The sequence below is a fragment of the Panthera onca genome, chromosome B4 (genome assembly GCF_046562875.1).
Source record: "Panthera onca isolate mPanOnc1 chromosome B4, mPanOnc1 haplotype 2, whole genome shotgun sequence".
NCBI classification, from domain to species: Eukaryota; Metazoa; Chordata; class Mammalia; order Carnivora; family Felidae; genus Panthera; species Panthera onca.
The window spans coordinates 130,660,925-130,729,835 of record NC_138345.1 but is presented as its reverse complement, the minus strand read 5'-3'; the positions used below and the strand labels follow the sequence as shown (position 1 = coordinate 130,729,835).

At 58.9% G+C, this 68,911-nt stretch overlaps 1 protein-coding gene across 2 annotated transcripts; it reads right to left on the bottom strand.

Moving 5' to 3' along the window:
* Positions 1-26,295: 26,295 nt before the first annotated feature.
* Positions 26,296-55,066, bottom strand: CYTH4 (cytohesin 4). Of its 2 annotated transcripts, none has more exons than XM_060656427.3 (13): positions 54,915-55,066; positions 47,469-47,551; positions 45,347-45,411; positions 44,166-44,232; positions 42,528-42,646; positions 41,173-41,253; positions 39,581-39,693; positions 37,812-37,960; positions 31,926-32,037; positions 30,474-30,550; positions 29,997-30,068; positions 29,300-29,454; positions 26,296-28,093 (listed from the first exon to the last, which is right to left on the bottom strand). In XM_060656427.3, the coding sequence occupies exons 1-13, from the start codon at positions 54,931-54,933 to the stop codon at positions 28,021-28,023; spliced, it is 1,185 nt and encodes a 394-aa protein (XP_060512410.1). In that variant the 5' UTR covers positions 54,934-55,066; the 3' UTR covers positions 26,296-28,020. The 2 variants fall into 2 exon arrangements, with proteins under 2 accessions (XP_060512410.1, XP_060512409.1); XM_060656426.3 differs by lacking the exon at positions 54,915-55,066 and adding an exon at positions 48,691-50,092.
* Between the last annotated feature and the right edge of the window lie 13,845 nt (positions 55,067-68,911).

The following is a 68,911-nucleotide window of genomic DNA, read 5'->3' as shown; positions in this document are numbered from 1 at the left end:
GATCTGCCCTCCTGGCGGTGTGTCTGGGCCCGTGAGCTCCCGGAAGGAGAAGGGGACAGTGGCCCCGCGGCAGGGGTGTCGCCGGTGGGCGCCGTGTCCTTCCCGAGGCTGCCCTCCCTGTCCCGTGGCCCAGGTGGCGCCCCACCAAGAGTGCCCTTGGCCGCTGGCCGCTGTCCCCAGGGGCAGAGCTGGGGGCTCTTCCCCTCCCCCTCGGATCCCAGAGCCCACAGGGGCGTCTCTCGGGGCAGAGCCCCCACTTAACTCTCAGCGGCCCCGTCCTCACCAGCCCCATCTGGTGTCTCAGGACGCGCTGGCCTCCTCTGTGCCCACCGACTGGGCGGGAATCTCCTTCCTCTCCGTGCTGCGCACAGACACAAGCTTCATACTTTTATTTAGAAACTCAAAAGCTGAGCCTTAACTCCTGTGGGCATAATCACACCCTGAAGGTGGTGAGTCTGGAATGTTCCGGGCTGGAGAGAGCCGGCAGCATAGGTCGGTGGTGTGGAGAGGGGGATGTAGGCACGGCACGGGTTGACATGTTTTTCCACGCAGAGCCTCCCATACCTTGGTGCCCCCCACCCCCCCCGGCCAATGAGGGAGAGGGGGAGGGGGAGGGGAGTGAGGGATCCCAAGTTCCTGGGAGGGAGGAGGGCCCGTGGAGGGGGTCTCCCCTGCCCGGGCTTACCCTGAGCCAAGCTGGGAGTCCGGTGTGTGGGTCCAGGATGGGGTTGAGGCTGGAGGTGGAGGTGGGCAGGGCCCCTGGGGAGCTTCTCTGGAACCTCCAGGCATCCTTGAGCAGAAGTAGGCTGGTCTGTGAAACTGGGGCAGGAGCAGGGAATCTGGGCCGAGGGCCGGGTTTGTCCCCAGGGCTCTGCCTCGTGCGCTGGCACCTTTCTGCTGCCCGCCGCTGCCGGGGCAGCCCAGGGCAGGGCCGTCTGTCCACTCACTGGTCCGTCCCTGGCCGTCACAAGTGCGGAGGCTTCTGCTGACCCCGGCTCCATCATAAGTAACCAAGGCCCCAGGAAGCGAAGTAGCCCGTCTCCAACCCCAGGACAGCTATGTGGCAGGGCTGGGGTCTGTACCCCGGCTTCCCGGATGGTAGGGCTTAGCCTTTTCTAGGCCATCACACTGCTGTGATGTTCACAGGGGAGGGGAGAGAGCAGGTGGGAGTGAGCTCTCTCGTCCGGGAGGTGTGCAAATATAGGCCCGGTAACCCTAGGCAAGGATGTCATAAGGGAGGTTTGAAAATGCGACAGCTTGGATTGAGGGATTGTTCTGGCCCCGGACTAAAGGAGTTTAGGGGTTCTCTGCCTTACGGTATCGAACCTGCCTCGTCAGAGGGAAATCTTAAAGATGCAAAAGAACGGATTGATAATGGTAGGCCGGAGGCCCAGCGACTAGCCTCTGTGTGTGTGTGTGTGTGTGTGTGTGTGTTGCTTGCGATCTCTGTCCGGCCAGGCAACAGGACGCCCATGAAAGCTAATGAATGAAGCAGAGATGTCTGATTGTGAACATCACCTTTGCGTCAAAGGGATAGACCTTTGGAAAAAGCGTGGAAGTCAACCCCTTCCAGAAATCATGAAGGTGAGCCTGGTCCCAGAGCAGGATGCATGGGGGTTTGGGAGTAGAGACAGAGAACGCTGGGGGCAAGGCTGTTCGCAGCACCCCCTCCTGCACAGCTGAGGGGGCTGCAGAGAGGTGGCTGAGGACCCCGGAGGGGTGGGTAGGGGCTGTTCTCCAAGTGGGGGCCGGGTGTCTGTATGCAGCGTGCACACACGTATGCGGGTCAAGTGCGTGTGTCTATTGTGTGTGCATGCGGGGCGCACACGCGTGTTGGGGACACGTGCCTCCCCCGCGCACACCCGTTTTCTCCTGGCTCGGGGAGAGCTGCACGCAGACCCCGCGGTCTCTGGCCAAGGGCAGAGGAATTCTTTATTTCCGTGGCCTTCCACGGTGATTAAGTCTCCAAACTTTTCCTTAACCATCATTTCTTCAAAATGAAAAATCAAATTACATCTCCAAGCAGCTTGGAAATCGATTGCTTTCAAAATGAACTTTTGGAGAAGCGATTCCAAAGAGAAATAGGAGGAAGAAGGTGGGAGGGGAGAGGGGCGGGGACGCAGCCCCTGCCAGGGCCTCCCAGGACCCGAGGGTGGGGGGTGCCCTGGCTGGGCCGGTGGCGGCCCTCTCCCCCCCACCCCGCACCCCCGCCCCCGCCCGGACAGTCTCACCGCCCCTGCCTCCGGCCCCCGCCGGCCCTGAGTCCACCGGCCCTCAGCTCTGACCCTTCACCGGGGACCTGGTGGCCTGGAAGGGGACAGTCCGAGAAGTGCCCACCTCCTGCACAGGCCTGAGCCCTTCCGGGACAGAGACGGGTCTCAACAATAAACCCGGGAAGGCTGGGCTGTCGTGTCTGTGCAGGACTCCGGTGAGGGTAGATGTGAAACGCTCAGCACTGCACCTGGGGTCAGTATGGTGTCGATGGGAGGGACACCCACGTGCCACAGAAGAGTCACAGGCAGGTCCAGGATTGAAGAAAGGACCGGGTGGCCCTTCGTGGGGGAAGAAGTCAGTGTGCCTCAGGGTTCGTTGAGTGCCAGGGACGCTGGTATTTATTAATATGTTCTATACATAAGGAACTAAGGCTCAGAGAGGTGGGGCACCTTGCCTGAGGTCACACAGACGGGGAGAGAACCCAGATCACCCTGGGTCTAAAGCCCGTACACCAGCTAGGGTCACCACAAAGAGCCTCTGGGGAGGGCTTCCTGGAGGACGAGGCTAGTGAAGAAGATGGAGCGGGAACAGAGCAGAGAGGGTATTTCTGGCAGAGGAGACCGCACAGAGACAGGCAAAGAGGGCGGGAAGAGTGGGGATGGCTGGGAAGCGGCTCACTGACTGGTGGGGCAGAGAGGGGGGTGGGGACGGATAACGGGTCAACTCAACCCCTGTGAGGGGGCAGGGGGAGGGGCTGCCAGTGCTCCACAGGCTGAGAAGGTGAATGGGGAGGGCTGCCTGGCCGAGGGTACAGAGGTGGGGGTGGGGACGGTGATGATGGCTCACACTGAGCGCGTACCAGGCGCTAGGCACTGTTCTAAGGGCCTCATATGAACGGATCCAACAGTCCAGGGAGGCAGGTACCATGACCGTCCCACCTGACAGATGTGACAACTGAGATTCACAGAGGTTAAGCCAGAGCTTAGAAGCGGTCACGCTGGAGGGCGCCTGGGTGGCTCGCGGGTTAAGCGTCCAACCTCGGCTCAGGTCCTGATCTCACGGTTCATGAGTTCGAGCCCCGCGTCGGGCTCTGTGCTGATGGCTCAGAGCCCCGGAGCCTGCTTTGGATTCTGTGTCTCCCTCTCTCTCTGCTCCTCCCCTGCTTACGCTCTGTCTCAAAAAGAAACAAACACTAAACAATTTTTTAAAATTAAAAAAGGAGAAGAAGAAGAGAAGTGAAGCTGGGACTCCCAGGCTGACCCTGGTCCCAGAGCAGGTGCCCCTGACCCCTGTTGCTCTGCTGGAGAGAGCAAGGGGAGGAGCGGGGAGGCGGGTGGGCGCCGCTGAGCCGCTGGGTGGTGGCCCCAAGGAGAAGGAGGGCAGCGGAGGCCTGCTCTTGAGCAGCCTTGAAGAACGTGCTAAGAAGCTGGGGCTTCCCCCTGAAAGCTGAGGGCCTGTGGAATCTTCCAGGAGCCGGGTAGAGGGTGATGAGGAGAGGGTGATGGGACCTGGTGGCCGAGCTGCCAGGCCACCGCAGTGTGGGAGCTCTCAGAGACCTTGGCCCGTCCCCACGTCCCCCTTCCCCACGTTGCTCCGCCCACCCTGTCGCTGACAGGCCTGAGAGGGAGGCCGAGGCTGGAAAGAGCTGGGGGACACTGGGGGTGCCTGGAGGAGGAGGGTTGGGGAGAGCTGGAGGGGCCTGGGGTCAGCAGAAGGTGGGGCCTGGAGGTCAGTGGGGGGCGGGGCAAGTTGCCCCGCCCCTCCCCCAAGAGAAGCACCAGCGAGCCCCCCCCCGCCCCAGGGTCTCCCGCGCCCCCTCCCTCCCTGGCTGGCGGCCTGGGTTTGGTCACCTTTTTCCAGGCCTGAGTGGCGGGAGCACTGACGAGCGAGCAACATGGCATAGCAGCCGCGAGGGAAGCTGGCCAGCGCGGAGGTGGAGGAGGCAGGAAACACAGGCAGCGAGCTGCGGGGGCTGAGAGACAGACAGAAACCTCAGACTGGAGGCAGCCTGGTGGGGCGGGGGGGGGGGGGGGGGGGCGGGGAGGGGGAGGTGGTGCCTCCTCCGTGCTGGGCCCTGGAGGCGGGGGGAGGGGCTCGTCTTCAAGGCAGACCCAAACATGGGCTGGTGTGATGCCCAGTCTCCCTGGGGAAACTGAGGCTCAGCTTGTCGTGTATGCCATGGATTACAGAGCCCACGGCTCTGTGGGGGGCGGGAGTCGGAGGGGGAGGGGGGAGGGGGGATGTGTGGTCCAGACCTTGGGGGCCGGGGCTTCCTCCTGCCTGGGGATTTCTGGATGGAGGAGGAGGCTGGCCCGCGGGCAGGAGCGCTTAGATCTAGTCTCCACCTTGTGAGACCTCATTGTGCGGTTCTTGGCCAGTCACTGCCTCACTGGGGGCCTCAGTCTCTGTGTCTGTGAAATGCAGGAGGCCTTGGACCAGATCATCTGCAGTGTTTCAGCTTTTGGACTCGAACCCCGCGAGACCCACCTTGCTGGCACTGACGGGGAGCCGGTGGGCACAGCTAAGCTCCCGACCCAGGACTGTTCCTTAGCTGCTGGGGACCTTGGGCCACTGTCTCAAGCTCTCTGTGCCTCAGTCTCCCCCTGCTCTGATAGGGTATTGGGGCTCGAAATGCATCTGTCTGCCCGGGCCTGGCACAGACTAGCTGGAGGGATGCCTCCTGGTTCCCCTCCCCCTCCCCACACCTAGCTCCGGCTCGGCTGGCTCTCGAAGCCTCCGCAGGCTGGCTCTGATGAAAGGTTCATTTTCCTTTCATTGTGCAGGTGACAAATTCTGCCGCCAATAATCATTTGTGAAAAATCAACAGTGAAGCCCAGTGGCTCCCAGGCCCCCCAGAGAAATTTGAGTGGATTTCCGGAGGAGCAGGGTGGAAAAAACCCAGGGGCAGCTGTGGGATCAGGGAGGGGAGGGGGTGCAGAACGGGGAGGGACAGCCACACTCAACAGTGTGCGGCCAGGGCCACACTGACACCGCGAAGGGAGGGGCTGCCTTCCTCATCACATCGGGGAGCCTCTGCCCAGGCAGACCTTCCCTGTCCCCAGCTCCCGGAAGGACACAGGACAGACTTTGGGGGCAGCAGAGGAAGATGGGAAGGGAATACAGAGGAAGGTAGAGGATCCTGCTCTGATAGGGCCTGACAGCCCAGGAGAAGTTGGGCTCATTTGGAGGACACTAGGAGCCATGGAAGGTTTGGGAGCAGGAGAACCCCAGTTGGCACCAGAGGTCCTTCTCTGAGCTGGTGCCACCGTCAGAGAGCATGAAAGCCCCAGAAACAGAACCATCTGGGAACCGTTCAACCATCTCGGAAACACAGCCCAGAGAGGGAAAGCGATTTGTCCGAGGCCACACGGTGGCAGAGCAAGGATCGGGGAACCCAGGCGCTCAGACTCGGCCCCCAACGCTGAGGCCAGGCTGGTGGGCACTGTGGACGTAGCCCCGAGCTGGGCAGGAAGTGTGGGCACTTCCAAAGCTGAGCCCAGGATGGACGGGAAGAGAGGGCAAGGGTCATGGCCACCAGGCACGGTGATGGGGTAGCAGGCTGCAGAGCGGATGGCAGGGCAGTGAGAGGGATCGAGCCTCCTTCGGCTCCCGGGTGGCCCCCTTGAGCGGCAGCCAGAGCTCTCAGTGGCAGTCAGGTCTCCTCGAGCCCTCAGCCCTCTGTCTCGGCCTCTTTGCAGCCCCTTTGACCTACTCAGCCCCTAATTTGCATTTATGTCATTGCCACGGCCCGCTGGCCGCTGGTGAGAACAATGGATCTCCTTCATCTGGACCCTTCTCTCTCTCTCTCTCTCTCTCGCCATCTGTCCTGATGTCTCTCAGACTTCAGCTTGAGACAGACGTAGTTTCAGGGGCAGGTATTTCTTGGCTGTTGTGACCTTTGTGGAGCCATATCCATTTATCCATTGCCTTCCCCGGGCCTCACTTTTCTCATCTGTACAATGGGCTTAGTATCACAGCGCCAGCTTCTCGAGGTTTAGGCGTCGGCCGAGGCCCCCGAGCCTCCAGCAGGTGCTCCCTCTGCGGTAGCCGCCAGACAGTGATGGGGATTTGTGGTAGAAATCATTGGACTCTGAGCGCCTCACCACCCACTCGCCACCTGACAGCCGCCTTCCGGCTCTCCGTCGTCGCTGCGGGGGAGGCCGGGAAAGCTCCCCACTCCCTGCTTTCTCCTCTGAAGCCTCCCGGGAGGTTAATAACAGCTTCTCACCGGGATAGTTGGCTTCTTCCCCAGTCTCCTCTGCCTCTTTCTTCTCTATGAGGACATTCTCAGAGTGAGAAGGGAAGGAGGGGAGGCATGTGGCAGTTAAGGGGGGTGCTTAGGGATGGGAGGGGGGCCTGGTCCGGGCAGGACCTTGGGCCTGTTGGGGCTCGAAGTGGACCTGGTGATCCACGGAAGAGAAAGAGGTCTGCGGAGCTATAGACAGACGGGAAGACCAGACGACATGCTGCGGGATGGGGGTGGCGGGCAGAACGCCCCGGGGTCTCCCTGGCTCATCACTGGAGCCTTGGGTTCCTCCTGCTCCCACACCCTTCCCAGTATGAGTCCCAGCCAGCCCTGTGGGGTAGGGGCTGACCGCTGTGTGTGTGTGTGTGTGTGTGCGCTTTAAAAACTGTAGTAACATAACATTTACTATCTTAACCTGTTTTAAGCGAACAATTCTGTGGCACTAAACACATTCACAGTGTTGCACAGCCCTCACTACGGTCCACCAAACTCCAGAGCTTTCTCGGCTCCCAGACAGAAACTCTGCCCATTAGACGGTAACTCCCGTCCCCTTCTCCCTCCCTCTGGCCCCTAGGAACTCCTTCTACGCTCTGTCTCTATGAATTTGCCCACTCTGGGCACCTCACAAAAGTGGCATAAAATAATACCTGTCCTTTTGGATCTGGCTCATTTCACTTAGCAAAATTGGATGGCCTCTTTCGACATATGAGGCAACTGAGGCACAGAGAGACCACGGGGCTTGCCCAAGCTGTGTGCCCCACCCCACATCCTTTCTATCTTGTCTCTTCTGTTTTCCATGTACCCGTGAGCGTCCCAGTTCACCTGTCACACCTGTAGGCCCCCATTTCAGGGAGGAAGAGAGAGGGAGCTAAGGGCCCCTGGGTTGAAAGAATAGAGGAGCCCCTGTATTCCCCTTCAGGGGAATCTCCCGGCTCTGCCCGGAAGAGGTCCTGGCAGTTCCAAGGCTTGATGGGGAACATGCCGGAGACTGCTGTGCCCTTGGGGTCCCGGTGGCTCTCTTCTGATGCTGACCTGGTGACCAGACAGATCTTGCAGATTGCCTCTGGCTGTGCTGACATCACCCCTCCCCAGGGCTCTCTGGGTAAGGGAGGGGACAGGCTAGCAGCTAGCAACATGGCCTGAGGGGCCGCCAGAGGCAAAGAGCCTGATCCAGGGCTCTGGCCTCTGGGTGACCCATGAGGCCTAACAGCCTCCATGGCTTCCTCCTAGGCCTTCTAGGCTCAGTGTGTGTGTGTCTGAAGAGGGCCAGAGTGGCTGGGAAGCTCAGAGTTATTGGGGAACACTTTATTATGCTCTCAGTGTGGGTGTATGTGGGGGCGGGGGGCGGGACATAAAGCAAGTCAGGTGTCTGATGAGGGAAAAGAAGCTAGAAAGATTTCCCACATGCCCCACTCACCTTCTTAGTCTAACACGTAAGGCCTTTTGTGATCTGGCCCAGCCCATGTGGCCGTCTGCAAATTCCATAGATTCATTCATTCATTCAGCGAGTATCGGCTGAGGCCGGCTAGGCCCCGGGCACACGGCGTCAGACGCCGTGGCCGTGGCCGTGGCCGTGGCTAGGCAGAAGACAAACACACCCTGCTGGCCTCGAGTTCCTGAGCCTGTGGTCCAATAGCGACGCCCAACATTAAGCAAACCATCGGACGAAGTATAAGCACAGACAGCGCCCAGGGCTTTGAGCGGGACCCGGGGCCTTGTGAGCAAGTTGGATTCAGACTGGGAGCTCGAGGAAGGGATGGGCCAGCCAGGCAAAGAGCTTCGGGAGGAGCATCCCGGGCAGAGGGAATGGCCCAGGGGTGCAAAAGAGCTTGGCGAGATTGAGTAACTTCAAGGGAGCACAAGAACAGCGGCCTCGGAGAGTGAGAGTAGAGTGGGGGTAATGGGGCTTGAACCGGGACATCGAGGACTCACCACGGGGTGATTAGCGAGGGACAACGAGGAGAGGTCCCCTAGGCCAGGGGGACAGAGTGGGGGGTGGTGCTTGCCAGAGTCCAAGGACCGTGGAACCAGGCTGGGAGCTGGAGCCTTGGAGGAGCGGGAGCTGTGGGTACCACCCTCAGAGAGGGAGAATCGCCTGGCTTCTCCCTCCTGTCGCCCTGCAGGCTCCCAGTAGGGCCTCCCCTCGGCTGACTCGAGCCAAAAGACAGGTGATACGGAAGCTCAGGAAAGGTGGTCGGTGTGGCCTTGAGCCTCAGTTTCTTCATCTGTTAAAGGGACCAATCCCACTGACCTTGCGGGTCTTCGGTAAAGGCTGGAGGTAAAGGCAAGGGGACTGTTCCTCTGCCGGGCTCCAGTGGCACGAGGATGGCCACGACCCTGCTTGGCCCCGCTGTCTGTCGTTCCTCTGATCCTTCAGGGGTCACTCTGTCCCAGGGGTCCCGGAGACTCAGAGATGGGTCACGCTGCAGCCTGCACGCCCTCAGCTCAGGGCTGGGTGATGGTGGCAGAGAGCAGACTGGTCTCATGGGCACAAGTGAGCACTTGCCCCTTCGGAAAGACCTCCTCGGGGTAGAGGCTGTGCCTTGAAGGCCAGGGAGCATATGTCAAGCAGATGAAGCATAGGGCACATTCCAGGAACCGGGAAGAAGCTTGTTTGTGTGGTAACAGGGACCTTCCAGGTAGGACTAGGGATGGTGAAAGGGAGCCCAGTGGGGCCGGGTCTGAAGGGCCTTGAACCCCCAGTGGAGTTGTTTGACTTGCTCCTCGAGGCTGTGGGAGTCACCGACAATGACAGAGAGACAGAGAGACACAGACACAGACAGACTAGGCAGCTATGCACCGGGAAAGACCTGTAAAGCTCCAGCCCAGAATCAGGTCCCTTAACACCTGCATTTGTGGGTGGTGGCCTGGAGGGAGTGAGGCCGGAGACAGGGAGACTAGCGAGGAGGGTCTTTCTAGAGGGTCCCAAGATAGTCCCCTGGGTTCCCAGCCAGCCCCACCCCTTGGACTGGCTTTCTGGGGCTGCCAGGGTGATGCCTCACCCCTGCCCTGGACATCAGATGTCACTGCCTGGATTCTGAAAAGGTCCCCAGTTCCTGGGCCCGCCCCACCGTGTGCCCAGCATTGGGGCCATGCTGCCACACGGAGACTGGATCACCTGTTGCCTAGATCAGGAAGAGGAGAGCTGGAGGAGGCTGGGGAGGGAAGGGGAGGGGAGGGAGGAGGAGCCTGCGGAGGAGAAGAGGGAGGGCAGCGTGCCTTGCGGTGGGGTCTTTCTGACGCTGGGACAGGCTGTGTGTGCGCACTGGGGACTTCTGTCTTGGAAAGGAGTCCATAGGGAATTCTATCCGTCCAGCTGTGCCTGCTGTTTCCCCCCCCCCACCCTTTCTTGACCCATCAAAGGTTAAATAGGGACCCCCCCCTCCCCCCGCACCAGCCTCCAAGCTCCAAGAGACGATTAGCCCTGAAGTCAGGCTGGGAATCCCAAGCCAAGGGAAATCCTGTGGGCTGGTGGGAGGCACAGCCACCCCTCTTCCTTCCCCTTGGCGACACTGTAGCCCTGCTCCTTTGTCACACACCCTCACCAGCCTGCCTGGAGATAGGCTAGGGATGGGTGGCAAGGTGCTTCAGCACGGGGAGGGGCTGCAGGGAGAGGAAGAGGAGGAGGAGGAGGGCGACTGAAGAGGCAGGGAGCTCAGAAGAGGCTGGGAGAAGGGGGAGGGGGGCGGGAGGGGGGGAAGGGGACCGAAATTGAGAGCCGGCAAGAGACAGCTAGCAAGCCAGGGGTGACAATCAAAACAGGGGCGGTTTACTGAACCTTGCGTGTGGGTCTGGCTGCTTCACACACATTATCTCATTTAATCTTCTCAACACCCCCAGGTACTGGTTATTATTTCTAAAGTTTCCTTCTGTAAATGTGTGCGTTTTATTTAATCTATTCATCGGAATTGCTAATGCACTTACATATTTCAATATTTACAAAGACAAGGGTGCAACACCATGTCTCCGCGTCTCCTGGTCCCTTCCTCCAGGGACCAGGCACCCCTCCCGGGAGACGCGCAGCTTCGCCAGCGGCTTCCTTTCTCGGCCAGGGTTATCTGCGCAGAAACATGGAAACACATGCGTAGGAAAACAAATATGTACACAGACGTTCCCCCCGCCCTTTTTTTAACCCATTGAAGGGTGGCATTCCATCCCTAGGCTCTTCTGATTTTTCCCCCCACTTCAATCTATTTTATGCCGAAGGCCGGTACTGAAGCTGGGCAGGTGGAGGAGGGGGAGGGGGAGTGCTTGAGACGTTGGTCTAGGGTCGCGCAGCAGGAGGTTGAGACAGTCGTCTAGGGTCGCGCAGCAGGGTTGGAGAGGCGGACAGCGACCAGTGGGAGAGGGGAGAGGATCAGTTTGGGGTGGGGGGAGGAGGGGAGGAGCTCTCCAGGAGGGGGCAGCCGGAGGAGGCGCCACGGGAGAAGCGGTGGGGGGACAGCGGAGCGCGGAGGCGCCAGCCGGGGCGGGCGCGGGGGAGACGGCGGTGGCGCTGGGGCGGGCGAGGCTCCGTCTCCTGCCGCCTCCGCTCGGGCGGGAGCGGGTGGTGGCGGCGGCTGGTGCGGGTGGGGGCGCCGTCCTGGATGTCCTCCTCTGCCCCCTTCCCAATTCCGCGGTCGGGTCGCCGCCCTCCCCGGCGAGAGCAACTTGGTTCTAGTCCCGCCCCGGCCGGCCGCCGTCTGACCTAGGACAAGCCACCTGCGAAGTGTGTGTGTGTGTGTGTGTGTGTGTGTGTGTGTGTGTGTGTGGCCAGGGTCGCGGTGAACAGGGTCGCGGTGAATGGAAGACGGGAAGGGGACGAGGTTTTCCGCCCTGGGAGGTTCTGGGGCTCTACTCTCCTCGTTGGCACCGTCCCTCTCCTATTTAGTGTCCCCCCCCCACCCCCCACTCCCCAGACTCGGAGGAGAGGCGGTCCCCCGGGCGTAGGGGGCCCTGCAGCCCGCCCCCCTGCCCAGCGTTTCTCCGCCAGGCGCAGGGGGTCGGTGCCGGGAGCGCCCAGGCGGGGTCGCCACTGCCGGCAGCCTCCGCGTCGCTGAGCTTTGGGGAAGGCCCCCCGCGGCGCCGGCTGATGAGGGCTGAGCACCCCCCCACCCCCCCCCCACCCCCGCCTCCCCCGGCGCGCGCCGCCCCATCGGGTCTCCGGTGCACCGCCCGGTCCTGGAGCGTGGCCTCCGCTGACCCACCACGGGGTTCGAATCCCGAGAGCCGCGTCTCTCTGCTTGATCTCGGAGAGCTACCTCCCTGAGCCTCGCTTGGCTCCTCTGGAAGGGCTGGCGGTGCGGTGCGGGGGGAGAGTAAGATCTCAGGGTGTTTGAGAGGGTGGGAAAGAGCCGTCCGTGGCGATTGCTTCGTTCAGCGCCTGACTCAGTGGATGCCCGGTAAGCGTCTGCCAGGTTGACGATGGTGATGAGAGTGATTCCAGAGGGCCTGGCTGGAGGGTTCTGGAGCCGGAGTGGACCTTAGAGAGGCCCCCATGCAAATCCCCAGCCACCTCTACATTCGAGAATAAAGGAGTAACTTTTTCCTCTCTACAACCGACACTCGGGGAGGGAGTGTGGTTCCCAAGTGGCAATTTGAGGACTCTTGGCCCTCCCCTGCCCTGCGACACTTACTCTCCCCCACAGTGTCCTGCCGCACCCGAGCCCCCCTTCGCTCTCTGTCCTTACTCCTTTCTTTGAAATAGCTAAACTGCAAGGGCTATTACATCATCCGGCCTAACCCTCTGGCTCCCTGTGTGTCCCTGAACTAGACACCTTCTCTGGGCCCATATTCACACCTGTCAACTGACGGGTTTAGGCTAGCCTGGCAGTTCCCAAACCCCAGCCACGTGTGAGAGTCATTTACAGAGCTTTAAAAAAAAAAAAAAACAACCGGCTAGACACCTTTGCAGACCTGGTGAGCCAGCTCCTCTGGGATCTGAACTGGGGAATCCGCACCCAGCTGAGTCCTGGTCCCAGACCTGTCCCTGGGCGGCCCAGGCCAAACGGCCTTTTAGCTCTTGACCCCGAACCCCTCTGCAGCCCCCTTTGGGACAGGTAAGGACCCTGAGACCCAGAGAGGGGAGGTCAACTGCCCCTCTCCCTGTCTGCTCTCACTGGGCTCCTGCCCAACCTCCACTGATTCTCTTGGGCTGAGACGAAGTGTCAGGGACTAGACTGACTTGGGAGAGTCCGGGAGGGGGGCGGGGGAGGGTAGCTGCCACCCTGCCTATGGCTGACCATCTTTGTGCCCTTGTCATCTGATTCTGACCCCAGCGCCAGGGGCCCTGCCTCCCTTTTCTGAGTCCGAAGTTGTAAGAATCTCTTGGGTGCTCCCTGAATACCTCAGGTGCCAACAGGCCCCCTCCTGCAGAGGCATCTGGGAAGGACAGAAGAGGAGGTGGGGGAGGGAGGAGGGGGGAGGGGGAGCAGCCACGCAGGAAGTAGGCTCATCCGTCTTCCATCTTGAAGAGCCTGTGTTCTGGTCCCTCTTAGGAGGGATGGTTTGGGAGAGGAACTGATTGAAATGTACTTTACGTTTCGGGAAATTAAAGTCCTCAGTTTGAGAGCATGGCGGCAATTAGTGTTTAATCATGGGAGGGGAGAGCGTGGGGAAACGTTCCCAGTGCATGGATGGGGGGGCTGATTATCAGCCTTGCTTCCTCCTGGGTGGGGGTGGGGGGGCTGAGGTTCATCCCTCCCCTTCCCCAGGACAGATTAAAGGTATAATTTGATGAATCAATTTGTTTTCTGGAGGAGGGAAGAGGGAAAAGGGAAGCAGAAATATGATAATAGCTGCAATCAAGTTGTTCTGTCCTGTGCTACGGAGTCACGGAGGGGGGGGCGGGGTGGCAACGAAAAGAGGCAGGTCCAGTAAAGGAGGCTCCGATGTCTTCCTTCAGGTATAGTGGCCTTGGAAGACTCGAAAACCTGAGTTCAAATCCTGGTCGTGGCGTCGGATCAGGTGTGTGTGACCTCGAGAAACCTGCTTAGCCTCTCTGTGCCTCTCTGTCCTCACCTCTAAGAGAGGCACAGCCCAGCAGGGTGGCTGGGCCATTGGTAAATGTGTCTCATGTGGCGTCTGGCATATAGTAGGTGCTCAGTAAAGGTGACAGGAGAGAGAAGACTGGGTCTGGAGTCCGGTCGGCAGGGAGGAGAATGTAGTGGAGACCGTTGCCCTGCTGAGCTGGGCTTGGTGGGGTGCTGGGCCAGATGGTTCTCTGCGGAGCATCCCGTGGGTCCCAGCAGACAGGGCGCGGTAATGGAGTGACTGCGTGGCGCCCGGGGCCAAGCCTGAGGAGTGAAAATAACCTCTTCCTTCCTTCCAGAAGTCTCCCCATCACCCTGCCAGGTGGGGTGCCCCAGCGCCCCGCCAGCACCCCTGAGGCTGCATGTGGGGGTGGGTGCCTCGGACGCCAGGTAGGTCAGTCAGTGTTGAGCACTGCGGGGAGCTGGCCCGCGGTGGCACAGGGTGACAGGCTCTGGCTGCAGCTGCACTGGCCAGGAGAGGCTGTGCTGCAGCAGAGAGGGCTCGGGTCTGAATCAGACAGACCTGGGTTCAAATCCTGCCTCTCCTCGCTGTGTCTGGGGACAAGCTGCTGCCTCCTCGAAATCTCACCTATAACTTAACATTTTCCTGGGCTGGTTATTAATGATAGGAACATTTGCCTCCTCTCTCCCTCCCTCCCTCCCAGCAAGGGTGCCCTAGAGAAGCCTTAGCTCAGCTCCAAGGGACGGTTTGGGGGCACTGAGAGGGGACAACAGGGATGGAGAGAGGGGCCTCTGTCTGTTTACTGGCCAGGCTCTGTGCTAAGGTTTTTATGTCCTTTGATTCTGTCACTCCCCTCCAAGAGAGGGATAATTGTCCCCACTTCCCAAACAGAAACTGAGGCTCAGAGAGGTTCCCTGGCTTGCCCAGGCACACCCGTGAGGAGCCGGTTGTTGAACTTGGGGCTCTCTGACTCAGAGTCTGGGCTCTGTCCAATCTGGCCGGCCCTGCAGGAAGACGGGGACTGGGGCTCGAGGCTGCAGCCGGCGTGGGTGGGGAGGCCCGTAGATCTTGCCTAACGGTTCCAAGTAGGTTCCGACACTGTGAGTGTCGGACGCAGACCAAGTGGGAAAGTGGGTGCTGGGGGGGAATGGGGCCAAGAGCTCCGCCCACCCCTTTCCTGCTCCCACTCCTCTAGCCAGGGAGGAAGGGGTGGGGGCTCGGGGAGGGGGGTCTGTGCCCAGCCTCCCTTCTCAGCTTCCCTCAGTTTTCCCTTCTGCCCAGTGGGCTAATGATCCCCACCTCTCAGGTCTGTTCTGAGCACTGAGGGCAGTAACGTACGGGCAAGAAACTTGTAAAAATCAGGAGGCCAGCTGGTCCCTCTCCCCAGCCCCAAGAAAATGTTCTTTCCTTGGGACCCCAGAAATCTTGGGCATGCAGGCAGGTGCCCCCAGATTCTGCCAGGTCTCCCCCTTTCCCACCCCCCTCACCGCCCCCCCCCCCCCCCCCGCAGCAGTCCTAGGTGAGAGACCCACACAGCCTGGCCTGCATGGGTGGGTGGGTGGGTGGGTGACGCTGGCATTGCCGAGAAGTGCCTGCCTCTGATTGGAGAGCTGGTTTCCATGGCGACCGATTGATTGCCCGAGTTGCCGAGACTCAAGGGGAATGAGCAATGGGCCTTTCTCCCAAGCTGGACAGCTCAGGTTCAGGCTGTGAGGCCCAGGCAGGGGAGACACGTCTGACTCCTCTCAGGGCTTGAGGGGGTCGGCGGGGAACCGGAGGGCACCTCGGCTCAGCCCGGGAGCCATGGTTTGGAATCTCTGTGTCCTGAGCTACGATGCGATGGGGGAGGGGGCGCGGGGGGGGGGGGGGCGGCTGGCAGTTAGGAAGCACCTGCTGTATGAACATGAAGCTACTGGCCCAACAGAGTGCCAAGCTCATGGGCTTCCTGACTAGGCTGGATGTTTGCGAGGATCAAGCTCATTGGTGGGGGGGGAGTGCACCCCAGCACGCACCCTTGGACCACCGGGATGGAACCGGCAGCCTCAAGCCCTGAGGGTGAGGGAGAGAGCGGCCACTGCTGAGGAGGAGGTCGGGGCTGGAGGCCGCTGCAAGAGTCAGGGAATGGATGGGCGATGAGTTGGGATGAAGGACGGTGTTCGGAGCAGGGGGGAATAAAGGCGTCCCTTGGGGGGGGGTTGCTGAATAACCTCAGAGGGATGGCAGGGGGCTCTCTGCTTCGTTAGCCCCACCCCTCTCTTCCTCCTTCCCGCTCCCCTCCCTCCTGCCTCCTCTCTAGGTCTGGAGATAGGCTGCTTGAACTCTGAACCCCCTTTGCTGGGGTCTGGGTGAGCCCTTGTTCCTCTGGGGCCGCACTGGTGCCACCTTCCGGAGGAAGGGGCTGGCGCAGGTGGGGTTGCCCCCAGGACTCAGGGGTAGGTGGCTCCTGCCTCTGTGCTCCCTGCTCACGCTTCCCTCTTGTACTCCTTCCTCTCCCCCTCCTCCTCAAGCTGCTTCCTTCTGTTCCCTGGCCCGGGAGGCCCCCTTACTCTGTCACAGTCTTCTCCTGTCCCTTGGGATGATTTTGTCCTGATCCCCGCCACAGTCCTACCTGCATCCTAAACCCAGCCCTCCGATTCCTGCCCCACCCTGGCTCTCCCCCACAAGTGCTGGCCCCCATCCTGGGCTTCTGCCTGCCCCTGCCCCTGCCCCTGTCCAGCCCTGTCTTCATTCCCAGCCCTGTCCCAGCCTCAGCTTCCCAGATGGGCTTGCTGAGGTACTAGCCTCATTGTCATTCTATCCACAGCAGCATCAGTCGCTGGCTGCAGGCGCTGTCGGGGTGAGGGAGAGAACGAGAAAGAGAGAGGTCGGGGCTGCTGGTTGCGGGGAAGTCTAGGTCCACTCCCTGGGCGTCCTCTCTGGGCGGGGGGGGTGGGGTGGGGTGGGGGCTCCAAGCAGGATTGGAAATAGCCGCTCTTTATTGAACACCTACTATGTGCCAGAAACTTCAGACAACAGCGTCCCTGACTCCCGGCAGCCCTATGTGGCAGGTACTATTCTCCATTCTATTTCAAGAGGTGACCCGATGGCCCCCGGGGTGGACATTGACAGGATTCACCCTGGACCCAAGTCCTCCCGGTCAGAGCCCCTGCTGTGTGTGGGCTTTGGGGAATGCGAGAGTAGTTGGCCCCCTACTTTAGGCGCCCCTGGGTCCCTGAAGCCCCGTGAGATCTCCAAGGATGGTCAGGGCTCCCATAGGCACAAAAGGGGTGAGTGGGGAAGACACGTGGCTGGGGCAGGGGAGGCGAGCTGCAGGAGCAGATACTTGGGAGAAGATAGGCCTGGGGCATGCGTCTTGGGACAAGGCTGGGCAGTGAATCGGAGCCACCTTATATAGGGCTTGAGGACTTGGAGACCAGCCTGGGGCGGCTGGGCCTCACAGAGGAGAACTGGAGAGCCACCGGAAGTTGTTGAGCAAGGGACACCTTGCTCAACACCCGTCTGTATCGATTCCTTCCTTCCTTCCTTGGTTCATTTATAAAACATGCACTAAGTGCCTTCTCCGGCCACGCCTTTGCTGGGACTGGTGAGACAGAAATACCAGTCACACTCTTGGCCCTCAAGGGGCTCACAGGCTCACCAGCAGAATGCATATTCTTGCATTTATCTTCATGCATATTCATAACGCATTCAAGTCCCACTGGTGCCCTGGATAGCTTTGGTATACTGGGGGCAGTGGAGGTGGGTGAGAGATCTGGAAAGGTTTCATGGAGTCAGGGCCTGAACTGAGTCTTGGGTGGGGTGGGTGGGTCCAGTAGAGGATACCAGGCCCATTGGACTGGAGATAAAAAAGCAGATTCGGGGCCAGAGGCAACAGCATGAGCAGCTATCTGGAGGCTTGATCCTTCCTCTTGGATTCAGGCAGTTGCGAGTGGTTTGGGTGTTTGGTAAGACCGAGGGAGGGTATAGGAGCTCAGCCCCTTGTGTGCTGCACTGGGGAGCACGGCCTGGATGGAGAGGGCAGTGAGGGGCTCGGGTGGGGGCACAGCACCCCGTCTGCAGGGTAGGAGCTAAAATGGAGACAGCTCCGGGGGGGGGGGGCAGGGGGGGGTGGGGAGAGACCCGGCAGGCGATGATGAAGGTCAGAGCAGAGGGAATGGATAAAAGGAAAAGACTGCAAAGTAGCCACCCCTCCATCCATCTAGGAGATGTTTGCTGAGCACCTACTCTGTCCCACGGACTGTGCTGGGCACTGGAGGAGGAACCAGCCAGGCTTGGTCACTGACTGGGTAGGCGGCTGGGGGCTCAGCTGGTGAGCATTGGAGTGAGGACAGTTAGGAGGGGTAGGTGATGGACGCTTTGGGGTCAAGGAGCTGATTCCAGGATAGGGGAGACAGCGAAGGGCAGGGAGGGTAGAAAATAAAAGGTATTTCCCATGGGGGAGTAGAAAGGAGCTAACTGCCTGGTGCTTTGCTGGTCTTTTAATTCAGCCCCCGTTTAATATTGTTCCCATTTGTCCGGATCAGAAAACTGAGCCCGGGACACTTCACCCCCTTGTCCCATTAGTGTGGTGGTTGAGGGGCTGGTGGGACTTTTTCCGGAAAGTGATAGGTAGTAAATACTTCCGGCTTTGGGGGCCATACCTCTTTGTCAAACAGCCTCCCGTCTGCCACTGTCGTGAGAAAGGCAGCCGTACCCAGCACCGAAAATGAATGAATGTGGCTGTGTGCTAATAAAACGCATGAGCAGTGGGATTTGAATTTCCTATAATTTGCTCGTGTCAGGAAACATTCTTCTTCTTTTGATTTCTTTTTTTTAATGTTCAAAAATGTGAAAACCATGCCGAGTCCCGGGTTATACCCCAAGAGCTGTGGGCCTGCGGCCAGTTCTTTGCCCCGGTAGAGCTGGGTTTCGAACCCTCCTCCTCCGGGAGCCCATGGACTTCCGGCCAGATCAGCTCCCAAGTGCTGCGCAAACCCCGTCCTCCCTCCTGCAGTCTCTGTGCAGTCTGTCCCGTGGCCCGGTCATCTGGGATGCTCACGGGGCACCCTGCTCCCAGGAGGCCAGTCTTGGGGAAGAGGCGGGGTGGGTAGGCCATCCTGGACGGGCGGGGATCCCTGGCCGCCCGCTCAGCAGCTGGGAAGACGTGAAACCTCTCCGGGTCTCAGTTTCCCCATCTGTAAAGTGGGGCTTAGCAGAGAACCCACACTGTCGGGGCCGCTGTGAGGCACAGTGGGTGCAGGCGTGGAAACGTGCCTCCTCCCTCGGCGGCCTCAGTTTCCCTCCTCCGCTCCTGGTCTCCGAGCCTCGTTTCCACGGATGGCTCCGCGCCTCTCCGGGCCCCCGCCTCCCCGCAGCCCCGCCGCAGCCCCCCTCCTTCACTCCGAGAACGACACGCCGGGTGTCTCCCAGCTGCCGCCAGCGCCGACGGTTTCCTGATAGCTTTTAAAAATGAGGCTCCCTCCGGGGCGGCGGGGGTGGTCGGGAGGGGGGGGGGCCGCCCGCGGGAGCTTCCCCGGCGGTGGTGGCTCCCGGCCTTTGGGAAGATCGGTGGCTTATTATTATGGAAATCGGGCCCGAGCGGCTTGCCCCCAGGCGCGGGAGTCGGGGGTGGGGGTGGGGGTGGGAGGTAAGCGCCCGCTGGTGGCCGAGTCCTGCGGCCTGGTGGGGGGGGGGGGGGAGGGGGAGATGGGGGGGGGATGTCCAGCCCCCTCCCGGCTCCTGCCACAAGCCTACCCTATCCTAGCCCGGAGCTGTTCCCGCAGGGCTGAGGGGCAGCTGGAGGGTCTGGGCTTTGAGGCGCAGCGACTAGAGGTCCTGATGCCGGTTATTTTCAGTCCAAAAGGAGGAAAAAGGCTGTGGGGCCTACCCTGGCCATGGGAACAGAACGGAGTAAAACCCCAAGTCCCTTTTACTGAGTGTGCACTTTGCACCCAGCACTCTGCCAAGCCCACTGTGGCTGTCGGTCTGTTTCGAAGTTTCCATGGATGTGGGCGTTACCACTCCCATTTTAGAGATGAGCAAAGCGAGACTCAGAGAGGCAGAGCCTGCAGGGCAGAGAGATCTGAACCCGAGGGTGCTAACAGCTGCGGCCGGTTCTTACACCCCTGGTCTTCCAGTCTCCCGTTGGAGGAGGGGCCACTTGAACTTCCAGGGGCCCCTCGCCAATTCCGAACATCCCATGCCTCTCTGGAGGGGGCCCCTGCAGATGCGGAGACACACAATCTGCCCACGTCTGGGGCACAGCTGAGGGGGGGAGGGGCCGCCTGTAGTGCTGAGGCCCCCGGTTCCTGGCTACGCCCATGACCAGAGGGTTTGGGGTGAGCCAGAAGGACTCCCTCCTCCCACTCTGCCAACCTTAGGCGCACAAAATCCTATCCTTCAAAACCCAATTCCTTTATATGTTTCACATGCTGCAGAAGGGAGACCATCTCGGCTTAAAAGTGATGGAGGAAATGAAAATGGGAACGTCAGATGGATGTGGCCACTCTGGAAGCCAGAAAAATGACCCCAGTAGAAAGGCACGCAGCAGCCCTGGAAAAATTGTTGTAGCAAAAAAGACCGGCTATGGCGTCTGCTGTCTTTGCTCTATAACGAGCCAGAGAAACCGGCAGGTACGCGGGCAAAGGGCAAGCGCAGACAATTCACACTAGAAAAGGAACACAGATGCTTAACCATCTCGTGGCAAACGAATCCGTTCCCACTCAGAGCCGTAAAAGGCGCGAAGACTGGAATACACGCAGTTCCAATCAAATTAACAAATATTTTAAAACATGAAGTTATTTGATCTACCGCTGAATGAAAAAACTGTCTCTGACTGCACCTCCCGGGACACGCCTTTCGGAGCTCTGCAGCTGTTAGCGGCGCGGATCCCCACAATGGCTCCAACGCACAGATGAGGAAACTGAGGCTACGGGAGGTTAAGGGTGTAATTTGCCCGAGGTTCCACTCTGCGGAGTATGTGAGCAGAGTCACCTTTGCCATGTTGCAACGCAGGGGCCGTTTAACTACAAGGCCAGTGGTTCTGACAGTGTGGTCCCACAGCAGGGGCATCGGTATCGCCTGGGGACTTGTTACAGAAGCTGATGGCGGGCCTCACCTCGGACCTCCTTGCTGAATTAAACTCTGGCAGAGGGACCCAGCTGTCTGTGTTTTAACAAGCCCTCTGGGTGCCTCCGATGCTAAGCTTCCAGAATTACAACTCCCGACTCTGGGCTCCAGACTCCAGGTGAGTGGGCGAAAGTGGGCATTTGCTCACGTTATGGAAGTTACCCTGGCCCAACCCTTTTGAAATCCGAACGGACAGCAGGTATTCCGAGCCCGAAAAATGGCCCAGAATAACCATCTGAAATTTTTATCATGGACAGGTAGAGGCCTTCTTGATCTCAGGTTTTCCCTCCTGATCGTTGCATCGTCCAGTTTTCTATAATGAGCATGTTTTATTATTTTTTTTCCACAGGGCACATTTCATTCAAAAAATATTTCCTTTGGGTCAAAGCTGGGTCCTCTCTGGGCGCTTATCGATTACATGAAAATCCCTGGGAGGAGGAAGAGAAGGGAATTAAGGTTTCGCTTCAAAGGATCAGAGGGGCCGTAAGGGTCACGGGGTGAATCCTCCCGTGCAGCCGCAAACTCCCTGCTGGTTCCTGGGTCCTCCCGGCCTCAACAGCCCAGTGGAGACGAGGTGAGCAGATGCCACTTTCCGGCCTTGTGACCCTGGGCAAGTCACAACCGCGCTGGGCCTCCCACACCCTCGTCCGTTGCATGGGAATAACCCTGTGTACCTTGCGGGCTACGAGGAGGCGTGCTCAGTGAATGTCGGTGGCTTCCGCCTCGGTCTTCCTCATCTGGCGCCTCCGTGGTGGGGCACCCCTCGGACGCGTGTCTTAACCTCAGCGAGCCTCCGTGTCCTCGCGAGGAAGGAGAAGGACGGTTTTACAGGCCCAGGCATCCCTGGATGAGGCTGGAGGTCGCTGTGTGGATGCCAAGAGATGCGGAGCAGGAGGGGGCTTGGGGACTTCGGAGTCCAGGAGCAGAACCAAAGCCCATACCCCACCCCTGACCGCGAGGCCAGCTCTCCAAACGTAAACACTGAAGATCAGGCCGACAGTGGGTGTGGGGCGTCCTTTGGAGGTTTGGAGACAGCACGCCTGTTTTCTGACGTCTCTGGGGTCTTCGAGGGGCTGGGGTGGTCAGGAAGGGCTTCCTGGAGGAGGAGGGCTTCAGCTGGTCTTGGAAGGATGGCACGGGCAGCTCCTGGGACCTGTAGGAGTATCCTTGCTCTCGGCCCTGCAAGGAAACCCCCCCCCCCCCCCCATCAAGAATGGAGTAGTGACAGCTGACATCTGCGGAGGGCATTTGGCAGACTTGGCTCAGGGTCCTTGTGATCAGCCCACACACTAGCCTGGAGGCAGGACCGGAGGAAACTTACAAAGGGGAAGAGTTCGCTGGAACTGGCTTGCGGTAGGGGCCTGGGGCGCCATCCCTTCTGGATAAAACCACTGCTGCCCTTTGCTTCTCTGGGATTTAGCAGCCATAGGTCACATCCCTTCTGGCCCACAGGGGGCGATCTGGACGTCCCCAGGCGGGCCCTCGTGGATTCGACCCGTCTCTTGGGTAACGCCTGTGTCTCGGGGTGCCCGGGGCAACCGGTTTGCTCCGGCGTCACCTCTAACCCAGCATTCTCGTAGGGTCCCATTTTGGGCGATGCTTTTGTGGCCACTCCGAATCCATATAGGTCTCAAGTCAGGTGGCCTTGGTTCCACGCTGGCTCAGCTCCTTCTGGCTGGGCCGCGGGGCCCCTGGGAAGTGGGGATCTGTAAAGTGGGGGTGATGGCGCTCACGTTGGAGGGTGTGTGGGGAGGCTGGGAGGCACTGTGTTGGCAGAGGCCCTGATGCTATTTAGTGATTGGCGGCCCTGGCCATGACTTGCTGATGCCCGGCCTGGCGGGGGTGGGCGGGGCCGGGTGCCTGGGTGGAATCTGGAACCTTGAGGGTCTTTGTGGGCTGGGTTTGAGAGTCAACTAAGAACTCGACGGGGAATATAAAGGGAGACCCGCCTAAATACTGCCCGTGAGGGCAAAGGTGACAGAGGCCTTAGCCCCTGCCTGGCACAGTGGGGACAGGAGAAACCTGTCAAACGCCTCCGCTCTCCCCACCATCCCATACCTGTCCAGCCTCTACCTGTCCCTTTGCCCATTTCCTCCAGCCCCCTGCTGCCCTGTGCCCCCTTAATCCATCCCGCAAGCAGCCAGAGGGACTGCCCACAAACAGCCCCCAGCCACGACCCTTTCCTGGCTCTAGGGCTCCAGCCCTGCACCAGCCAGGTGCGGCTCCCCTCTACGCCCACTGAGCACTTTGCTGCTCCCCAAAGGGGCCGTGCTGGAGCTGGGGCTCTATGCATTTCCCTGAGCAGTCCCGCACCTCAGGACTGTCCCCTCCCCACTGCCTGGCAGACGTCCCTCCCTTCCCCTACAGGCCCTTCTCCCCTGCTCCTCCCTGCAGGCCTCTTCCCCACGCCCCTCCTGCAAGCCCCCAGCGCTTTGCCCCTCAAGGAGCTCATTTGTCCCTCTTCCCTGCCTCCGGCCTCAGACTCCTACTCCTCTATGTGTCTCCCTCAGCCCAGCGCTGGCCTGGAACCAGGTACCGGAAGAGCATATTCTCCCCCAAGGAGGCCCTCTGGAATCTGGCTTTTCTCCTGCAGGGAAGTTGGATTTTAGGAAGGGGAGGCTGTGCTCACAGCTGCCTAGAAGAAGCTGAATGGGGTGGGAAAGACGCTGCCAGGCAGGGTGGGGGAGGAGGGAGGGGGGCTGTTGCTGGGAATGGGTCCTCTCTGGTGGATGTGGGTCCAGAGAGGGTCGGCCACTTGTCCAAGATCACGCAGAAATTTGGGGCAAGGCCAGGACTTTGGCCTAGATGTGTCTTACTTCTTCAGTCATTCTGGGGAGGTCTGGCGGGGTGGAGGGGGGTGCCGGCCCTGCTGGGTAGAAGGGCTGGTTCTCTGCTGCCCCTGGGGGAGACCAAGCCCTCAGGGCACTGGGCGGGGGTGGGGGGGGGGAGGAGAAGGAGGGGCTCCGGGCTGGCAGCCAGGGTGGGAGGAGGCCTATCTTTGATTCTTTGATGCTCACACTTTGTGGACCCCTGGGGAACGCCTGAGTCATCGCTGAGCCGGCAAACAGATTTAGCTTGTTTCATTGTCCCTAATAAATCAATTTCTCCAGGTCTCTCACACCTACCGCTGGACTCCTGGCTGCCCGCCCCCATCTCCTGCCTCCTGGCATCGGCGGGCAGGGCCCCAGTGCCAGCTCTGGGCCACCGGGCGAGAAGTGCCCCCACTCCTCAGGCGCAGGGCAGACCCCCCCCCCCCCCCCCCCGCTGCTTCCCAGAGCTCCCCAGCTCTTTCCTACTCCATCCCAGGGCATCCTGTGCTAAGCCTGCCCTCCCTCGTTCTGTGATGGCCTCTGTTCAGCAGCCATGACGCTGGATCCCCAGTCCGAGCTTCATGACAAGGGGCACTGTGGACTCAGAGACTCGAGGGATTACAGCACTGTCCCCACCCCAGCTCAGCCCCTGTTGGGGCCCAGCCTCCCTCAACTTCGTATCCACCTTGGCCCACTGGGGCTTGTGTTTGGCACCCAAGGGGGTCCCGGAAGTACCAGGCCGGGTCACGCATCCTTGTCCTGGCTCCTCCTGGCTCCATTGGCTGGAAGAGCCAGGCCTCCACTTGGCTTATCTTTCATGGGCACCTCTTCCAAGAAGCCTTCCAGATCTTCAACCCTCTTGCCCCCATGAATCAATCTTTCCTCCTCCAGTGGCCCCAGCCCATTTTGTACCGTGAAAGCACATACACGGTTTGCTTTGCAATAATAATAATAATAAATAACAATGATAGCACTTAACCGAGTAGGTACCCAACACGGTTCTAAGTGTTTTGCATATATTAAATCATTCCCGTTTTATAGATGGGAAAGCTGAGGCTCAGAGAGCCTAGGAAACTCGCTTAAGACCCAGGGTAGAGTGAAGCCTTGAACCGAGCCCCTCGGGGTGGCTCTCACTATTGCCACCCTGTGACCCTTCCCAGTGAGTGGCTTTTCTGGCACCCTCTCTTCTCCCCCCTCCCCTCCCCAACTGTTTCAACCCATTCTAGGGTGAGGGCCTCTTTTATACCCAATGTCTGGGACCTCCTTACACAGGGAAGGCCTCGTTAAAGGTTTGTGTCTTGGAACGCACTTGGCTCAGCCCGTCGGGGCGGCAGATCACATCTGGAGGGGCTCGGCCACTAGTTTGGGGGTCCCACAGCCAGAGAATGAGAGAGCCAGGGTATCTGACTCCTGGGCTGAGCAGGGGCCGCTGTGCCCAGCATGCGGAGAGCACAGACCTGAGCTCATCTGTGCTTGTGGGTGTCTCTCGGGCTGCTGGAGCCCGCAGATCCTAGTTGACCAGCTGCTTCCCCTTCCGGGATGCCCAGGTCAAGGCTCTTCTCCAGGCAGAGTTCCCCTGCCTGCAAGGGACAGCCGTCGGGGGCGCCTCCAGTCTGGCTAGGTCTCGGAACCTCTCATTCGTGTGTGGTGGGAGCCCCCTGCTGCCCATAGCGAGTAGTAGCAGAACGGTGGGGAGGTGGGCAGAGGCCAACCGGGGAGGAGCCTGGGCCAGCAAGTCACAGGGTCCTTCCTGGATTGTGATGTGGCCCTGCCTGCCCCCACCCAGAGCAGCACCAGCCCTCTCCCAGTCCCCAAGCCCCCACACGTCTGCGCCCCCTGAGGCTGAGGCCCAGAGGGCCTTTGCAATCGATTTGAGTCCAACCAAGGATTATTGTGTGCTTCCTGTGGGCCAGGCACTGAGCAGTGACCGTCAGGCCTGGGAGGAGTTCACAGCCAGTGTGTGTGTGTGTGGGCGGGGGGTGGAGGAGGGGGCAGCAGGCATGAGGTGACCTCACCGCAATATCAGGTGTGTGTCCTTTTCCCCGACCAGGCTGCCTACAGAGACTCATGCCCAGCTCCTCTGAGAAGCCTCTCTGCCCAGCCCAGCCCTCCACTGGCCCCTATGCCGCGCCCCCCGCCATCTACACAGCCTAGCCTGTCCCTAGGCTGTCGCTGCCCTTTCCCCCACCAGAACCGAGCTCTTTTTGAAGGCCACAGCCTTATCACCATCATCTTTGGATGCCCGGTCCTGAGTGAGGAGCCTGGTACCTGGGAGGGGCGCGGGCCGCAGGAAAGAACGGATGGAGACACCGATCAGTTCCGCACCTTAAGGTTTTCAAGGGGCAACTCAATGGTGGACTTTCAGGCCGGGGGCTGGGTTCGGGTGTCGGGGGGCGCTTCGGGGCCCTACACCTCCAGAGCGGGCTGCCCCGCATCCTAGAATTCAGGATCGCCAGATCGTAAGCCCCCCTGTGGGCTCGTCCCCCGCCAAGTGCCTGGAGCACTGTGGCTACTGAGTAAATATTGTGGGAAGTACCGATAAATGAAGGTTCCCACGTTCAAGCTCAGGAACACCCCAAGTGACTACTGCTTATCAGCCTGTACTTGCCTCCTTCCAGACACGCTTCCTACCTACCTCCCGGGGCCGCCACTCATTGGGTCCTCAGACAGCACTGCCTTTGGGGGAGTTCTTTTGCCCTTTCCCGGCCCTGGCAGTGGCACCTCAGTTCTGCCCCTGATCTGAGGGACCTGTGTCACAAATCCCGCCTCTGGGGACATCTGTCCAGGGTGGCAGTCCTCGCGCCCTGAGGATGAGGGTCTGAGGCCCTCTGAGGGCCCGCTCTTCTCTGTCTGGCCCTCCTGCCTTCGGCCGGGGAAGGGATGAGAGGGAAGGACCTGGGTGGGGTCAGAGGCGGCAGACGTGACCACCGAGAGGACAGGCCCCACTCACGGAGTGCGTCGTGAGCTTTATTCTGTCTTCTGCGTGATTCCCAGAACAGCCACTCACGCCCGGAAAATCAACGATGAGAGAGGGGGGCTGAGGACCAGAGAGGGAACTAGGGGGCCAGGGTCACACAGCCAGCGAATGCCCGTGGCGGGAGAGGACCTTGGAGCCCAGGACCCTGGGCCCAGTGCTCTTTCCAGGACCCCTGGCCCCCCGCATGGGGCGGCCGAGGTGGCATTCAGCTCCCGGCCTGACCCGGGCTCTGCGGAAGTCCTCGAATGTCCTCCAAGTTCCCCCCCCCCCCGCCCCCGCAGGGGCCCGATCCACACCCACTCCAGGAGCATGTCGTTAGCAGGCACTTACACACCTCCAGAGACGAGCATCTCACCACTCACAAGGCAGCTCGTCTATCCCGACTCCAGGAAAGGTGGGCGCGCGTCAGTGGGGGCGGGGGCAGGAGAGGTTGCCTCCCCTCCCCTGCGGACTCCACCTTGCTCGGGCTCGCCCGCTCAGGCGGGCGGTAGGGCAGAGAGAGTCCCTCTTATCTCCTGCTTTCCTGCCAGGGACCTTCCCTCCGGGGGCTCCCCCGGGGCCCGTGCGAGGGGGTGAGAAAAGCTTCTGAGAAGGAGCCGGTTTGAGGACTCCTCCTCCAGGCAGCCCTCCTGGTCACCACGGTTCACAAAGCTCTCTCTTCTTGGCTTCTTGTGGCTGTACCACCGGCCCTGCTTGGATACACCCGCCTGGGATGCTCTCTGCCACTTTCTTGGGGAGTCCCACCTGCCCCGCCTCCAAAAGGGACATCCTCGAGATCAGAGCGCACGCGGCTCTTGGCTTCCCGGTAGCCTTCGGTCCGAGCCCCTCCCGCTCAGTCCGCACGCAGGCACAGACGTCTCGGGCCAGAAGCTCCTTAGGCGGATCCAGTACAGTCTGGTCCTTCTGCCGAAAGGAAGGAGTCCGTGAGGAGGAAGGTGGGAGCTTGTGCACGGCTACGGTCGGCCCCCGGGGGCTGTTGTCATTGCTGGGGTGGGGGGGTGGTCGGCACAGAGACAGAAGGGGGCAACGTGTTTCTATCCAAACCCTGCAGTTTTCCAAGAACCAGAGGACTTGGCAGACGGTACGGAGCAGGCTGGAGACGGAGCTGGGACCGTGACTTCGGGTGCTGGGCTCCTAGTGCAGTGCTCCTGGCGTCTCCTGTCTGTGGATCTGAGCGGTGTGTGTGTGTGTGTCCCTCCGGCAGGGACGGCCAAGCCACAGCCGGAGACGGGGGAGGGGGCTGGCTGAGAAGCCCCTGAGGAGGAAGAGGCGCTGCCATGGCCAAGGGCAGGGGGCACTCAAGAATCATACCGCTCCTCCTCCTTCGAGGGCCGACGGCATTTCAAGGACAGGAGATGTTTAACAGAAGCGGAAACTGAGGCCCACGGGGAGGACAGGGTGGCGGGTGCTGGGGCTGGTTTTTCTCTTTGGCTGCTTTCCTCGTTCCCTGCTGCAGTGACCTGGGGCGGAGGGCGGGGGCCTTTCGTGGCCGGGGCTGGGGTGCCTCAGTGCCACCTCTGAGCCCTCGGACTTTTCTAGCCACCCTCCTGAGCCCGGCCGCCCCCACTCCTGTTCGCCCAAAGTAATGGGGGGCGGGGGGATGTCCGTGGGCCAGGAAAGCATGTCCTGGGGGGGGAGGTACGTCTCTAGGTACCACAGGTCGTGGGGTCCCCCGGCACCACCTCCCAGGAAGCTCAGTGCCTGTTGGCAATCTTCTTCTTCCGAGCAGACACCAGGTCGTAGAAGGGGACGCGGGTGATGCTGGCTCTGAAACGAGAGCAGGTGACAAGATGTCAGGGCTGGGCCGGCTCCCCCGGGGGCCTCGGCTCCCAGGGCTTGGAACAGGGCTGTGGGTCTCCCAGGGAGGGGACGGCCAGCCCTGCTGCGGGACAAAGGCCAGATGACCCCAACAAGGGCCAAGCTACGGTGGGTCAGCCGTGCTGGCCTGCCCCGGAGTCCCCCCTGGGGGCAGGGCGGGAGAGGGTGAGGCCGAGAGCTGACAGCCTTGGGAATTCTGCCCCCAAAGGGCTCTGGACCCCTCTTCGGACCTGCTTGCCGGTCTGGCTCTGCCCCGCGCTGGCTGTGTGGCCGGGTGAGCCCCTCCCCCGTCAGGGCCTCAGGGCCTCATCTGTGAAATGGGGCTAAGAGCCGGTCTGGCCTGGCAGCTTCACAGGACCGCTACCAAGGCTTGAGGGGAAAGACCCCGCCAGTGCCTGGGACACAGCCCCTGGCCGAGTGACCACTCCTGTGTCTTCCTCCGGCTAACGCCACCCAGCCTCACCCGTGTCGCCCCATCGGCTGCCGCCCCTCCCCTGCCTGCCTTCCACCTGTCCCTCCACCGCCCACCTCAAAGTCAGCTCCTACACCATGGCTTTTCCTACTTGGCCACCCCCCTACTCTCTTTACCAATCTGCGGCTCCCCAGTGCCCCCAGGAGAAGCTAGTCGCCAGGGGGACCAAGGCCTTGCTATCCTGTGCAGCCTGGTCACCTCCTGGTGGGTCCCTGCAGGGCCAGACCCCTGCACTGCCCGGCACCAGCCACCCCGGGACTCCAGGGTGCTTGTCCAGGCAGGCCACACCCTGACTGGCCCCCCCGGTCCTTGCCGGGACTGGTCCTTCTGCCTGGAAAGGCCTGCCCTCCGTCTCTACCGGCTCTTTCCAGGGCCCCTTTTGGATCCTGATGCTAACGAGAGCGCCGTTCGAGGGCACTTGCCGCGTGCCGGGTGCCGGGCCAAGATCTTTTCGTGCAACAACGCACGGGATCCTCCCACCAGCCCGTGAAGTTGGGGCCTCCCTTCCCTGAGTCCCGGGGCCTGGCACTGTGCCCGCGACGGAGGGGGTGTTCACAGAATAGGGGCGGAAGGGATTTGCAAGCCGGAAACGAGAGGGAGATTCTGGATTTAGCCCCTCGTACAGACAAGGCTCGGAGAGGAGCAGGGGCTTCCGGAAGCGACAGGAACGGCCCCCCCCTTACCGTATGGCCTTGATCCATTGGTCGCGCTCCTCGGCGCTGGAGGCGGAGATTCGATAAGACTCGTGCTTGCCCTCCACCACCTTGCCCTCGCCATCGGTCTTGCAGGCCTTGATCTTCTGGCCGCGGCAGCTGGGGTTGTAAAGCTCCAGGCAGAACTGTGGGGAGGTGGCCGGGTGAGGGCTGGGCAGGGGGCCGGGCAGGGGTGGGAGGAGTGGGCGGTTGGGCTGGGCTTTCCTGGGGGTCCTTCCAGGACTCGGCATGTGGGGTTCAGACCAGCAGCAGGCCACACCCGCCCCGGGCCCGCCTCCTGTGGGGCAGGAGCGGTTCTTCCTCACATCGAGAACTTACCATGGGCCAGGGCTGACCCAATAAACCCACCATTTCCCCGAAAAACCCCAGTTGGCAGCTGGGGAAACTGAGGCTCAGAAAAGGCACAGACTTACTCAAGGTCATCAGCCAGCGTCAGAGGCAGGCTCTGAGAGACGATGAGACCGTGCCCTTTTTGATGTTACGGACCTGCCCCCAGGATCCACAGTCTCAGGAGGGAGACCGAGGCAACCCTGAGCCCCGCAGAGGGCGCCCTGGAGGGACCAGCCCAGCCGCCCTCTCCCTGCACCCCATTTCAGAAATTCCCCCAGCCGCTCAGGTCTCGGGCGCCCCCTTCCCCCCCTCCCCCCCGCCACCCCAGGACACCTACTGGCTTCTTGGGATCGTCCACCTCCTGCACCGAGAGGTTCTCAAGGGGGATGATTCCCCGTGGCTCCTTGTCCTGCAAGTTGAACAGGAGGGAAAGGCCACGGGTTCGGCAAATGGAGCCTTGAGCCCCAGGCCAGGGAGTGAACTCGTGGGGCTCCCTAAACCCAAAGAGGCGTGCACCCATCTTCCCAGAGTCTGTCCAGTCCGGGAGAGGGAGGGAGTGGCAGGTGGAGGGGGGGGGGAGGGGCAGGGCTGGGAGTTCGGCAGCCAGACTATAACCTGGGCCCTGCCTTAGACCTTGGCCCGGCCCCTCCTCCCCTTTGCAACTCAGTGCCTGCCCCCTCCCCTCCCCACCCCCGTGAAACAGGTTCCGGGGGGGCTGGATGATCTCAAAGGGGCCCCCAGCTCTGATAGCTGGACTCCGGGAGGGGGTGGGGAGGGGCTGGGGCAGAGGCAGGCTCGGGAGACCCCTGCTCACAGTGGTGAATTCGAAATAGTAGAGACAGTTGTCCGTCAGGATGAACCAGCGCCGTTTCCACGTCTTCACGCGGCCCCCTGCCAAAGGCCAAGAGCCAGGTCAGACTTCTCCCTGGGCCACAGACACTTCCTTCCATGGAAGAGCGGGGCCTTGAGTGCGTTCCTCTGTCCCCTCCCCTCCAGCCTCCCAGCCCCTCGCCCACCACACTTTCCCCCAGACCCGTCGCTTTCTCACCCTCAAACCATAGAGGCTCCAGTCACCAACCCCCCCGCCCCCCGGCTTGCCCTGAGCCGCTTGACCTTTGAGGCTCGCCCGTGACACGATCCCGGGAACAGTGGCTGGACATTCCCCGTGCTTTTTGGCCACCCTTCCCGCCCCTCAGTTCATCCCTTGGCCTGCTTCCCGCCTGGCACCGTGCTAAGCATTTCATCTTTCATCTGCCAGGCAACGTTCTAGATGTGTTTAGAACATATTTGCTAATCCACCCCTAGAACGACCTATGAGGGGAGGCCCATCATTAACCCCATTTTACAGATGAAGAGACCAAGGCGAAGCTGTCAGCTCAAGGTCCTGCAGCCGAGCTGAGATTCGAACCCGGTGTCCTCGCTCCCGACCCCCAGGGCTTGGCCATTTTGCTGCGCGGTGAACCTGCCCAGTGACTGTGATCCCCATTTCACGGCTGTGGAAGCTGAGGCTGAGGGGACCTGACCGCCGGCACACGCGTGGAGGAGCTGGGATTTGAAACTTAAAGCCTCCTTGGGGCTGAGGACAGTCAGTGGGAATAGAAAGGACCAAGTGGTTTGCAGAAGGGCAGCTTGGCATGTGGGCACACAGAGCTGGAGGGCTCGGACGGGCACCCCCGGCCGAGGTCTCTGCTCCAGCGCGAGGTGTCTGTCCCTACCTGGCTCAGAAGGCCACTGTCCCTGGCTGGGCTGCCCCCCGCGGTTCCCCTGCCAGATTCTGCACCTGCTGCCGTGGTCCCCGCACCCCTGCACCCACCCACGGCTCCTCTCTGCAGGCGGAAAGGCCTCCCTGCCCATAGTCATGTCGAAGGGAAGCTCCCCTGAGCCACATCCTGCCCACTCCCTCCCACATCCTTCAGGGACACCCAACCCTCTGCCCACCCAAAGCTGCCACTTTGTTGGCTGTGTGGCCTCAGACGGGTACCCTCACCTCTCTGGGCTGGGCTTCCTCAGAAGCCCTCCAGGAAGACAGACAGACCTGCCGCTGAAGGGTCTATGGACCTGTCGGCCTCTCATCCCCCCTTCCTGCTCGTCCTTCCCCTCCCCCACTGTCCCCTTCACTCCCAGGACACACGGAGGGAGGGCTGGGGCAGGCAGCCCACCGCCCTGGGGGTCACGAGACCTGGGGTTGCCCGACTCCACCCCCGAGGCCGTATGTCAACGTGCGGGTGTCACGCGTGTGCCCTGGGTGCCCGAGTGCGCGCCTCACCCAGTTTGAGCAGCCAGCCCTCGCGGTCGGGGTTGAAGAAGGTATGAGTGAGGTCATTGCCATCATCCTCGGGGATGGAGAAGGGCTCGCTCTTGATGCTGTCGAAGAGGTTCTGTCCCCGGAGAAGGGAGGGAGAGACCCGGCTGTGAGGTCCATCCTGCTCCAGGGCTTGGGCCCCTGCCTGGCCCGTGTGGCCTCGAGACCCTCCCCGCTCCCCCCAGGCTGCTGGTGTGAACCCCACCCGCACGTCAGGCCTCCCCTCTGTAGGTGGAACAGAGCCGGCGGAGGACCAGGACCGTGTGGCGGCCCCGCCCACGGCCCTTGCCTAAGGCAGGTTGGCAACCCCTTACTGACCAGGTGGGTGATGGTCCTCACCCCCCGCCCCCCGCCCCCCTCCTCCCAACCTTTGCTGGAATTCTAGCCAGCAGCATTTCAGTAAGAGCACTGGCTTTGGTGGAAGGCTGTCTGGGTTAAAATCTCAGCTTGAATTGATGGCTGTGTGACCCTGGGCAGGTTCCTTAACCTCTCTGAGCTGCCGGGCCTCATCAGCAAAAATGGCGAGAGAGATGCTAACTCCCAGTAAATGGACTACACAGGGCTCAGAGCTCCCCCCACCCCCCCACCCTAAGTCCAGGGGAAGGTGAAGGGGAAGGAGGAGTATAGCCCCTGCCTTCACCCAACCACCCAGAGCTGCTCTTATGGGTCAGATGAGGGAGTCAGGGACTCCCTCCTGAAGGTGGGGGATACAAGGACCCTCAGCTGGGACCTGTACGCCCGCACACATGTTCACCTGTGTGAACACACACACACACACACGCACCCAGATATATACAGATACCCGCTAGGGCACAGCGGCCAGGGTCAGGGCCGTCTTGGGCAACATCCACGAGGGGAGGGGGCTCCCCTTTTGCTTAGTTGCAGTGACAGAGACTTCCAGGTGTACCCTGGGTAGGGGGACACAGAGGAGCTACCGGGGAGTTAGGGATTGACTGCCAATGTCAAGAGGCCTGGCCCAAGGAGAGACTCAAGGCGGGATACCGAACTTGGCTCTCAAAGGTAGAGACCTGTTCTGGGTGGGCGGTGACCACGGGGGTGAGAGTTCTCAGAACACAGATTACAATCATCTCCAACCTTCTACCAGTTAGAGTTGCTGAAATACGGATGGAGCGGCCTTGTGTGGTAATGAGTCCCCCGTCACTGGAGGTATGCAAGCCAGGGCTGCGACCTCGCTGTGGCTGAGCCGTGGAGGCCCACAGTGGGTCGTCCCTGCGTGTGCTGAAACCCCTGCCGTGGGCCACCGTGTTCCAGGATCAGCCATCCCATATTCCCAAGTGTTGGGGAAAACATTCTAAACCGTTTCTGCTGATTAAAACCAGACCCAATGCTGGATCTCCATCTCAAAGATGATGAAGTCATTTCCTTCTGTTACATTTCTAGACGCTGCTGTCCAGAAGGCTTCCTTGAGATTTTCAGTGAAACATTTCCCCAGTCCTCTTTGCTTCCCCCGAAGTTTTAGAATCTAGAATCGTGTCTGCTGGGTTTTAAAGGTCTTTTCTGGCCTGACAGCTCAAGGGGCGGGGCATGGGGCGTTACAACCCCACGGGCAGCAGGTTTTCCTGGGTTTGGGGGAGATGTCTTCTGACTGACTCCAGGGTCCCTGGCTCGGCCTGGCTGTGGCCAGGTGGGTGTGGGTCTCTTTTTTGGAGCCCCTGCACCCCTAGCCAGCTGGGAAACCCTGTTGTCCCTCCTGCCCGGGCTCAGCCGGGCCCCCTGAGAATTCCCAAGGGGTGTTGACTGATTGAACAAAGGCCAGTGGCAGAAAGGCCCTGTCAGCAAAGCTGTCAGCACAAACAAGCATTTGGGAGGTCCAGGAGGCAGGCAGGGAGGCGGGTGGCCCCCGCCCCCCTCCGTGGTGCCCACAAGGGGGCCCCTGGAAGCTTCTGCGGGTGGCATATCAGCTTGCACATGCTGCCCCCATAAAGGAAACCGCTCGGCTCACCCACATTTCCTGTACCTTGTAAACAACCAGCCCTCCCCCTTAAGTAGACACCCCTGTGCCCGAGCTGGTGACCACCGAACCTGGCTGGGTGGACGTGATTAGAAGGACAACGGCCACCTTCCAGTGGTTTTGCTGGTCTTGCGTCCGTCCCTCTCCACCCCTGTTTTCCTCTGGGGACCCACGTGCCCATACACTTTCTGTCCAGGCTGTCGGGAGGGGTTGACGCCCACTGCCCCCACCGCCCCAGGCTCCAGGAGGGAGGAAGCGACTCCCCTCTGGCCAATCAGGACACTTCCTCCTGCTGGCCACAGTGACTGGGTCAGGGAGGACACGTGACCCATGCCAGCCAATAAGACTTCGCTCTGGGACTTTAGTTTTAACTGCTGAGTGAGAATGAGCCCCGCCGAAGCCGCCTGGGCCATGTCTGCTGCAACTTGAAGAGAGTCTTTTTAAGAGGGTAGCTGATCGGGGGGGGAGAAGGTTGCTGAGAGATGGACAGACCAGTCCTGACCTCGCTGAGCACCTGGATCTAGCTGAACCTGAAGCCGACATATCTGAAGCCAAATCAATCCCGGATCTTTTCTATCACATGAGTTGAGAGATTCCTTTAGCCAGGAAGCACCTGGTCCCCAAATCTGGCTTTCTGGTCTCTGCAGAAGGAAGGACCCTGGAGCCAGACAGACATGGGTTCAAATCCGGTCTCCTCACAAACTAGGAGACCCTTGGCCAGCTACCTCTCTTGGGTGTCAGATTCCTTTGCTACAAAGTGGGAATGGCACCCACTGCTTAAGGCCGTCAGGAGACCTTACTGAGAACATAGAGTGGCGAGGATTGGGCCCGGGAGATGGTCAGTTCTGATGGAGATGTTTGGACAAGGACCCACGAGGTCCAGGCCTGCCCACAGCAGAAGATACCCTGAACTGGGAGACTATTCCCCTGCCTGAGCCTCAGTTTCTCCACCTGTAACCCTGGAGGGCTGGAGGCTAGCGAGCACCCCTTCTTGGCCTCTCTCCTTCCCCTCCTCCACCTGAGCTCCCGCTCGGGGCAGCTTTCCCTGGAGGTGAGTGGTTCCCTTCTCGGCATTTCTTGGATGCCTGCCAAGTGCCAGGAGCTTGGAGTGCATTAACTCTGCTTCTCGGGAGAACAACCTGGGTCGGCAGCAGCATCTGCCCACTTCGCAGATGAAGAAACTGAGGCTCACCGGCCAGGTCACACAGCCATAGGGCAGAGCTGGGATTTGATCTCCTATCCCGAGTCCACACCCTGTACCTTTGCTCTGAGTCTCTCGGGCATTGTCCCCCATTCCTATCAGGATGGCCAAGACAAGATGGGCTCAACCCGCCCGCCCCCGGCCTCCCGCAGTGCACCTCTCCAAAGCCTTGTCCAGCTGTGCACCCTCGTGGTCTGTGTGCCCTCGCTTCAGGTAATGTGTCTGTGTTAATTTAATTTCACAGATCGGGTCACTTAAAAGCGTGACGTGACGGTGTCCTCAGCAGGGCCCAAGCTCCAGTACCGTCGTGGGGGATCCTTCCTCAAAGTGGTAAACTTTGACTATCTGAAAGGTCCTTAAAGCTGAGCTCTTGCTTTACATACGGGGAAGAGGAGGCCCAGACAGAAGGCAAATGCACCCCCCCCCCCCCGCCCATCCACACAGCACCCTCAACTTCTGCCCTAAAAGCCCCGAACATCAAGGACCAGGCCCGCGTGGCTCTCTTTGCACCCCGGGAAGCTTCTGGATTAGTCAGCCACTCTAACTACACAGGCACTTTGCTAAATACCTTACATGTCTACACTAATCCTATGAGCTGGTTGCTCAGAGAGGTCAAGCGGCTTCTCAAATGTCACACAACCAGAGAGTGGGGGAGTCAGGACTTGGATGTGGCTGTGACTCTAACGCTCTGTTTCCCCCCTCCCAGCCCCCGCCACCTCCACCCCTCCTCTGTGCCCGCCTCTCTTGGCTGCCAAGGAGGATAATAAACCCTTCCCCAACTTCCCAGGCAGAGTGTAAGCTAAATTGGCATAATAGACCCCTAAAGCCCTAAGAGAAGAAAGTTACAAGCTTTATGCAAATGTAGCGCCTTGTTATTAACAAAAGGCTTGAGTTGGGGGGGAAATACTTAAGGAGCGAGGTGCTGTGCTGGGCTCACTGGGGGCTCCGCAGTAGCAGTAGCGGGGGGGGGGGGGGGGGGGGCTGTCTGGGAGATCGGGGAGCGGGTGCCTGCGTGTCATTAACTCATCACCTGCCAGACCAGGCGTGCTCAGCTTCCTGCCACACGAGTGCCGCAATGAGATGAGTTACCGATTTCCAAACGCATTTCACATTCCGGGCATTCTACTAAGTGGTGGTTTTTTTTTTTTTTTTTTTTTTTTTTTTTAAATTATGGTTAATTATTCTTAATAGTGACATAAACCACCATTTAGAGCCTGAGCTGCGTACCTGGCATGGGCTATGCCCTTTACGTTTTTATAAATTGCTACTCACAGCAGCTCTGTGACGCAGGCGTCATTATCCCTGTTCTCCCGGATCAGAGAATGGTGGCTTGGAGAGGGTGAGTCATTCCCCAAGGTCACCGGCAGGCAAACGGGAGGCGGGAATTGACTCGAGCTCCAACCGGCTCGCGGAGCCCTCATTCTGTGTTGCGGCTCTCCCTTTCCTCGTGATAAACTTTCTCCTCTGGGGACCAACGAGGGTGGTGGGTTAAGGGCGTGGCAGTTCTCGAACACGGAGGGGCACCAGGGTCCTTCCAGACCCAGGCTTCCCTCCAGACTTCTGCGGCTGGAGGTTTGCAGGGTGCTGAGCTGGGAGGGTGGGGTTCGCACCCTTTCCTCCCCTCCTGCCACCCTCTCACAGGGAGGTGACTGAGGCTTTATTGAGCTCTGGGGCATCTTGAGTCCTGGAAATGAACTGCCAATTCACTTTTGCTGCACCAGGCTCTGAATCCCACTCCCGTGTTTACAAAACCGTTCCTAGCTCCGTGTTACCCACAGCAAACAGGTTGTCATGCAAAGCCTTGGATGCTCTGACCCCACCCAGCCACTCTGGACATTTCTGCCTTTCCCAGCTAGGCCGGGCTTGGGTTTTGGCTGCTTCCCCTTTATGCAATGTCCTTTCTCTGCTCCCCTCCGCGAAAACTCCTATTCAACCGTCAAGGCCCAGTTCAAAAGTCATCTCCTCTGTGAAGTCTTCCAAGATGGCACCCTTCCTTCCCCTGCCCCCAGGAGACTGACAGGAGTGTCCTCTGTGTTTCTGTGGCTACGTTCCCACCGTTAGGACGGCACGAATCACACAGGGCTACAATTCACTTATGTATCGTCTTCCCACCAGACCCTGAACTTGGCCTGGCAGGGCCTGTGGTTGACGCATCCGTGGGTGCCCCATGCCGAGCATAGGGCCCGGTGCCATACAGCAGGAATGGGGGGCTGCTTGATGGAGAGACGGGAGGCTTGGGTTCTGCTTGGCTCTCAAGTTGCCTTGCGGAAGACCTCAGTTTCCTCCTCTCTGAAGGAGGGAAGGGTCTTAGCAGAGTCTGAAGATTTTCAGCTCTGACATGCTGAGAGTCTAAGAATCTGGGATTCCAGGCAATACGCCTGAGTTGCGTGAGGCACCCTTGCTGGAAGGTGTGAATGATGGGTGCCCAGAATCCTCCAAACGATGAAATCTGGGGGGGATCTCGTGGGTGGTCTCTATCAGACTTCGCCCTTAAGATGGGGACCACTCAGGAATGCCCATCTCACGACAGCCACCACCCTGGGGTGGGGTCCCTCCCAGCAGAGAATCCCCCTGCAGAGGTCTGTCTCACAGGAGCCCCCCCCTGGGGCTGTCCACCTAAGGACGAACCCCTCCCAGATGCCTGGGGACCAGGTGGGTCGGGCCGTGCCCCTCTTACCCGCAGCTGCTCCTCAGGCAGGTCACCGCCGCCATTGATGCCACGGTTCATGGACACAAAGCGCTCGAAGGGTGGCCTGTCCCGGACATTGGGGTTGTGGAGGCTGGTGTTGAGCATGATGATGGAGAAGGACAGGACGTAGCAGGTATCTGCGAGATGGCACAGGGGTCACAGGCCTGGCGCTGGTCACTCTCGCCTCCTCTACCCCGACCCCTTCGAGGGGCCCATCATCACCCATCTCAGTCCCCGAAGGTCCAGCTGTCCTGGCTTGGCATTCGAGGCCCCTCCCCCTCCCCACTCTTCTGGCCTCCCCGCTCCCTTTAGCTGCCTTCCCACCTCTGCACTTCTGCTCCCGCTGGGCCCCCTGCCTTTCCCCTTCCCTTTGCTGCGCATTTCAATCCTCATCTCTCAGCTCTAGCTCCAGCCTCTCCCAGACCCCTTCCAGCCTCCCTGCCCACTCTGTTCCCTGCCTCCGCGGAACACCTATTGTTGGCCACACCGTTCAGGGCTTAGTCACATTCTGCTCGGCAATCTTGTTGGCATTGCGGGGCTCCTGGGGGCCCGAGTTCCTGTTCTGTTATTCAGACTTTCATGGGCTTGGGGGAGAGGCTGGGCTGGGCACTGGGGAGGGAAGTGATGCTCCTCTGGGGCGTTTTTGGGCCCCGGGTTCCAGAGTCAGGGAAGTCCGGCTGTGCGTCCCCGGCTGGTCTGGTGGACCTTGGGAAGGCACCTGACCTCCTGGAGCCTCAGCTCCCCCCACTGGTGACGTAAGGAGGTCTAACCTGAAGTATCCTCATGTTCCAGAACACCGGCGACTCTACCTCCGAAAACAGCGGCACCTAATAGAACCTGGTAGTTGCCGGTGGTTGCCCTGTGCTAAGCTCTACATCCCTATAACAACCCTGCGAGGCGAGTAACCCCATTTTACAGAGCAAGACACTGAGGCACAAGGGAGTTAAGTTACAGCCCCAAGGTCACAAAATTGCGTACTTAGACTGGGACTCAGATCTGGTGCTTTAAAATCCCTTCCTTTCCAGAAATCTTTACTGCGTACCCACAGAGTGCTGCGGACTGGGGAATTTATCGGCGAATACATTCAATACGGTTCCCGCCCTGCGGGATGTTTAGACTAGTGGCGGGGGGGGGGGGACAGATAAACCAGCACCCCCTCCCCCCCAGTTCTGTATAACTACAAGGTAGGACAAGTGATTGGTAGGACCTGACTATGGCCACACGGCCAAGAAGCGTTGTGTCCGTGGACAAGTCACATCACTTCTCGGAGTCTCTGTTATATGCAGAGAGGGGGGATGTTCCTGGCCTCAGACAGTGGGTGCAAGGACCAGATGACTTTGCACAGGTCGTCCTCAACTAACGGAATTGGTTCTTGTTGTTATGGTAACTTCAGGAACAGAGAAGGAGGGCAGGACAAGCTTGCCCTGAAGATTTCTTGCCCAGCCCGCGGTGAGGGGAAGGGTGGCGGCGGGGGTACGGAGTTCTGATCTCCGTGGAGATCTTTCTATACACTTGTGCTCCCTACGTCCCGCACAGGGTGTTTCATGCTTCTGGCCTTTACTCAGATGAAAACTCCTGCCCCCGAAGGTCCTCTCTCCCCTTGACCTTGGGCAGAACTCCTCTTCATCCTTTAAAGCCCTGTTCAGACACCGTGGGAAACCGGAAGGGGTGGGGCGACCCTGGCGCCTCGGGAGGAGGATCTGGGCCCGCAGCTCCGAAGGGGTCCTGGAGCCCCGGGTCCCATCCCACACCGGCACCTGTGGACTGGAAGACGCCTGGGTTGCAGAGGCAGTAGCGGGTGGCAAAAGTCTCCATCATCCGGTCGATCTTCTGGGCCTCGCCCGGCAGCCGGAAGCTCCATAGGAACTGTCTGGGGGAGGAATGGGGCTGTGGGCGATGGGGTGGGCGGGGATCTCGGGGGCACGGTGTCGGGGGGACCCCGGACAAGCTGCTCTGTCTGTCTAAGCCTTAGAGTCTTCATCCTGTCGGTGGGAGCGTCTGTCCCCATCACGTAGGGTCACGGGAAGGTGCCTTTTCTTTCAAAGTATCAGAGCTCGGTGGGCGCTCCCCTCGGCCCGTCTGGGGTCCAGAACCATTTGTGGCCCCTCCGCCTCAGCCCAGAGCCGGGGGGGGGGGGGGGGCTCTGTCTGCCCTGGGGTCTGGCTGGGGACCCTTCTGCAAGTGCTTTCCCCTGGCTGGGCTTCCTGCTCTTGGGACTTAGTTCCTCAAGGGGCGCCTGGGTGGCTCAGTGGGTTAAGCGTCCGACTTTGGCTCAGGTCATGGTCCACGAGTTGGAGCCCCGCGTCGGGCTCCGTGCTGACAGCTCAGAGCCTGGAGCCTGCTTCCGATTCTGGGTCTCCCTCCCTCTGCTCCTCCCCTGCTTGTACTCTCTCTCTCGCGCTCTCAAAAATAAATAAACATGAAAAGAAAATTAAAAAAAACAAAACTGCGTTCCTCCAGGGCGAGGACCGTCTGTGGCTGGTCCCCTCACCTCTCCTGCTGGGCCTCACGCAGGCTCGGGGAACCCCAGGACTGCCCCGTAGGGAGTGAAAGAGTGAATGAATGAACAAATGAATGAATATGGGAGCCTCCCGACCACCGACCCTTCTCCCTTAAAGAACAGGGGAACTGGAGGGAAGGCCACACTGCTTCGATAGTGATGGCTTCTTCCTTCTCGGCCTTACATACAAACTCCCGATCATCCTCCAGGGCCCGGATCAAATACCCTCACGGGGAGCCGATTGTTCAGGCAGCGAGACTTACTAAGCCGATTCTAAGTACCTCCTCCTTTACTCGTCACAACCTTATGACTTTGGTACTGTTATTGTTCCCTTTTACAGATGAAGAAACTGAGGCACGGGGAGTTTTGAGTGTGTGTGTGTGTGTGTGTGTGTGTGAGTAGCAGAGCTGGGCTATGACTTGGGCAGCTTGGCTCCACAGTTCAATATGTCATAACAAAGGGACTGCCCACTACCCTGCACTAATCAAATGAATAAAACCCTAATCTCAAAAGTAGTGGGAATGGCCCGGGTAACAGCAACCATGGGGGCCGTGATTAACTATCGCTCTAATCGTGGAGTTAACACTGGGAGCGCTCGCTGTGATAAGCCAGACGCTTGTCCCCGCTGTCCCCGGAGCGGGGGCGAGCTGATGACCCCACCTGGCCTCTGCTCCAGGAGGTGGTAACTGTCAGTAATTCATTTCGGCTCCTTAGGTCCTCCCGTCCTCGTCCTCCTCGTCGCTCCCCTTGCTGTGTTTGTGCCGTTAGCTATGTGGCTCCTGGTCCCCGCCCAGGCTCCGTCACCCCCGAGGGCTGTCCCCCCCCCCCCCCCCCCCCCCGCCCCCTCACCTGAGGGCCTGCACGAGGTTGAGGTTGGCAAACTCATGGCAGTCCACAAAGGCCTGGAGGACCTGCAGGTTGAAGGAATCCCTGCAGGGGACAGGGAGGAGGGCACACGCTTGGGAACTTGCTGGCACCCGCCTCCTGGCGGGGGGGGGGGGGGGGGGGGGGAAGGGGTTGAGGTGGGGGAGGGAGAGGAGGGGAACCGCGTGTCCTCCTTCCGGAACCAGCCACCTTCCGGTCCGCTGAACCACGTCTGAGCCCCTCCCCCCCAAACGTGCGCACGTAGGTCCTCACACTGGAGCAGACCCCACCCCCCTCCACCCCTGCAACTCCCCCACGGCTCACCGGCGCTGTTCTCACCCGGGAGGGGAGGGGGCGCTCTCTGTCACTTCCTGCCTGGGTGACCCTACTCAAGCCACTGGACCTCCCGGAGCCCCAGTGTCCTCCTCTGTGAAATGAAGAGAGCCGGGCCTACCCCTATTTCTCCCTTCTTCCCAGCTCAAATCGGGAAGCTCTGTTTTTCTTGCACCAGCATCCCCTGCCCTCTCGGGGGAAGGAACGTGTCCCCTGCGGAGCCCGGGAGAAGGGCTGCTGGTCTGGCTGCTGCCTCGTCCCTTACAGCCCGCCTGCCTCTCCCAACAGCCCAGAGGGGTCCTTTCTCACCCCTCCTGTGCCCAGACCCTCCCATGGAGCCCCACCTCATCACCTGCCACTTCTTCCCTCCCTTGGTCTCTTCTGATCTCACCAGCCTGCCATTCCTTGAGCATGCTTCTGCCCCAGGGCCTTTGCACAGTCTCTTCCCTTTGGCATGCTCTTCCCCCAGATGTCCTCACTGCTCACCTCCTTTACGTGTCAAGCATCACTTTCTCGACGAGACCCTTCCTACTCACAGTATTTAAAGTCACGGCCCTTGACCCATGATTCCCAACGCTTCTCATCTCCCTTCCCTGCTTTCTTTGCAGTCCAAAGAACTTAACATTTTCTAATATATTTTGCATATTTGGGGATCTGTCTTTCCCACTAGAACGTACCTCTCCGAGGGCAGGGGTTTGGTTTTGTTTATCTTGGTCACTAGTATAAGTCCGGGGATCTGACACTGCTTGGCACACAGTGGAGACTAAAACATATCTATCTGTTGACCAAATAAGTGAATGAAGGCAGGCAGGAAGGCAGGCATTGGTTCAGAAGGTGGAGGGGAGCGATCAGTTAGCTGTCTCAAGCCCCAAGAGTCAGGACTTCCCTAACATAATTCGCTCACTCACTTACCTGCACACGCACGCACACGCACACACACACACACACACACACACACCTGCGCACACCCTCGTTCCCTATCTCCCTGAGGCCACGCACCGCCTTACCTCTCCCCCAAGTACGTGCCGATGGCCGTCTTGTTGAGGCCCTCGCCCTTGTACAGGAACTGCGCGATGTCCTGGACGTCAGGGGTCAGCAGTTTGTGCTCAATGAGATATTGGACGCCCTGGAGGGGGTACACGGAGCCCATGATCAGCACCCCCCCCCAGCAGCTGGCCTCAGTGGAGGAAGGGAGGGGCCCCCCGTGGCCAGACTGTGGGGCAGGCTGTGGGGGGACCTGGCATTCTGACATTGGCACAGACTGTTCGGGGAAGTTGTGTCCTTCCTTAACAGAAGCTGCCATTGGAAGGTGGTGAGGTCCCCATCAGTGGAGGCATGCGAAGAGAGAGAGCATCCTGCAGCGGGCCAGGCTCATGCCAGGGGCTCCCCGGGTCCCCTTCAGGCTCACACTGATTACATGCTTCAGTGATTCTATGAATTTATAATTTTAAGATTCAACGATTCAGCCCTTTCTTTTGTCCCCTTCATATTCATACATTTAAAAATAGCGTTTCATGTTTTTTTCCTCACAAGCAATCTATGTCCATTGTGTAAAAAATTAGAAAAAAATCCAGCTAACTCAAAAGGAGAGGAGATGGCCACGTCCCAGCATTCAGAGGGAGAGAGTTTCCATCGTGGCGACTTTCCTTCCCTTTCTACGTGAAACCTGCTTCTGATGTGACAATATCACGCACACCTCACGACCCAGGCGCTCAGAATCTGTCCTTCTAACTTTGGGAGTTTGGGGAAGAGGTTGCTGGAGGGTGGTGGTGGGGGGCCGGTTGTGAGGGGCTCTCAGTGACAGGCAGAGGGTCCTGGGGGCCCCTCAGTGGCCCCTCCCAGGTGCTCTGTGTGTACGTGCACCTGTGTGTGAGCACGCGTCTGTATGCCCGAGTGTGTGCGTGTCTGTGTGTGTGTTCTGTGCGGTTGGGGCAGGGGTCCGATTCCCGTGGCTGTGGAAGGCAAATGGGTGTGTGACAAATGGGTGAGTCTGTGTCACTGTGACGGGAGGCAACTCTCTCAGCCAGAGCAGTAAATTTCCAGGGACCCCTTGACTGCCCTGACCCTACCCCCGTATGTCAGCTTGTGGCTTCCTCCTGTCTTTGTTCAAGCAGGAAGGGACCCGGCTGCCACCTAGCTAGGTGAGAGGTTGCTCTGAGGCCAGGGGAGGGGAGGGTGGGGTGGAGGTGGGGGGTGGGGAGGTGGTGTGTGTGGGTGGGGGGGCAGGGGTGGGGGGAGGGACAAGAGTCATAGCAGCCTAAGCCCCCAGTGCTCCATGCCAGCACCCCCAGACTGGCCCTCCCCCAGCAGAGAGGCTGGGAGAAACTTCTGGAGACTGAGCCCCAGAATCTAAGGGCCCCAGTGTCCAAAGACCTACTAAAAAGGAGGAAGCAGAGACTCGGCTTCATAAAATGTCACCACCTCCTCCCGGCTCCTACCTCATGCTCTGCTATGGGGTGACAGGGCACTTAAGCCATGGCAGGCTGTGGGCCACCGGACAAGGTCCTGAGCTCCGCTGGGCCTCAGTTTTCTCACCTCTAAGGTGGGCAATCGTCAGTCGAGGGGAACGAGAGGACATCGTGAAGGTGTCCAGCATGCGGAACCCCCGACCCCACGACCACCCGAGCTCCCCACGACTGCCCTACCTTCATGGGGTCCATGTTGAACTTCTTACGCCCAATGCATAGCTCCTTCTCTTTCTGGGCCATCCGGCTGCAGACAAGGAGATGTCAGCCTGGACCGCCCCAGAACCCCAGGACCCCCCCCCCCCCAATCCCCAAGGATGCTTTTTCCGCAGCTACAGCCAATATTCCCCAAGGGCCCCCAAGGGCCTCCAAGTGGGGTCCTCACATCCTGCATTGGAATCGCCTCGGAGAGACCCTAGAAATGCAGGGTCTGGGCCCCTCCCAGAGCTACCAGATGGGACTGTTCCAGTGGGCCCAGCTCCAGCATTCTAACCGGTTCTGCAGCCGTGGCCCTGGAAGCCCAGAGTCGCTCTAGGGAGAGCATTTAGGGGGACCCTGGGCTCGAAGTGGGGGCAGGATGACAGGGAGGCCGGGGGTGAGGGCACGGCCCCCGGGGCCCGACTCCTGGTGCAAATCTCTCTCTGCTGCTTTGCTGGCTGAGCCACACGAGGGGAATCACTTCACCTCTCTGGGACTCAGTTTCCCCAGCATGGTTGAGAGGCTAAAGAGTTTAAAGCAGCTTGGTGGTAGGTGCTCTGTAAATGTTATGCTGGTGTCGGGGCTGGAACAGGACACCTGGAGACACGGGGCAACCACGTGTGGGCCCATGTGCATTTGTGGTGGGGCTAGAAAGGTGATCGGAGATCAAGGGATGGCAGGGGCCGGGTGGCGACTTCCTGAGACGAATGTGTAGCCGTCGGTACCTGGGGCCTCAGGGGATTATGTAGGGAGCAACCTTCTTATTCCCCACAAGGGGGGAAACTGAGGCCCAGGGAGGGGCGGGGACAAGCCCCAGGTCACAGAGCTGAGCGCTCCTTTTCCTAGCCCATCCCGTGATGCTCCTGGCCGGCGATTGATCAGGGCCTGGGTCAGTGCGGGTTAGGAGAGACTTTGGGTGGAGGGGGTGGGGATGGGGAGTGTCTCTCAAAAGAGGGGGCTGTTGGCAGTAAGGACCAGACCAGACCACGAGATGGGCCCTCAGGCCCTCCCTGCTGCCTCTTCTTCCAGGCCGATCCCTGATTTCACCAGGGCCCCAGGCCCAGGCAGGGCCCCTGCTCCCTCCTGCTCATTCCTGGTGTGGGACATCCTCGGGAAGCCACCATGGCAGCTTCCCAGGGGCCCCTGGCCTGGCCCCTCCTCACCTCTCCTCCGCGATCTCGAAGCAATCAATCTGGGCAAACACATCTGCGATCTCATCCTTCAGCTTCTGCAGGGCGGTCGGGGCGGGGGGGGGGGGGGGGTGGGGTGGGGTGTGGTGCGACAGGGAGGGAGAGTCAGGGACAGACTTCAACAACCACTTCCACCCCTGGGCGTGACCCCAGACCTCCAGTGAGCTGTCACTGCTCGCCTACCTTTGAGAGATCCCTTTCCTGGATGTTTCTCCCTCCCTCCCTCTCTCTCTCTCTTTTTTTATTTTAATTTTTTAATGTTATTTAGCGGGCACAAGTCGGGGAGGGGTAGAGAGAAGGAGAGACAGAAGAATCCCGAGCAGGCTCCGCACCATCAGCGCAGACCCCGACGCGGGGCTCGAACTCACAAACCGCGAGATCATGACCTGAGCCGAGAGTCAGACGCTTAACCTGCCCGCCCCACCCCCCCGGCGCTCCCCTCCCTTTCCCAGATGTTTCTTATCCTCAAAATCCCAAGCCAGCCTATTGCCGGTTGATACGCAATTCTCCATGGGCTCCTGTCTCGGGGGACGCGGTCCTCAAGTCCCCACCCTTCGCCCCACTCTACTTCCAGCCCTCCCACCTCCCCTCTGCAGCTGTGGAGTCTCCTGCCCTTTAGCCAAGCCTACCCGCCAAGCCCTCCTGCGCCCAGCTGCCAGCTTCCTGAAGCACAGCTTGGTGCCTGCCCTTCCCCAGCTCCTTCCATGGCTCCCTACTGCCTCCCCAGCCACGAGGAATGAATTCCCACCCTAGGACCAGGCCCCAACTCCTCTCTGGCTTCCCTCCCCCATCCATTTACTCTGCCGCTCACCCTTCACTCAGTGCCTACTATGTGCCCAGTATTATGGGGACCCCCCCGGGTACAAGATCGCGCAGGCTGTCTTTTCAGGGACCTTGTCACCCCAGTGGAATGTACAGAAGGGGTCGCTGAAGTGCAGAGAGGTAAGGGGACGTGTCCGAGGCCCGATTCCAAGTCTGTGCTTTCGCCACCCCCCTCAAGCCTTTTTTATTTTTATTTTTGTCTTGACCCTGCAGGAGGCGCCCAGGGGCAGAGGACCCCCTAATTATGCCAGCCACGACCGCTGGGCGGACAGGAGAATCATGCTTTGACTCTGGAGCTGGGGCTATGGTGATGGGCAAGACAGACCCACGCTTTCACGGGGGCTCACAGCCCAGTGGGGGTGGGATCATGGTGGTCATGGGCAAATGAAATGACCAGAGTAGCTACCCTGTCGTGGGCGCAGCGTAAGGGATCGCCTTGTCCAGGCACCATGGGGGGCACCTGAAACCAATGGAACATGGGGTGTCAACCGTACTCCAATAAAAAGAGAACGATCTCTGATCATTAATGTCGTGTCATGGTACAGGAAGAGCCTGGCCACCTAGGAGGTCTCAACAAAGCACTTGCTCAGTGAGTGATTTTGTATCTTCAACTTTCTTAGGTACACGTGTGTTGGCGTGGGGTGGGGCCCCAGCGACCACAGCCAGAGCGGTCAGGGCAACGTTTGAGCCAAGAACGAAATAGTGAGAAGGAGGTGCCCCGACGAGAGCTGCGGAGAGTCCCGGGGGCCGCGGGAACGGTGAGTGCAAAGGCCCGGGGGCAGGACTGAGCTCGGCACGCTCCAGGAACAGAACGAGGACCCGCCTTCGAAGGCTGCTAAGAGTCAAATGGGTGAATGTCTGAGAAACTGTGTTGGCACGGGCCAGGCACACGTTGGTGTTATCTTGACGAAATGGGTGACATTTTTGAGGGGCTGAAACTGGGGCCCAGGGTGGAGATGCGACCGGATCGGGGCCACACAGGCGGGACTGGAACCCGCCAAGCCATCCAGTGTAGACAGCACCAGGCAGGGCTTGGCACACAGTAGGTGCTTAACCGATCTCCCCCCACCCTCCTAGCTCTCTCTGGGCCCCGGCAGCTGAGCCCGGCAACGGGGAGAGCCCCCCCCCCCCCCCCCCGCCGGAGGGGGGGGGAGGGGGGGCAGGAGTGAGTGCGGGGCTGCGTGAGCGCGTATGGGGGTTTGCTCGTGGGAGGGCGTGTCGGCTCGAACACGCGTGTGGACAGGAGCCCGTGCGTTTGTGAGTGTGCACGCACCTGGATGTCTTCCAGAAGCTGCCTCCGGTGCCATTTGATCTGCTGTAGTTCCTCTGTCTCCCCACTGCTCAGCTCCGCTGGGTCTGGAGAGAGAAGAACGGGGATGGGCCGGGGGGGGGGGGGGGGTGTCCCTGGCTTGCTCCCTTCCTCTCCCCTCCCCTTCCCGCCCAGCTTTGCACCCTCTGGGGACATTCCCCTCCCCCCCACCCCCACCATCTTGTTGATTTGCGCCTTTTCTGCTCTACGCGTTATACTCTCAGCACCGTGACGGCAGGAACTTCAAGAATTTTCCTCAGCGCTGCATCCTCCGCCCCCTAGAAAGAGCTGACGCGTAGCAGGTACTCAAAATACCTGCGGACGGCATTCATCCTTCCTGGGCATTTTCATCTGCTATTTCCCCAGATCGCTTGGTTAGCTCACTTGGCCGCGTATTTATTTGCACAACCAGGGAGTGGGGTATCATTTTTGCCTCCCGGGCCATTGGTCAGACAGAGTCACATGACCACACCCTGCAAGGGAGGCGGGGAAATGAGCCCTTAGCATGGCGGTCCTGATACCATTGCGACCGTGTAAGATGGGGAGACTGGCTTTGGGGGTGGGGGGACAATTCGCAGCTCCCGCTCCAGACACCGAGGCTCAGAGAGATGAGGTGACCCGGCCAGGGCTCCACAGGGACAAGCTACTCAGCCCGGGTGGGGCTTGGATTGGGCTGGCTACAAAGCTGGGCTCTTTTCTCGTTACCCGGAGTGAAAGGAGACGCGTGTGTGCTGGCATTCTGTGCAAGGTGCTGTGACAATTCCCGCACTGGGGTCGGCTGGCTCACCTCTAACCCCTCGCGCTTCCTGTTGCATCCACAACACTCGCTTGGCCAAAATCTCCACGGGCTCCCTGTTGCTTAGAGGGGAAGAGTTCTCCTCCTGGTCCTCCACAGTCCCGGCCTCTCTAGCCAGCCTTGTCTTCCACCATTCTCAGTAAGAGCCTGGCAGTCTAGCCTGCCGGCTCCTCACTCCCCCCACACTGTCTCTGTCTTACTTTCCCACTTTTGCCCATGCTGTTCCTCGACCTGGGATGCCTTCTCCTGTCTGTCTGTCCATACTCTCCCCAACTCTTTAAGTCCTAGCTTTAGGGAATACCTGGTCACCTTTCTTTAAGCTTTTGCAAGGACAGCCCTTATGTCTCCCAAATGAAAGCAGAGGGAAAATTAAAGGCTCCCTGTCCCTACCTTTCCCTCCCGCTGACCGAGCTGCCATCTTGGATTGGGGATGGAAACTGGGTGTTGAGACGGCGAGGCACCAAGCAAGTATTCTACCCGTGGGAAGTGTCCAACGCACGTATAATGGGTGCTGCGTTGTGCCATCAGCTGTCCCCTTCAGGATCAAGGCACCCATTTCTTTCAGTGGCTGGGGGTAGGGTTGGGGGTAGCCTGCTGATGGCACAGCTGAATTTCCTCCTCCCCAGGAACTTAACTCAGCCGAATGGAACTGCCTCACCCGAGGACATGGCCCTCCCCAAGGACAGCCACTGCATCAAAAGCCAAGACCTTTCGCCCAGTTTCTGGACCTGAGCCAGTGCTCACACCCAGGCTCTGTTGACTGAAGGAGAAGCTGGGTGCCCAGGAAGAAGGGTCCTGAAATGCGATGACAACTGTATACGATGATTCCCTTGGTCAAGCAGTCAAGATGGCTCTGGGTGACCCACCAGGTCATAAAGTCAAGTGAGCACAACGACAGTCCTTCACAAGTGGCTCACTGAGGAGGAACAAGTGCGAATAAAACCAGAAGGTTCCAGTAAGCTCCGTGAACACATCACCCAGGCCCCTATGCCATCCACTGCTGTCGCACCAGGTCCCTTGGCTCCCACTATGTCTGCGTGGGTAGGTCCCTTGTGATCTCTCTGGAAAAGGAGCAAAGCACACCAGCCTGGTTCCAGAATGGGTGGCTTCGTGTTTGGGGACACGTAAACGCTGGGTAGCTGTTGAACCCTGCCCAAAGGTGTCCTGGAGAGACAGGGGTGAGAAAGGCTCCCAGTGAGCAGGACTCTGGGGAGGATGCCTAGCCACCCATTTCATGTGCAAAGAGCAGCGGCCCCCAGCAAGAACACGTCTGCATTTATGGTGTGCAAATTGAGGAAAGGAAATCTCCTTTAAGCAGGGGGGGGGGCTCTCACACCGACCACTCCTCCTCAAATGCAGACCCTACAGGAGCAGACACACCTTGCAAGTGGCAAAGATTGTAGCTACTAAGTTACTCTCCCTGCAGCCGGAAGGAAGCTTTCCTCCTCCCTCCGCAACAGCCCAGCCAATGAGAAAGTCACAACTCAGCCCGTGAAAAGCCAATACGCCTGGAGCCCCCAGTTAACTCCGATGGACTTGCTGTTTATTGCACAGCCTTCCCGACTCCCTTTCCTGACAGCGACTCCTCTCTCTGTCCTTCGGACTTGCCGAGGGTTTTGCCACAGCTTGCTTGTCCTGGATGGCGGTTCTAATACTCTTCTGGAATAAACCCCTCCTTGGCCAGGAAAATAGCTGGCAGTTTTGTTTTTTTTAAGGTTAACAGTGAACAGGAGAGGGTGGCTTGACTTCTCGGAGGCTGGGAAGGAGGAAGATCGGAAGATCGGGAGTAGGGGGGGTCCCCTCGGAGCGGACCCGGGGGATGAAGATTTTTGTGACGCCCACCAATGCTGCCCAGCAACCATCCAGCACTGACCTCAGCCAGGCTCTGACCGGCAGCCCAGTGCTGGTACAACTGTCCACGAGTGCAGTAGCCACGTGGCCCGGGTGGAGAAGCCACCTACCCGAGCTTCCCGAGCTATCGCCACCTCTGAATCTCTGAGTTGCCGGCAACAGAGACCCACTGTTTCCCCTCGAAGACCCATCAGCCAACTCGGGAGGCAATGGGATTGCAAAGGATCCCTTCTACTCCTAAAGGCCAGCGATCCATCTTGACTGGAAGCCATACGTGGTCCGGACGTGCGGGGGGGGGGGGGGGGGCCCTTCCTTCCCACAGAGCCTCGGCCGGTGCCACTGTCCAGGGGTCGTCAGATGTCGAGTACTGCACAACATCACGCTGGACCAAGGGGCTCTCTTCCCAGGAAGGCAGGCGTGGGAGGAGCATCCAGCCAGGGGATCCGCTGGTCCTCTGGGACCACTTCGCCCCCCGGAAGCTGCCAGCCTGGTGGAACAAAGCGTCAGCTTGGAGCTGATGTCCTGCTTGGATGGGGCACCATCCTCCAGGATGCAGGATGCAACCTAACCCAGCAGCCATCAGGTGTGTTCTGGTCCCCGCAGGTCACTGACACGGACCCAGGAGGGACGAAGAGTGGCGCCATGTGCCCTCCTCCTGGTGGCCCTCTTGGGAGTCTTGCTTTCTGTCCCTGCAACACTGGGCTCCGCAGGCCCAGAGAGCCCCGTTTCCAGGGAGGAGGTGGGGGGTGGCGAAGGAAGAGTCTCCCATTGACCTTCAGCTCAAAAACACCTGCTTTGTGCCAGCGGCTCGGTGTAAATTATGTCACTCGATCTCACAGCTCTTTGAGGCACACTGACATGCACCCCTCTCTCACCCTCGTGTCTCCCCCGCGCCACGCCCCGTCCATCTCCTTTCCGTTAACACGGCCCCACCCCCACCCCCACCCCAACCTCGGCGTGTCCCTGGACCCCGTGTCTCCCGGCCTCCACTCGGCACCTCCCATCCAGTCTCCTGCGGCGTCCCGTTGTCCTGGGGATGACACCCCGAGTCTTCCGGGCCCCCCGGTTGGGCAGGCAGGGCCCCATCTTCCACTGACATTGTGCCACCCCCGCCCCCGGCTTGAGGCCTCCTGGACGTCCTCCACTTGCTCCCACGTGCGAGGCCGTCCTCCACTTGCTCCCACGTGCGCCCTCTCCACAGGCTTCCGCACGCACAGGCTGTTCCCCGTGTCTCGAATGCCTTTCCTTCCGCCCTCTGCCTCGTCACCCCTGCTCAGCGTCTCCCCTCTCAGGTGCCCTCCTGTTCTGTGTCCGAGGTGACACGGCTGGAAGGTGCTGGAGCTGGGGGTCACACCCAAGCCCATCCAGGACTCCCGAGGCCACAACCCTGATGTTGATCTTCCGACAGCAGATATCTTTGCGCAAATCATCAACACCCCACCAGGTACTAGCTCCTGGTTGTTCTGACCGGAAGTGCCGACCGTGGCTCCTGTTTGAGAATGAAGGCCAGATACAGAATGATGCCTTGTTTTTTTGGCGGGAGGTGGGGGGAAGAGAGAAAACAAAGCCAACTCTCCAGAGCTGGGGAAACTGAGGCATAAGCGTGCGTGGCGAGTTTTCTCAGGACAGTGGGAGGGCGTGGGGACGGGGCTGTCTGCAGTTTGTCTTCACAGAGCTTCTTCTGTGGTTTGGCAGGCATGTTCATGGACCCCCTGGATCCCCTGTCCCCTTCTGGAGGGATTCTGACCCCCCCCCCCAACAGGTGGCCCCTGTCACGTGAAGCCCGGGGCCTTCCACCCCTTCACCTGTCTGTTTCAAAGCGGGGATTTCTCCCCATTTCAGAGCTGAGGACACTGAGGTTCAGGGAGGGCGACAAGGACGCAGGGTCAGAGTGGCCACTTCTGAGTCTGAGCCTGGCGACGCTGGGGTTTCAAGCACCGAAGGCAGCTCGTGGGAGTTGGATTTAATTAAAAAAAATTTTTTTTTAAATGTTTGTTTACTTTTGAGAAAGAGAGAGAGAGAGAGAGAGAGTGCGCAAATGGGGCAGAGAGAGGGGGACAGAGGACCCGAAGCAGGCTCTGTCCTGATAGCCGCGAGCCCGACGTGGGGCCCGAACTCACAAACCGCGAGATCATGACCTGAGCTGAAGTCAGGGGCTCCACCGACGGAGCCACCCAGGCGCCCGCCCCGTGGAGTCGGGTTTTAGTAACAGTGCTCATGAAACACACAAAATAACAACATGATAATGATAACCGTGAACTCTGTTGACTCCGCCCTGGGCTCGGTGATTTTCCCGCCTCACGAAGGCTGCTTTTGGATGCCCCCCCTCCCCCCAACGCTGTAGGCTGCGGCTGCCCTCTGCACGGTGCCCAGGCCAGCTGTCAGTGCCCTGGTGCCCACCCTGGCCATCTACCTCCCCAGCTCCTCTCTACTTCCCCTTTGTCCTTCCTCTTTCCCATCATATTTTTAGAAATCTTTCTGCTCGCAGGCCCGTTTCCAGGACAGCTGGCCCAGCTTCCCCTTTCCAGGGCGGGAGGAGGGCGCTATCCTGGGGGCCCGAGGGCAGAGGCTCCTCAGAGTCTCGGCGGGGGGGGGCTTGGGGCAGGAGGGGGTGTCTGGCAGAGCTGTTCCTCACCCCGGCCCCCGAGGCTCTGTGGGCGACGTGTGGCTTCCTCCCCGCCCCCAGAGCCAAGCTGCCTCTATTTTTAACTACTCCCCGGCCTCCCTGCACCAGCCCAAAGGTGCTGTCTTTGGTCACACAGAGGCTTTGTTGCCTGGGCTGCTCACCTTCCCGGCAGGCCCTGGGGGGAGGAGGCCTGAACACGGGAGGCAGACAGGGAGGCCGCCCTGGGGGACCCGACTCCTCCAGGAAGTTTTCCAAGATCTCCCCCTCTCCCACGTGGAAGGAGTCGCTTCCTCATTTGCTCTGGGTCATCGTCCTGCAGGATCTGAGGGTCTGTCTCCCACTCCCCCATGTCCTGGACCAGCAGCCTCCCCCAGGGCTGGGCCTGCTGTCCCCAGCACTGCCCAGCACAGACCCTGCACGCCGGAGGACTGCTTATAGCACGAATGAATGAATGAATGAATGAACCAATCCGTGGAGATCTGAAATCTCCCAACAGACCGCCTGCGTTGACTTCACTCAATCCCTTCCCTCCCAGGGCCAGCCCAAAGCAAAGCAGCAGCCCGCCTTCTGGGCTGCACCTTCCGCAGCCCGGGCTCACCCGTGGCTCTCTCTCCTCTCAGGTTCTTGTCCCTGCCCTGCAACTTACTGGCCCCCTGACTTCAAGTAAGTCAGTTCTCTCCCACAGTTCACCTCCGTGAGCCTCAGTGTCCTCGTGATGGGGACAACCATCCTTCTTCTTAAGGACCCATCCATCACCTCTTATCTGCTGGGTAATCTTAAGCCAGGTGCTGTTCTCCGCTGGGTCCCCGCCTTGTCATCTAGTCTCCACCTAAGACCTATTCACGGAGCCTGTACGGTCTGGGAGCCACCTGCCGTCCAAAGCCCAAAAGCTGTTGAAAGGGAAGGGTAGTTCTCTAACCATGTTCCCCAGAGCCCGTGGGGTCAGGGGAGGCGCGGTGGGCGGGGTCAGACTGCTCGGTGTTAGGTTTTGTTTGAAGAAAGGGTTCTGTTGCTAACGGGCTTGACGTCATCTGAACTTGGGGAACTGGACAGCTCCTGGAAGCCCTCGTCTTCTGGATTTCCAGGCAATGCTGGGACATTCTTTTTTTTTTTTTTTTTTTTTTAAGTTTATTTATTTGTAAGAGAGAGACAGAGTACGAGTGTAGGAGGGGCAGAGAGGGGGCGGTGGGGGAGACACAGAATCCGAAGCAGGCTCCAGGGCTCCGAGCTGTCCGCACAGAGCCCGATGCGGAGCTCGAACCCACAAACTGTGAGAGCATGACCTGAGCAGAAGTTGGACGCTTAACCGACCAAGCCACCCAGGCGCCCTGATGTTGGGACATTCCGATTGCAGGGCACAGAGACCTTGTCCCTCTTCTTCCCTCTGCCTTGCAGAAATGCAGTTCTCTTCCCTACCAACCATACGCATGTCTCTCCTCTTTCCCCCAGACACGCGGTCCTGCTCACTGGGGAGGGGCTCAGCCATGGTTCTCTGCTGCTCCTCTCTGGCCCCCTCCACTGGCACTCTAGGTGGTGTCCTCAGCCTCCCCACAGGCCACCCTCATCCCCCCACCCTTAAAGTCCAAACAGGAGCTTCAGGGCCCCTGTGCCACCCAGATGGCCATTATCACCAACGTCATCATCTTCAACTCAAGCAACCTTCCTTGCACTGGTCATTCCTTCCCCAGCACCCCCCCCCCCCCCCGAATATTCCTTCCCCAGAAACCAACAGGGATCACTCCCTCCTTCCTTCAGGTCTCTGCCCAAATGGTGTCTCCTTCTGAGGTCTCCTCGACCACCCCCTCCCATGTCCCTTATCCTACGTGACTGTCCTTCGTCCTGCCTGTCACCCCCTGACATATTACATTAATACCTTTATGTCTGTCTCCCCCTGTAGAGCGTGAGCTCAGGAGGGCAGGCACAGGGCCTGCTTTGTTCCCTGTCCTCCCAGCACCTGGGCCACAGCTTGGCACTTAGCCTGAGCTCGTAAACATTTGTTGCATGCTTCTGCATTTCCACACTGTCTTACATCTATTTACATATGGATTCCGTCCAGGATCCTGTGAGGCAGGCACTGTTGTCCCCATTTTACAGAGGAGGAAACTGAGGCCCGGAGAGGTCGGCCCCGGGTGCTTACCTGGGTGGCACAAGTCCATCCTGAAGCCCCGGGGAAGGGTGGCCTCCGCTCCCGTCGCCTGCTGACCCAGCTGCTGCTCAAGCTGACCAGGCAGAGATGTGTCACTGAGGCTACACCAGGCCCCTTCCGGGTGGCCCCGCCCAGCCCCGCGTGGGGAGGAAGTCCTGTCTGCCGGGACCTGGTGTGCAGGCTCTTGAAGCAGCAACACTTCCTAAAACCAGCAGAGTTTCGTGTGGCAGGGACTCTTTGCATTTTTGGGTGTGGACTGGGGAGATTTAGAGGCAAAAGAGACAAACAGAGGGAGGGGTTGGGGGGTAAAAAGAGAAAGTGAGAGTGAGAAACACGTACGTGCGCGTGCACACACACACACACCCGCTCCCGCACCCGTGCACACACAGAGGATGATGGCTGCTGGAGGGCACAGTCTTCCCTAGGGGATAATGTGGGATGATGGGCCATTTACTTAGCAACCTCCCCAGATAAAGCCTCTGGACAGCGGGGCCCCAAAGAGTCCACCCTACCCACAAGCTATCTTTCATCTACTTGGGGAAAAGGAAAATGCATTCAGTGCCAGGAAAGGCTTTGCTTCCCCTCCGTGACATGTCTGGCTTTTTCCTGTCTAGTGACCACTCGGCCATATGTTTAGTGTCCCTTTTCCCTCAGGCTGCTAGGAAGCTCCTAGTCAAATGTGAAGCTCCTTTGCAGCTGTTCTATTGTCGCCTATCGACTTGGGGGCCAGATGCGGCCGTGGGACTCTCAGCTCTGCCACTCGGGACCCGTGAGAGGTTGGACAAGCCGCTTCTCTGCAAGGAGCCTCAGTGTGCTTACCTATAAAAGGGGAATAATACTACTCACCTCCGGTTATAGAAAAGACGAGGGGGAGGGGCGCCTGGGTGGCTCAGTTGGTTAAGCGGCCGACTTCGGCTCAGGTCATGATCTCACGGTCCGTGGGTTCGAGCCCCGCGTCGGGCTCTATGCTGACAGCTCAGAGCCTGGAGCCTGCTTCAGATTCTGTGTCTCCCTCTCTCTGACCCTCCCCCGTTCATGCTTTGTCTCTCTCTGTCTCAAAAAATAAATAAACGTTAAAAAAAAATTTAAAAAAAAATAAATAAAAAAAAAAAAAAAGAAAGAAAAAACGAGAGGGGAGAGTGTCCGTAAGATGCTTGGGACATAGTGGGTACTCAATAAACCCTACCTTCTTTCCCCTTTTGTTTTTAATTTTCTTCCTGGTTAAAATTCCCAATTTCATTGCTTGTGCCTTTTCTGGCCAATCGAGCCAATGTCTTCGTGGGGAAAAAAGTATTGTGTAAAGAAATTTCTAGGGCCGCCCGGGTGGCTCCGTGGGTTAAGCGCCCCACCCTTGATTTAGGCTCAGCTTATGATCTCATGGTGCGTGAGTTCGAGCCCCGCGTCGGGCTCTGTGCTGACAGCGTGAAGCCTGTTCAGGATTCTCTCTCTGCCTCTCTCTCTGCCCCTCCTCCGCTTGCGCTCTCTCTTTCTCTCAAAATAAATAAAGTTAAAAAAATCTATAAAAATAAATAGAAATGCTTCCTCGGTGAAACTTTGCAGCCCACCTTGATTTATTCATCTGTTTCCCCACTGGTCTGGAGGCTCCATGAGGACAGGGTCACCTCTGTGTCTCTGTGTCTGGTAAAAGCAATGAATGAATGAATGAGTGAATGAATGAATGAAAGGAACATGGGGGGAATAACTTGGTTGCTGCCCAAGTTGGCTGCACCTTCCACCCTTCCCCGTGTGCACACCCCTCTGCACGGCTACGCTGCCTCTCCTCCCATCTGGAGGGAGAGTCTGTCACTTCCCCTCGAATCTGGCCACCTGCCATGAGAGCCAGCCTGCGGGCTCGCCCGCTGGAGGACGGGAGGCCGTGCGGAGAAAGGGCCCAGCTGTCCTGACCGCCACCCGGTTGCAGCCTCCTGAGTGAGCCCGGGCGACACCGGAAGAAGGACCCCTAAGCGGAGCCCAACCCACATGGCTGTCCCACGGCACTGTGAGATGTGACAAATGTCTGCTGTTTTCAGCCACCGGCTTTCGGTGTGTGTGTGGGAGGCTTGTTATGCAGCGAAAGCTCACTGATACAGGGTGCAATCCAACGCCTTCATTTCATGGAAGCGAACACTTGCGTGAGGCTCATCTCTGGGGCATGCTTGACGGAGTTGGAACTTGAGTCAGTGGCCAGCTCAGGGCCAGGGGCCAGGCCCACCCCCTGCCAGCCTTGTGCTTTCAGGACTCCTGGAAGCGGCCCCCTTCCCGCCTTTGGCTCTTTGGCGACGCAACGTGATTCTCTGGGAAAACTTGTCGAAGTGATCTGCGTAGTAAACTAGACTTTTTTTTCTCTGCAAATCTGGGTCTGAGGCACAAAACACCATTTCCTGGGTCACCTCAAAACCAGAAATGCGGAGGAAGGCGTCATACCCTGCGTAGAAAAATGAACACGGCAGGTCCGGGACTGCCATCCTTTACAAAAGCATGCTTGCAAGTCTGGCTTTGGGCTGGCTTCTGGCAACTTGGGCTTCCGGTGGGTTCCTGCCGTTCCCTGAGAAGCGTGGCTCGCCGAGCCTAAACCGTGCAAACAACGTGGGTTATGCTGACCACCTGCTTTCCTTCTGGGGGTCTAGAAGTTTGGTGTATGCTGGGCAGGGGCTGCCTACGTGACCAGCCCCCAGTAAAAGCCCTGAGCAGAGTCTTTTCCTGCGCATTCCTGGTTAACAGCACCTCACGTGATTGATAGTCTCTCGTTCTCTGAAGATTCAGCTCAAACACCACTTTCTCTGTGAAGCCTTCTCGTGATTACACCTTCCTTCCCTCCGTCCCGACAGCCCTGGTCATGTCTAATCACATAGAGGCAGGTAGCCTGGGAGGGAGGGACCCTCTCATTGTGGGCGGCAACGTGTTTGGTAGAATCCATAGTAGGTAAACTGTAGAGACCATGAGTCAATCCAACTCAACACTTGCCAGCTGTGTCGACTTCTCCTAACTAAGCTTTGCTTTTTGTCGTCTGCAAAATGGGGACAGATAAAATTGGGGCTGTTTATATGAAACAGAAAAGCCAAATAACAATGGTTTAAAGAAATTAGAGGCATATTCCTCCCTTATGAGAAAGAAGCCTGAAGGAGGTAATGTAGGACTGTTCTCAGAGAAACCTGGTAACGTTTTGCTTCTGCCCCGAAGGTCTCATGGCCCCAAATGGCTGCCTGATCTCCAGCCATTGTGCCTGAATTTCAGGTAGGGAGAAGAATGCAGATGGGAAGGGCTCCCTTACAGGCCTATTCCTGAGGTTCTGTGCGGCCTGAGGTCAGCGCTTTTTCCCAAAACGGGGCTCTGCTTCCTCCATGTGAACTATGTGGCTGTCCATAGTTGGTCCCTAGTTGGTGATGGGACACCTCACAGCAGTCTCCAAACACGGAGTTTGGGAAGTCTTCAGATGGCCACCACTACCATTTATGGAGTGCTCACCTCAAGCCAGGAACTGTGCCAAGTGCTTGTATATCCTCCCATTTAAGCTTTTCCACAACCCAACAAAGCGTATTACTATCCCTGTTTTATAGGGGTGAAAACTGAGTTAAGTTACTTGCTCAAGGTCACACAGCCAGGAAGAGGCAAGCTCGGATTCAAGCCCTGTGCTGACCTCATTGCCACTCTGAACTTACCCAAGCATCCCTTCGAACATTTAGAAAGAAGTTTAGTGGCCTGCCCTCCCCTCGGGGGAGAGATAGGAAAGGTCCAGCCCTTGAATCCAATTGTAGCAAAACCATGTAGGTGACGCTTTCTGTGGCCCCAAAGCTCAGAATTCCTCACCTGTTGGGCACAGCTGGTTTGAAGGCGAGAGAGCTGGAAGGAGCCTAGAGATGGTCTAATTCAATGACCTCATTTACATGTGGGGTCACTGAGACCTGGAGGAGGCGGGGTTAATGAGTGAGTAAGGGGCAGAACTTGCCCTTGAGCCCATTTGGGCTGCACAGTTAGAGTAATCCATCCATCCATCCATCCACTCATCCACCCACCCATCTATCCATCCATCCATCTGTCTGTCTGTCCATCTGTCTGTCCATTCACCCATCCATCCATCTATCCATCCATCCGTCTGTCCGTCTGTCCGTCCATCCATCCATCCACTCATCCATCCACCCATCTATCCATCCATCCATCTGTCTGTACGTCTGTCCATCCATCCATCCATCCATCCATCCATCCATCCATCCACTCATCCATCCACCCATCTATCCATCCATCCATCTGTCTGTACGTCTGTCTGTCCATCCATCCATCCATCCATCTATTCATCCATCCATCCATCCATCCATCCATCCATCCATCCATCCGCCTGTACGTCTGTCCATCCATCCATCCATCCATCCATCCATCCATCCATCCATCCTCCTGTACGTCTGTCCATCCATCCATCCATCCATCCATCCATCCATCCATCCATCCTCCTGTACGTCTGTCCGTCCATCCATCCATCCATCCATCCGCCTGTATGTCTGTCCATCCATCCATCCATCCATCCATCCATCCATCCATATGTCCGTCCATCCATCCATCCATCCATCCATCCATCTGTCCATCTGTCTGTCCATTCACCCATCCATCTATCTGTCCGTCCATCCATCCATCCATCCATCCACCCACCCATCCGTCCATCCATTCACATCCATTCAGTAGATGTTTACTGAAGGCCTACTATGTGCCACGCACTCTTCTTGGCATTGGCACAAGGCAGACAAAAATCCTGGTCCATGCAGGGCACGTGGTTAAGTCCGCTGGGCCAAGTGGGACATGGCAGGTGGTGGGTAGGGTGTGTGTCTGGGATTAGTCCTCTCTGAGGCCTCTCCCTTTCATAATTTTCTCTGATTTCTCATGGCTTGGAACTGGAGGCAGGCTCTGTCTGGCAGATGGGCCACCCCTGAATCTTGGGACTGCTGAGGCTCTGGCCTGTGAGACCCCTGCTGCAAGTGAGTCTTCCAAATGTGCCCAGTATCCCTCAGACCTGTCCTTCCTTGTCCAGGTTTGGCCACTTACTGGGAGCCTGTAGCACAGAGGGACAGGAGGAAGCTGGGCCTGGGGGATGGTCCATGACTTAGTAAGCCAAAGGCAGGGATGGGGGTCAAGGGCAGCAGAGCACCCTTTGACGTTAAAGTTCATGTCTAGAAATTGCCCCTAATGAGATAATTGCACACATGTGGAAAAGGATGGGTACACAAAGGATCTTCTCCACGTCGTTGGTGGCGGGGGAATTTGGGAACTTGGTGGCAGTCGAATGCTCATCGGGGACTGAATGGTTAATAAATTATGCTGAGCCCATATGATGGGCCAGTGTGAGTCATTAAAGAGAATAATGAGGATGTTGAATTCAAGCATCTTTTGGTTTTAAGTAAATATAACTCAGTCTAGCTCAAGCTGGAATTTACTGGCTCAGTTCCTGGAGAGTCAGAGATGTGGTTGGCCTTGGGGACATGGATATCAGAGGCTCAAAATCTCCCTCCCTCTCTCTCTTTCTCATTTTCTCAGTCTGTCTGAGCTGTTTCTTTCTCTGGCTTAGATGGGTTTTCTCCATAGGACAGCCAGCCTGGCCACACAGACAAGGACAGGCTCACATCAGATCACCTTTGACCTTGGAAAGACAGCCTACCAAAAAAAATTCTCAGGGAAAGACTCTGATTGGCTAGGCCTGGGTCATGTGCCCACCTCTGGACCAATCCCCTGCAACATCACGGGAGGAATGCCATGATTGGTCAGGACCGGGTCACATGTCCAGCCTCCTGGTCAAAGAGGAGGTGGGGAGAGGGGCTGGGGGACAGCCACACCAGAACCGCCAGGAGAAGGGCTGTTCCTTAACGGAAGGAACACTGGGTGGATAAAAGCAACAAATGTCTACTCTTGCTTTGTTTTTTGTTTTGTTTTATCTTGTTTTTATTTTTATTATTTAGATGATCCTAGACTATATTGATTGGTACGGAACATCACCCTCAATCCGGAGCTGAGTGTGGGGTGCGTCTTTGCATACAGGAAGGAGGCAGACTCTGGAGCCAGACTGCCCGGGGTTCCAAGGCCGACTTTGCCGCTTTCTGACTGTGGTCTTGGGCAGTTGATATAGCCTCCGTGAGCCCCAGTTTCCCCATCTGTAAAATGGGCCTAACAATAGTGCTTATTCCACATCACTACTTTGAGAATGAAAGAAGTTAACCCACGTCCGGCACGTTTGAGTGGTGGTTGTGTGCTGTAGCTTTTCGACAGATCTTGGCTCTCGTAGATGCCTAGAGCAGAGGTTGTCAGCCTGACGGGGGTCAGGGAGGTAAGTGAGTGAGGCCAGTGGACCTACTTGGGGGCACAATAGGGAAAGGTGGGGACTGTGGCAAAATAGAGGGGTCTGTCCCGTGCGAAGTGGTCCTCAGCTCCAGCCGACGATTGCCTCGAAATAACAAGAGCCCAAGAAGGCCAGATCTCTGTTTTTCAAGGATTGCTGGATTTATAAATTTGTGTGTGATATTAACGAGCAATTCGCTTAATTGCGGCTGGAGAACAGCACGAAAGCCAACAAAAATGGGTGGATCCGGCTCACGGTTCATCCATTTGAAGCCTCGGAGGGAAACACACGTTGGAAGGATGTTCACCAAAATGTTAACAGATACTGTCTCTGGCTTGTGGGATTTAAGGTCATTTGAACGTTCTTTGTATTTTAAAATTTAGTTTTGTTAAAAATTTTTTTTTTACATGTTCGTTTATCTTTGAGAGAGAGGGAGAGACAGAGCGGGAGTAGGGGAGGGGCGGAGAGAGAGGGAGACACAGAATCTGAAGCAGGTTCCGGGCTCTGAGCTGTCCGCACAGAGCCCAACGCGGGACTCGAACTCACAAACCTGAGCCAAAGTTGGACACTTAACCGACTGAGCCACTCACGTGCCCCAAATTTATTTTTATTTTTATTTTTTAAAATATTTATTTATTTATTTGAAGTAGGGGGAAGCACAAGTGAGTGAGGGGCAGAGAGAGAGAAAGAGGGAGAGAGAGAGAGAGAGAGAAACGGGGCTCACCCAGAGCTTGTGTTTTACTCGAAGCAGGGCTCATGCTCACCCGATGTGGGACTCGAACTCACGAACTGTGAGATCGTGAGCTGAGCCAAAGTCAGAGGCTTAATGACAGAGCCACCCAGGTGCCTCTCTCTGAGTTTTTTTAAAATGTTTATTTTGAGAGAGACAGACAGAGAGAGACAACGAGCGAGCACGAGCAGGGGAGGGGCAGAGAGAGAGAGGGAGAGAGAGAATCCCAAGCAGGCTCCACGCCGTCAGCACGGAGCCCGATGTGGGACTCAGTCTCACGAGATCATGACCTGAGCCGAAGCCGAGAGTTGGATGCTTACCCGACTGAGCCACCCAGGCAGCCTCCTTTGCATTTTCTATGTTAGTCTGAGCCTTGGGCTCACATCCCATCTCTACCCATGTGGCCTGGGGCGCGTGACTCGACCCTGTGAGTCGGTTTCCTTGTTGCCAAAGGGCAGATAAGAAAGCCTCCTTCGCTCCTGGGGGGAGGAGGAGATCACCAAAGCAAAACACGCGAAGGTCGTGGTTCAGTATTTAAAAAAAAAAAAAAAATTTTTTTTTAACGTTTATTGTTTTTGAGAGAGCGAGAGCCAGAGAGCAAGCAGGGAAGGGGCAGAGACAGAGGGAGATACAGAGTCGGAAGCAGGCTCCAGGCTTTGAGCTGCCAGCACAGTGCCCGATGCGGGGCTTGAACTCACAGACCGCGAGATCATGACCTGAGCTGAAGTCGGCCACCTGCCCGACTGAGCCACCCAGGCGCCCCGGTTGTCGTTCAGTATTGAGGACACAGGTGTATATGGTGCATGCAGCCGGTACCTAAGGGTGCCGCCCGGCTCAGACGTCCGAGAACGTGGCCCTTCGGTGCTGGAGATGTGTGTGTTTCCAGGGTCCCCAAGTGTTTTGATCTGAGCCTAGGACTCGCAAGGTGGAATGTCCAGGGGAGGGGAGACGTGAGGTGAGGGTTGTCATTCCACACCGAGTGGGTGGCCGGGAGCTCCTGAGTGCAAACCCGAACGCCACCACCAACGCTCAGTGATAAGCCTGGGGCTGGGGGGGGGGGGGGGCTCTTAGCCCACTCAGTGGGGGCTTCCCAGGGCAGGGATGCCCGGCCAGAGCCTTGGCTATTTGTACGAGAAAGGACAGAACGCTACGGAAGGTCAGGCAGGAGTTTGTGCTTCAGAGAAGGTGGTGGTGGAGCTGTTCCAGGAACGAAAGCTCAGAGGCTGTGATGGGGCGGAGGGTGGGATTAGTTCTGTGTCAGGTCTCTCCCTCCCCCCACACCTCCTCCCAGGCCTCCACCCTCCACTCAGCGGCTCCCGGACTTCCACTTCCGCTTTCCGACACAGGTGGTAGGAGTTTGGGGACAGCAGCTTCTGCTGGGGACAGGAACACACATTTGCCCATCAAGCATATGCAGGCAGATCGTGTGCACGCAGGGGGCTCTGTCCCTTCTGGAAAGCTCACCGGAGCGGGGCCTGGAAGGAGCAGAAGCCTCCAGGGAGCCTGGGTGGCTGTGTTGTGGGGTGGGCTGGGGCTGAGGTCTGGCGGAAGCCAGAGGCAGTGTCTCCCTGCGGTGGTCGCTAGATGGCTTCGGCCGACTCGGGTGCCTGTACCTGTATGATCACACGCGCCAGGGCTCTGCTCACCCTTTTTGGCCCAGGCGGGCCCGTGCTCACACTGGATCCTGGGAAAGAGCACCAGGCATTTGCAGCTTGAGGGTGGGACGGGGGTGGGAGGGGGCTGCAGGTGGGAGCCAAGGTGTTAGCCTGGGGGGGCCCTGCAGGGGTGGCGGGGGGGAGGATGCTACTACAGCCATGGGGGTGGGGAGGAGGGAGCAGGTGTGACCCGGAGGAAATCCAGGCATAGTCAGAGACCCTGAGGTGAGGGCCTTTGAAGAAGTGGTCAGCTGTGTCTCTGGTGGGTGTTGGGGAAGTGAAGGTCTCTGAGCGCCCAGCGGGTTAGCGGCTCGGGGTGGGAGGTGGTGAGGCGGGGTCGGGGGGGTCGCAGGCAGGGGGAGCCGAGGAAGTGGAGGCAGTGAGGTGGGGTGCCCAGAACAGATCAAGAGGTGGGGGTCCCCCCCCCCCTCCCGCCGGGGCTGGGGTGGGGGTGGGCAGGGTGTTTTTAAGAAGGAGCGACTCTACCTGAGTCAGGCCACCAGAGACACGGGCATTTGTGGCAGGAAGAGACCCATACCCTCCCCCACATCCACATCCCCCCCCCCACACACCCCGGGAGGGGAGGAGGGCCCAGAGGGGAAGGCAGCTGGAGGGGGAAAGGCCAGAGGATTCCCCTGGCCCAGGCGCGTCCCGTCTGCCCTCGCTGCTTTACAGACCAGGAACCAGAGGCTCAGCGCGTGCCGTTGCCAATATGCAGGGATTCCGGCCCAGAGTTTGGTTCTGACTTTTGTGATCTTGTGGTTGAGACTGAGTCATATTTCTGGGACATCAGTTCTAGTTATTTTGGAGGCCACTCCTCTAGAGTTTTTGTCGGTTCTTCAAAAGATTGAAACCTGATACCGGAGGCCTTAAACTTGTATCAGGTGCAGTCGATCCTGGGGTCTCTGCCTTTTTTGTTTTTGTTTTTGCTCGAAAGTGTAATTTATAGACTTTAACAGAATGATCTGTTTACACATGGCCTCATGGGTCTCCTTTCTGCCGTTTTGGTCTCTTCTCTTCAGGTCTCGGGTTCAGGGGCGCAGCGGCGGGGGGGGAGGGCCGGGGCTACCCAGCTGTTCCTTGTGGGTTGACAGAATCACCCCCACCCCACGGCCGTGACCTCCTGCTTTGAAAGCTAATTGGTCACATCATTCTTCCCTTAAAAACCATCAGGGGCTGGACCTCCAGATGGCATGGAGACTCCATAACATGACCCAGGAGACCCTCTGGAAGCTGGCCACCGCCTGTCACTCTGCCCTCTGCCCTAGGCTACAGCACGAAGGGCGATCCTTCTTTGTCTTGAGCAGTCCGTGTTCTCTCCTGCCCCAGGTGACCGGCCCGTGACTGCAGTGAACTTGTGATCCCTGAAGCTTCTGCTGGAAGGATCCTCGGGGCTGTCTGGGGTCTCTCCCCTTAAGGAAGGGAACGGCCGTGGCAGGGGCGGGAGGCTGGGGCCCAAGCGCCCTGGGTCTCGTTTCCATTCTCTTTTCCTACTGTCTTTTCTGTTCCCTCAGCTGCCGCCCAGGCTCTGTGGCTCAGCCCACACCGGGGAGTGTGCCGGGGAGGAGGCCGCGTCTGGTTTCTCTGCGTGGCCTTGGATCCACGGGGTCCTGAGACAACCCTGGCACAGATAGGGGGTTGCGTCTTGGCTGAAGTCAGCACAGGGTGGGAGGGACAAAGGGCTCCTGACTCCCACCTTCTAGAACTTTCTATCTGGACCCGAGTCTGCAGGCCGGGACCCCTGACAGGTGGGGGTCACACGGGGTGGCACGAGGGTACAGGAGGGCACAGAAAGAGCACGGGGCCCGCACTGAGGCCAACCCGGGCTTCGCCTGCTGGCTCTGTCCCTCCTGGCCGTGCGACGGGAGCTGAGTCACTCAGCCGTGCTCAGCCTTGGTCTCTAACTCCACAAGATGGGACTGTGTGCTCACTTCACCCTTAGACACGCCCAGAAGGCATATATCCTCCCTCTCTGGGCCTCGGTTTCCCTTTCCATAAAAGCAGGGATAATGACGGCACCTCCCATGAAGGAAGGCGTGGGGGTTTGCCTGGAAGGGGCCACAAAAGGCAGCTAGCGCTGGGCACTGCGGCCTTGGGGCAGTGAGAGGGGCCGGCCGGGGTCATCAGCTCCTGGGAGCCTGGGTTGCGAGGAGGAACCAGACAGGGAGGCACCGGAGGGTCTGGCCCCTTGGTTCCCTCTTCCTGGGTTTCCCCGGAGACCAAAGCCGGCCCGCGGGCTCCGCCCTGTGGTGGCCGCAGGGATGCCACTCAGAGAAGCCACAGCCTGGGGCTTTCCAGGGGTCTTGGGCATTGACTGCAGGCTGAGCCGGGCCTGGAAACTTGGAAACTCCGCCTCTGTCCTCCCGTTCCCTCTCGGCTCTGTCGCTCCTGACCCTCCATTGCTGGCCTCAGGTGGCAGAGGGGGACAGGGAGGTGCCAGGAGGTGCCAGGAGGACAGGTAGGTAGGGCCTGGACCAAGGTGAGGGGGCTGGGGTCGTACAAGGGCTGGCCCAGGTCCTATCTTTATGTGAGTTGTCGATGTTTTGTTCACCATGATTTATTGCCCGGATTTTGATTTATGAAGACAGCACAAAGCAGTATTTACGCTGATTGGTGAATTTTTGGGTTCCGTCAGATTCTGTGCCCGAGGTGATGCCCTACTTGCCTCCCCCTAGCCCGGCCCTGTTGGGGGGACAGGTGGGGAGGGGCTGGGCTGCCCTCCCACGGAATCCCCCCCCCCTGACTGTTCATTTGTCCCCCCTCTCGGCCTCCCTCCACCTCCTGCCATCCACTTTCCATCCATCCCTTCATCATCTGTCCATCTGTCCGGCTGTCTGTAGCTAAGAACCGGCATTTGCGTTTACATGGTCCGAGTTCGCCTCCTCGCCGCCCATCCCGGGCGAGCCATGACAATTAAAAATGTTGTGAGTCAAAACCCACCATCAACACAGTAAAAACCCCACAGAATGGGAGGAAATATTTATTTTAAGTCTATATATCTGATAAGGAATGAACGCCCAGAACCTACAGAGAACTCCCCGAACGCCCTCAATAAAAAAGCAGGGGGGCCTGCGTGGCTCAGCCGGCTGAGGGTCTGACTCTTGATTTTGGCTCAGGTCATGAGCTCACGGTTCGTGAGTTCAAGGTCTGCGCTGACAGCCCAGAACCGCTTGGGATTCGGTCTCTCCCTCTCTCTGCCCCTCCCCTGCTCGTGTTCTCTCTCTAAATAGATAAATAAACAAACAAACAAATAAATAAATTGACATTAAAAAAAAAGCAAACAACCTGATTCAAAAACAGGCAAAGGACTTGAACAGACGCCTCTCCAGGGAAGACGCACTAAAGGCCGATGGCACACGCGGGGATGCTCAGCCTCCCTCGCCACTGGGGAGAGGCCAGTCCGAACTGCGATGAGATAGCACCTCACACCCGTCAGGATAACTTTTCTCACACACACAAAAAACAAAAAATAAACGTTGGCGAGGACGTGGAGCGATCGGAACCCACGGGCACTGTTGGGGGGAAGGTGAAAATGGTGGGGCGGCCGTGGAAAACAGTTCTTCCAACTTCTGGGGATACACCCACCATGTGATTTATGAGCCCGACGCCATCCCCAGACCCAGGAAGGGGGTGGAGAAGGCAAGACCGACGACCGGCTCACGACATTCGGTCTCCTGGCCGCGGTGACAGGTTCAAGAGTGAGCCTGTGACCAAAGTAGGGCCAACGGGGTTCAGCCGTGGGATTTTTGCCGGGACAACCAGGAGAACGAAACCCGCTTTCAGCTGTGAGTTGTAGCCGGGAGGAGGACGGCCATCTGGAGCTGTTGGTGCCACCAGAAGGACCCTGGCGGGAAGCGAGCGCGCAGACGGAGGGCAAGAGGTGAAGTCTGGATGAGACGCTTTGGGCTTCTGGATCCGCCACTGCCCGGAGCCCGGACGCCGCAGGGGTGCGGCTCCAGGCCTGGGCTGCCTCTTCCTGACATCTTGCCGTCGCCCGCAATGGAGAGGGTCCCCTGAGACGCAGAGCCAGGAAAAGGAGCCCAAGGCAATGCAGGCTGAGGGTTTGAAAAGTACTTAACAGGGGACCAGGAGCCACCAGGCCAGAGATACAGGGAGAACGGGGCCTGCTCACTGTGTCTGCCCTGGATCTTTCCCCTCCTCGTTCCAGACTCATCGGCAACCGCACACTTGGCATGCCCCTGTCCGACAGGGTTCTCGACCGAAAGGTCCAGAACGGAAGCCTGGATTCCTGACCCGGCAAACCCTCCCCTCCAGGTCACCCCCTCCTGGTTAAATGGCACTTCCCGTCTGCGAGATCGCTAAGAACGAAGCTGGTCCCATCCTTGACCGCGTCAGCAAATCCTGTGGACCCCGCAGCATAGGTCCTGGGTCCGGCCCCGTCTCCCGTCCTCCACCATCATCTCCCTGGTCCCAGCCTCTGTCGCTCTGGCCTGGACACCTCAGTGAGGGCGGGGTGTCCCAGCCTCTGAACTTGGTCCCCCTTGGGTCTCTTCCTCACACGGCCGCCAGGGGGCGTCTTCTCGATGCAGATGGGGTTTCCCTGCTCGCGGACGGAAGGCAAAGCGGTCTGGAGGGCCTGGCCTCCCGCCCGGTGTGCTCTTACGCGTCACTGAGCCCCACCGGCCTTCTGGCCTTCTGGAATGTTCTGCGCTCCTTCCCACCTTTGCCCTTGGCTGGCCCTCCCGCCCACAGGGCCCTCCCCCCCCCATCTTTGCCCAGCTCAGTCTGGCTTCTAATGAAGCTGTCTTCTTCCCCTCTCTGTCTTTCTCTTCTCTTTGTGACACTTTTCGCCACCTTTATTATCATTACACTATGTCCCTACCAGCATGTGAACCCCTGGTGGGGGGGGGGGCAGGGACGTTTGCTTTGCCCACTGCCGTTTCCCCAGGGCCTAGCACCCAGGATGAGCTGGTTAAAGAGGCGTTGCATGATGAGCATGATGTGAGTCAACCTAACACGGCCCCAGGGGACGTGCAGGCAGGAGGCTGTCCTCCCCACCCACCCTGGGGTTGAAGGTGTCTCCCCTCCCTGCTCAGCATCAGAATCCCCTGGTTCTCCCCCTCCCCCACCAACAGTGGAGCCAGTGGACCCAGAGGGCTGGCGTCCCAAGGCCAGGACACAAAGAGAAAGGCAAGGGTGAAGGGGTTAAATGGCCTGGGGGTCCATGGAGGAGGAAGGGGACTTTGAGGGTCAAAACCCAAGACGTGCCCATTGGACAAGATGCCGAGGAGGCATCGCATGGAGTGAGGTAGCCCCAAGACCCCTT

Coding starts and splice junctions, on each gene's coding strand:
- CYTH4 (XM_060656426.3), bottom strand. CDS start 48,856: ATGGGTGCCTTGATCCTGAAGGGGACAGCTGATGGCACAACGCAGCAC. Junction 45,412..47,468: donor AGCTTCTGGAAGACATCCAG/GTGCGTGCACAC, acceptor ACCGCCCTGCAG/AAGCTGAAGGATGAGATCGC. Junction 30,551..31,925: donor GGGCTGGCTGCTCAAACTGG/GTGAGGCGCGCA, acceptor GGCCTTTGGCAG/GGGGCCGCGTGAAGACGTGG.